A 62,123-nucleotide genomic window follows, 5' to 3' on the forward strand; every position below is an offset into this window, starting at 1 on the left:
TCTCTGTTTACTAGTTGAAGGGTAAGGTAAGCTCTGGTATAATAGAATACCTGTCTAATTATCAGGATCATCGTCACTGCCAACTACTTAAGCACACAACCTGTACTTAGCCAGCAGGTACTCTGCAGCACTGTTTCTCAACACAGCCTGAAAGAAATCTGGAAGTTCAATAGTTAATGTCTTCCCTTGCTGTTTTTCCTTTTCCTCACTCTCTCCGTCTCTCTATCTCCTTTCCTCTCTCCATTCCCTTTGCTCTCACCCTCCCCTCCTCTCCTTGATTCCGCACCCCCCCCTCCTCTCTTCTCTTTTCTCTTGCTGATGGACTCTTCTTTTTTATTTTCACACTCCACCATCCCCCCTTTTTTTCTTCTCTCTTTTTCTCTCTTCTTCTTCTTCTTCTTCTTCTTTCCTCCTCCAGCTCCCCTCCCTCCCTCCCTCCTCCTCCTCCTCTTCTCCTCTTCTCTTTCACTGCGCTTTCTTTCAACCCTCCCTCTATCTCTCTTCCCATCCCCACCCCCTCTCCTCCAACACCACCACCACTCCCCCTCCCCTCTTTTTTCTGTTCTCTCTTTTATTCTCTCTTTCTTTCTTTTGCCACATCCTTTCTTATGCTTCACCCCCCCACACACCACCACCTCCCTGACCCCCCCTTCCCGTCTCTCCTTTCCCTTCTTCCTCCTTTTTTTGCTGCATTCTCTTCTTCCCTCCCCCACCCCGGCTCTCTTTCCTCTCTCCCTTTTTCTTTCTGTCTCTCTCACCCCCCCACCCCACCCCTCCACCTCCTCCTCTTCCTCCACTCAGCTTCACTCCCCCTCCCTCTGCTTCTTTCTTCCTTATTCTTTCTCCCCCACGTCTGTCTCCCTCCCTCCCTCTCTCCTAACTGCTTTTCTCTCCTTTCTTTCTCCTTCTCTTTTCTTTTGTCACTCAATTTTTTTCTTCCTCTGAATTTCTCAGACAGTATATACTTCAGGTTGTCTCAATAGTTAATTAGTTGAATGTAGAAATAATGGCAGCAAACTGTACCGTCTCTAGAAAGTTAAAAATGTTAGCGTTTCTCAGACATTATCTGTCTCCCTGTTTTGCTACTGACAGACGCACCTCCACCCATAGTCTCTAAGATTGTTTGTGCATGTTGTGAAAGTGTGTATGTTCCTCTATGTGCGCCTGCTTACACACACGCACACATATATATATATGTATATATGTATCAATAAACATGTTTTGCATGTGTGGGTAAACTCACATATATCTGTGTGAGGAACTGCTGATTAGATTTTAGAATTGTTTGTGCGTTTCAGCACATGCTCGTAGAAAAAAAAAGAAATGCAAAGTATGAGGTGTGATCAAGAAAAGATAGAGCTTGTGTTTCTGTGTGCCTTAAAGAGAAATGTTTGTTGAAGGGTCATGCTGAATTGTATGTAGTGAGAAAGGGAGATAAGATGTGCGTGTGTGTGTGTTGTAAGAGAAAAGAGGAGAGAAAGAGAAGTGAGATGGGAAGGAGAGGGTGGGAGGAAGAGAAAGAAATGGGGTGATGCTGTGTGTATGTGTGCGCGTTTGCATGTGTATGTGTGTGTGTGTGTGTGTGTGTGTGTGTGTGTGTGTGTGTGTGTGTGTGGTGGAGGGCTGGTGGTGGAGGGGGGCAGGCACAGTCAGTTCTGATAACAGCAACAGTAGGAGGAGGATGAGCCGTGGGACCGCCCCACTCTTCCACAGATATAAATAGGAGGTGGATTTTTTTACTCCACTCATTTCTCCTGAAGGATGAGATCCCTGAAACACCTCAAACATCACTCCAGGAACAATGTGGTGAGTTTGTAACCCAACAGATGCAGAGAGATGTGTCGCCGCTGAGGCGTTACAGTCTGGTTGATTAGTAGTTTTGCAGTTTGTTAGTGAGGTATTTGCACTAACTTGTTTGTGTGTGTGTGTGTGTGTGTGTGTGTGTGTGTGTGTGTGTGTGTGTGTGTGTGTGTGTGTGTGTGTTTGTGTGTGTGGGGGGGGCAGATTACTTTTCACGTTCACATGAGTAGTGGGAAAAGAAAAGATAAAGAGTTGTGTTTCTGTCTGTGCCACACGTTTTCTGCTCCTGCTCTGATTGTTTGTCCTTAGGTGTCTTTTTACTTGCAACTTTAAATGTGAAAGTATGGACTCTTACATTTTCCTCCCCTACCCTCCCCTGTCTCCTTGTCATTTGTCTTTTTCTCTTTCATTTTGTCAGCCTTTCATTTTGCTGTGCTTTTTTCTTCTCTCTCCAGCTCCCCCTCCTTCCCTCCTTCCCCTCTTTCTCTCTCACTCACTCTGTCTTTCTGTCTCTCTCCACCCCCCCAGCACCACCACCCCCCACACCCCCTCCCACTCCTTTTCCTTTCTCTCTTCCCTCCTCTCACATGCTCACTCAATCTCTCGTTCCCCTTCCCTCCCCTCCCTCTCCTCCCCTCTTTCTTTATCTTTCAGCCCCTCCATCTCATTTCTCTCTCCGTCTCCCTCCCTCCACTCCTCCCCCGCCCACAGCTCTTTCTCCTTCTCTCCATACCTCCCTCCCTCTCTTTTCTCTCACTCACAAACACACACACATACACACACGCTTTCAAATACACACCCAGTCTCTTTCCTTTTCTTTCTCACAAACACAGTCTGTCTCTGTCTGACTACTTTAAAAGCAGTAATTATAAATGACGTGGTTATCAGGGCATCCAGGTCTACTCCCCTCTCCCAATACACACATACACACCCACACACCCACCCCTACCTTTATTCCTGCAATATCACTATCTCCTCTCCCTTTCCCCCTTTCGCCATCCACTCTTTTCTTTGCTCTTTGTATTCTGTCAGAAAAGGAAGCAGCTCTTGCTTATACGGCACAGATTGAAGACTGGTGTGCAGTCTGAAATGAAATCAGGGGTCAGAGCTTCCTATATACATTTTCCTACCAGTCAGATTCATGCCGAGAAATAACCTGAAACCAGTGGCCTACAATACTCACTTCTCCTTTATCAGTGAGAGCCAGTTTGGTCATAGCACAATTTCTTCCTCATAGTTTTGCTGTTCCGCTTTTACAGGCAGTAGGGTAAACATGTGCATGTGGGTCTGAAACACTTCCGAACCATACAATTATGTTAGCGAGTCTTATGCATCAGTCTGGAATACAGAATGAGCTTGGAGCTCAATTGAATGTCTGTTATGGATATGAGACTCCCTGCTGGCATATATCATCTTTTTAAGGAAGCCCAGTGTGGCAGGCATTATGAAGTCCGGTACGGCGAGACTTTCTGAGTTTAGAGCTGAGGCACTTTGCTCCTCATGAATGGGACAGATAGCTCCAGTGATGAGCTGACGCTGGTCAGCCAGGCTGTCTCGGGACCCCACAGGAAGTGCTGAGGACAGTCCACGGAAGTCCACTTCCTGGCTGGACCTGCATCCCTTGTTGTGTTCTTTATTATTCTAAATCCTGTCAAGGAAGGAAGCGGGGTGCTAACACAGATCTGCCTTATCTCCTCAATCTAATGTTCTGTGGATTCAGAGCAAAGAAACAAGGCGTAGTCCGAATGCGGCTTTCACACTGTTATTCTTAAAAATATTATCTTCACACTCATTACAGGCCTGAGGAATAAGACTTTATAGCCTCTGGTGTCAATCTGGGACATTGAATCATCAAAACTAAATAACGTGACAATTTCAATATGAGGCTACAATGGAGAAATGGGGTTATATGAGGAAGTATTGTGTAAGGCCGATTTTGTAACAATGGAATAATGAAAGAAAACCAACAGACTTTGCCTCTAGTTAATTTTTTACTGACTTTTGTTGTATGTTTTCTTCCAGGAGGAGGAGAGCAGCCGCTTGGTGCGAACCTACCCTAAGATGACTGAGAGCCAAGTGGATGTGGGCACGCAGACAGAGCCTGTGGTGGTGCTCTCACTGGCTCAGGCAGCTGTTCTAGGTCTCATCTCCCAAAATGAAATCTTTGGGGCCACCATTGCTCCCAATGGCTTTTACACTGGGGAGCAGAGAGAGTGCCCTCCTCCCCCACCTGAAGCAATGGAGTATGAGTACGCTGACCAGCTGATAGGGGCAAACGGGGACTACCTAGCTGAGCCTGCTGGGGAGCCAGAGCCTCAGCCCCACTGCAGTGAAAGAAGACGACCTGGGCCCCGTGGGAGGACCAAAAGGCCCAGGAAAGATGGAGAATCAGATGGTCACCCACAGAAAGCGCAAAGTCCACAGGCTAAGGTTAAAGGTGAAAGACTTGAGTCTAATATGCCTCCTTCCTGCATTCACATGAACAGCAGGCAGAGTCCTGGCAAGTCAGAGGATCCTGTCTCCCAACAAGGGCCTCTGAAAGAGGAGCAGTCCTGCAGAAACTGTGCCTCATGTGTGAGAGATACACCCAGGCCACAAACAGATGGACAGTCAGAACAGGAACAGGAAGAAAGCACTGGTAGAGACAGGGAGAGAAAAGAAGAAGAGCTGGTGGTGGCAGAAGAAGAAGAGGAGGAAGCACTAAACCTTAAGACGAGTGGAGAGACTGGCAGTCCTCTAGAGAGCCGCTATTATGAGTCCAACGAGGTTGCCTATGAGTCTGCTGACATGTCCCTGCCAGGAGAGTACGAGGAAAATGGCCAGGCCATGTTGTGGTCGGACCCAGAGGGCCTCGCTAGGCGAATGCAGATTGACCGGCTGGACATCAACGTGCAGATTGATGAGTCTTACTGCGTAGATGTAGGAGAGGGTCTGAAACGCTGGAAGTGCCGCATGTGTGAGAAATCATACACATCCAAATACAACCTTGTTACTCATATCCTGGGCCACAATGGAATTAAGCCCCATGAATGTCTACACTGTGGGAAGCTCTTCAAGCAGCCGAGCCACCTTCAGACTCACCTGCTCACCCACCAGGGAACCCGACCTCACAAGTGCACAGTTTGTGAGAAGGCCTTCACGCAGACCAGCCACCTGAAGAGGCACATGCTGCAGCATTCAGACGTCAAGCCCTACAGCTGTCGCTTCTGCGGCCGTGGGTTTGCCTACCCCAGTGAGCTGAGGACACACGAGAACAAACACGAGAATGGCCAGTGCCATGTCTGCACCCAGTGCGGTCTGGAGTTCCCGACCTATGCGCACCTGAAGCGCCACCTGACCAGCCATCAGGGCCCCACCACATACCAGTGCACAGAATGCCACAAGTCCTTCGCTTATCGCAGCCAGCTGCAGAACCACTTGATGAAGCACCAGAACGTGCGGCCCTACGTTTGCCCAGAGTGCGGCATGGAGTTTGTCCAGATCCACCACCTCCGACAACACGCTCTAACTCACAAGGTACAGGCAGCGCACGCCCTTGCACTTAAGGTACTGAAACCTGACATGTGCCTTTGTCTACTAATTTATGTGATCAAAACAAAAAACAGGAGTGGACAGGCAATCATTCAGCCAAACATTACTAAACTTTTATTTAAATATAGAAAATGCAAGCATATAAAAGGAATTTAGGAAAGTAGGGAAGATTTTTTCACTTCAGAGTTCTCTGTATGAATCCTCATAGAAAATACAAAAGCATATTGTACACTTGCATTGCAGCCTTCATTTTTCCAAAACCAGTTGCTTTGTAAACAAAGCCATCAAAGGCCTCAAGTTTTTTTGTGTGACTCACCCCCCCCCCCCCCCAACTTGTGTTTTGTGTAGTGTCATTCGCAACTTCCATCAGATGAATAATTTGGGTCTTTCACTCTGTTTCATTATATAGTCTGTTTTATGGCATTTGCTTTTGTTAAATATTAAAAAAAAGTTAAATAAATATTGAAACAAAAGAAAGACAAAAGTTTACTGTTTCCTTTGTGAAGACTTTTCTACTCCATCTTTCAACACTTGGTGGGGCTCACGTAATCTACAAGTGACGGATCAAAAGAGTCCAATTGCTCAAACACATGCACACATGCGATTTCCTTGTGTGTTTCTTCCTCATTTATTTTTCCTCTCAAACATATATTTAGGCAAATTAAACAGAAGGCTAAAACACTTTTTATTTGTTTGTCTCTCCAGGGTATGAAAGAATTCAAGTGTGATGTCTGTGCCAGGGAGTTCACCCTGTCTGCCAACCTGAAGAGGCACATGCTGATCCACGCCAGTGTGAGGCCCTTCCAATGCCACGTCTGCTTCAAGACCTTTGTGCAGAAGCAGACTCTTAAAACACACATGATCGTCCACCTGCCAGTCAAGCCCTTCAAATGCAAGGTGAGTGACGCACATGTTTACATCAGCTCAAACTGGGCGTCCGTCGCGATGGAGCTGGGACGGGTACTGACCATTGAGCTCTCGTCTCTCAGGTATGCGGAAAGTCATTCAACAGAATGTACAACCTCCTCGGCCACATGCACCTCCATGCCGGCAGCAAGCCCTTCAAGTGCCCTTACTGCACCAGCAAGTTCAACCTGAAGGGCAACCTCAGCCGACACATGAAGGTCAAACACGGCATCATGGACACCTCAATAGATGGACATGGTGAGTTGCTTTATTCCCTAATTACACTCCTCTTTGAAGCAATGGTTATTTTTCGATGACATTTGAATCAGCCGATGAGTTATGTGTGGCAAATTTCCTAGTGGGGCTTCATGTCACATTATTGTCACTCAGTCTGTCTCTAACGCACTTTGACTCGGCGTGTACTGTAATCTGGGGGCAAAGTGTATTGATGTGACTCTGTCCCTCCTTCTCCGTGTGTTTAGTAAATATAGAAGTGCCTGGATTAGACATGCCTGTCTCTATCAGTGGAGAGTGATACTGAGGCAGAGGAGGAGGAGGGGCAATCTATACTGGCTGCCCTCAATGAAGGCTGTGTGTGTGTTTTTGAGGACAGTGCAGGATCATGTTTGTGTCTTTGTTTACTTCCTCAGAACCCCCCCAAGACACAGAAGGCCAAGAGGACTACGAGGAGGAAAGCTTTGAATTCAGTGAACGAGAAAACCGGGCAAACAACAACAACACACCAGACATTGCTAAACTATCTCAAATGGAGTATTACAGCACCTATGGGAAGGGCGCAGGGCGTTTCAGCACTGCATGAATTATTAAAATGACCCCAAATTCAATATAAGTGAACTAATGAAAATTGTTTTTCTTTGCTAGTTTTTTTATTTTTTGCTGTTAAGGTATAGTGCTTTTGTTGTTCTTCAACGGCATGAAGACGCCCAGCAAACTGCACATTCATATGCACTGGAATTACTCGTACTGCTACTAAATTTGAAAATGTACACTTTTTAACGTAATTTACATAGTTTTCATCTCTAAAACACTGCAAATCTACTGAATACATATATTATATTTGAAAAAAGTGGACAGTCTAAAATACTTAAGAGATTAAAAAAAAATCTATATAAATGCATATGTGTTGTCAGTTGCTTAAAAACAGGATCATCATCTGAGCCTTATTTGGAAAAGCAACTTTTTTACAATCATCAAAAGCATAGCATGGTGATGTTTGTGCACTTACTCATTCAGGCAACCTCAGTTTGCTGGAGTAAACTAATGTGAAGGGGTTAAAGAAGGGAATAAGTGTAACTCCTCTTCTCACTTGCCAAAGCTTTTAAAGTCGCAGAGGTCAACGATTCACTTTGATTTATACTGTGATAAATTAAATTTGACGTCTGTAACATGACTTAAATTCCATTGGATTTTCAATCCGTGTTTTATTGTATATTATTGTACAGGATGTAACAGTCGTCTTGTTTGATGGCTGGTACTGTAATCAGTGCGTGTCACTGAGGACCACTGTCTACTTTTTAGGTTTCTGCATTAACAAGCATCACTCTGTATTGATCTCTAGTCTATGAATGTATTTGTTTCTGTGGAATGTTTTAAGATACTAATGGTAAGAAAAATCAAAATACCCTTTTTTTTTTTTTTTTTTTTTAAATGGTCGTAGCCCTTTACCAAAGAATTGGATCAATCTAACAGCAGCAGGAACCGTCAGTGTCTTCGTTGACGGTGTAGAGCTGGGACATTGGATTTCTTGGGGTTCAGTCAAAGACCTCGCGAAATTACATTCAGGTTCCCCTCCCATCTGTAGATCTCTTCAAAAGATTACCACGGAGAGCGGACTATGGTGCAGCTCCTCTTTCCAACAAACCTCATCCACGCCTTTACGAGACAAGACTGCAGCATTTTTCAAAAGCAATGCAAACCCCGCATTCACATCTCAGCCCTTTTTAATGGATGAATCTCAACAAGAATTGTCCCAAAAAAACTCGGACAGAAATATTAAGTGCCCCAGTGTGTCTGTGAGAGCGTGCCATCCATCATGCTGTACACTGGTCTCAAGTGATGAACGACAACCTCCCAACATGTGACAGGGCCATGGACCTCATGGAAAATGATTTGGGAAATGCTCAATCTATTCAGTTTCCCCAGCGCTTAGCTTTTCAAACGCGTAACCTGCAAACAAGGTATCCATTCGCAATGTCGATATAGCGCATTTAAAAATAAAAATGCTACTTTCTGTGCATTTTTTTCAGCTTCTGTGTTCACTCCATCACTGTTTCAGTGATGCAACAAAGGGAAACATGCTTAAATGGCTTTCTGTATTAGACATTAGTGTGGAGATGATGTGGATAGAAATGTATGTACAATGTTGTGTACCAGACAATACTGTAAAAAAATAAATTTATTTACCTTTAAAAAAAGCTGAGCAATCGTTTGTCCAAAAAGAAAAACACTAGTAATGGGTCAAACAAGGGATTTATTGGCAAATATTTGACATAGGCTTCAGTCCTGCCCAAGGCATTACACAGTAATTGAATACAGTACTTCACATTACAAAAATAAAACCTTGCAAATATATGGGACAGACTGTGAGGGAAGTATCAGGTGAAAGGACATCTCTCAACTGTTGACTAACTGACAGAAAACTACATTATCCTATAAACAGTACTTTTTTTTTTATCTTCCTTCAGATGAAGTGCAAGTGGATTTATTGACCTTTTAAGTTAAAATGAGGTACAAAAACAGAGGAGTGACATCGCCATCTCCAGGATAACTATATATTCTTTCAAGTCCTTCACTTGCCGAGGGCTTTCTCCAGATTTGTCTTGATGGCGTCGAGGAAGTCTGTGGTGTTGACGTAGTGCTCGTTCAGCTTGACACTGAGAAGGCAAGAAAGGACAGAGCAGATGAGAAAATGTAATATTACACTACAGGAAGCAAGACCAAAAATATAATAGCAAAACAATCAGTGAGATATTTTATCATCGGGGTTTAGCATAGTTATTGTTAGTTACAGCTCTTCGAATTGCTTGAAAATTTGGACTCTTGCAACTTTACTAAACATAGTATGACTTGGGACAACGAGACAGCTGCATTATAAAAAAAAACAAATTCTACCTGTATCCACAGAGAAGTTGTTTCATTAAGAAAAGTAACATTCAATATTTGTCTGATATGGGCTCAAATCCTAATGGATAAAAAAAAGCTAAAAATAAAAAGATTGAAACAGGCCAGTGCAACTATTTAAAATCTAGAACAAATACCAGCTATGTGCAGAAACATGTTGGTGAGCAAAACAACACCTCCACCAGAGCTACCCAACCCTTGATAAAGGGTTCAATAAAACGTTTAAAGAATAAAATATTCAATCTGTACCTGGATCTAGTTGAACAGTCAGGCAATACTTTGTTCTTCTTCATTCATGTGCATTTGAAATCAGCAAAAATGCATGTGCGTAATATTTCATGATAATAACAATCTCCTGGAGCCACATTGTCATTTGTAACAGAATGAGGAATCTTTTTTTCTGACCATGGCCTCATGTTCAAACACACTTCACCAGTATTAGTCAGAGATATTCAGCAAATAAATAATGAGGAATAAAACATGTATCGCATGAAAGCAGATCACAACTGGAGTAAAAACCACCAACTGTCTTATTCAACATTTTGAGACTGATCATGGTGGTGATTTAATGAAAGAGAATATTTTCATATAAAGTTAAAAAGGAGGAAATCTGCCACATAACGCCCCAAGTTATTCATGTTTGTGTGCAATTATGGACTTAATGTTCCAAAACATAAACATGAACCATGAACGAAACAGATACATACTTAATTAAGCCTGCACCTAAAGATTATTTATATTACTGATACATTCACAGAGGATCTTTTCAATCGTTTGGTGTATAAAATGTCAGAGCGGGGAAAACTGACTGATACAATTTTTAAGAAGCTAAAGGCCAAATGCAAACAGCATCATCAGAAGCACATTCTCATAATTACAAAGGATGTAACTATGGTTATGTTCAGCATTTTCTCTTAAACATTGTTGAATATAACATTACTGATAACTCCTTGTTGTTTTTTTAATATTTACATGAGAAATACACAATATTTACAGGTGCTTAATGGCGCCTGATGAGTGTAGATGCACAATGGTTTCTCTCACGCTTCTTATTCTAAATGCTCTAGGTGTGATGTCCCAAAGGTAACAAGAGCTTTCCACTCTTTATTTTCAATGTCTCTGGGGCCGGATGCTTCCTTACACCTCCAGAAGTCTCCCAGGTAAAATATGTCATTTTTGTAAACATGCCATACACCCAAGACATTTGAGTTTGTTACTGATGACTCCATTCAACATGTTATATGTGCCTGAACATGTCGACTGCTGCCTGACACCGTGAGGATAAAGATCCCTATTGGATATTTCCCACTCATTACTGAACTCATGCTCATGTGCATCTAATGAAAATGGCTGCTGAGTGTAATTAATCATTACCTTCATCATCTTAGTAAGTTATGTGTTAAAGAAGTCAGTGTTACATGAACAGCTGCAGTATTAACATTTTAATTTAGAAATAAACTCACTTGGACAGGCCGTGGATGCAGCCCGCCAGATCCTTGGTCATCGTACCACTCTCAACAGTCTCAACACACACCCTCTCCAGAGTCTGGGAAAACCTGCAGACAAACACACATTTAGAACATTCATCTCCTAAAGGGTAAGTGTGTTTGGTTTAATAATGTAATAATATTACACTTACTTAATAAGGTCTGGGTTGCCATCAAGTTTGCCACGATGCTCCAGGCCTCTTGTCCAGGCAAAAATGCTGGCAATGGGGTTGGTGCTGGTCGGCCTTCCCTGAAAATACAGTTGAGGAGAATGTTAGAGTTTTAACTACACCACCGGTATTCATTCAAATAATGATTGCAGAGCATTGATCATACACTAGTTGCATACACTAGTTTTTTCCACCACATGATGGCAGTATAACTCCACAGATTATGCAGTTTCCTTGCCAGGTCATATTTTGGCTTCTTAGATTTTCTGTTTCATTGCTCAGCTGAAACGTTCCCAATGCAGAACCGTGTGGTCACTGACCTTCTGGTGCTCACGGAAGTGCCTGGTCACAGTGCCGTGGGCAGCCTCAGCCTCGATGGTCTTGCCATCAGGACACACAAGAACTGATGTCATCAGTCCCAGAGAGCCAAAGCCTAAAACAGGATACACAAAATGTGTCAAAAATGGTATTGGTTTATGGGTTTCAGTATTTTGTGAGGACATTATTTCCTAAGTGGTAAAAAAGTTTTTACAAACAGCATCTCACCCTGTGCTAGGATATCAGATTGAACATCTCCGTCATAGTTCTTGCAGGCCCACACAAAGGCTCCAGAAGACTTCAGCACTTGGGCAACCATGTCATCAATGAGCCTGTGCTCATACCAGATCTTCAGCTTGTCAAATTCAGGCTTGTAGTTCCTGTAAAAAAAAAAAAAAAAAAGGATTAGGCTTTTTAACATTTTAAACAAAAAATTAATGTGTCATAATTATCTATAATAACTGTTGCAATCATAATCTGCATGTTTCTAAAACAAAGATAAGAAACTCATATCAGTTTATTTGTGCAGCAAAATGGGACCAGAGACAAATGATACTCACTTTTCAAAGATTTCCTGGAAAATGTCTTTAAATCTTCCGTCGTAGGCTTTGAGAATGGTGTTCTTTGTGCTCATGTACAGGGGCCACTTCTTGCCAATAGCATACTGGAAGCAGCTGTGTGCAAAGCCTGTAATAGACTGTTTGGAGAAAAAACACAGCTTGTGACTACTGTGGGTTTTATCAGCAGTACAGAGGTGAACAACCTTCCCCGTGACAAGTTGAAAGTCATCTACGATGACCTCTGATGTTGTTAAATCAAACAGACCCGCTCTGAGGAAGGCAAACACAACAGTAGCAAAGCAGGTTGAATAAGGTTAGTCTAGTGCTTACAACTGCTGTTTAAGTTTTATCCAAAAAAGGGTTTGGGAAGAATTCAAAATGCATAGGTTGTAACTAAATGAATGTGAGCTCAAGAAAGTTTTTATGAATATTTTCTAAGTAACAAATGCAAAAGTCCCACAAACTGTTCACGTATTTATTCCTGAACAGGATTAACATGTTATTGTGGGGTTTTATTTTGAGAGCTTGAGTATCTCCAGCCTCATCCTTTTGAGTGTTCACTCACCTCATCTGTGTTGTACATGCCCATTCCACAGCCACCAGCAGGAAAGTCATAGACCTCCCATTCCTTGCCTGCACTGCCATCGGCAGGTGAGAAGATCATCTTGAATTTGCCGGGCTGGTCCACAACAAAGTCTGTTGCTCTGTACTGTAGAAGAAACACAGGACATTTAAGAATTTGACATCAATACTGAAATTACCTATTTTAACTAATTTTTTAACATTTTCTTTAGACTCACCTGATCACCAAAAGCGTGTCTGCCGATGGTAATGGGCTGCGTCCAGCCTGGTACAAGCCTGGGAATGTTCTTGCAGATGATTGGCTCACGGAAGACTGTGCCACCCAGGATGTTCCTGATGGTTCCGTTGGGACTCTTCCACATCTTCTTCAGGGAAAACTCTATACATAGAAATGACTTTAAGAAACATGCCACCAAACATTCACTTCATCTCAACATGCAATGCCAGTTGAATATTCTTGATCACACTGAAGACATTGTATGCAGCAAGTAAAATAGGAGACGACTTTATTTTGTGAGACTCTTGTCTCTAAAGCAGTCAAATGCTTACACAGACTGGGCTTTTATTCATGTCTTGACTGCAGATGTAATTTGACATTCCATTCGGTCAATGTATGTTAACCCCCCACATCAATCATAGTTCCTCGGACTTTCCAAAGATCTTTTTAACTCCCACTGTTTAACTATTCTACCTCACTTTTTGTATTTAAGGACTTCAAATGACACATTAAAATCCTAATTGGACTCTCAATTCAACCAGTTTCCCTTGTAGTGCAGTGCACATACACAATGTGAGGATCTACTGCAAGACAAATTAATATTGTTCTCTATGTTTTGTTGCACATTTTTTGCTAAACTTTGAATACAATACATGTGTTAGGAAGGCAAGGGGTGAAAGTCTAAACAAGTCTGAAAGTAGTAGTCATAGTCAACCTTCCACTCTGTCTTCGTCAGGTGTGATGGTGGCACATTTGACCGCAACATGGTACTTCTTAGTAGCCAGGGCAGAGTCGATGGTGACCTGGTCGTCGGTCTGGTCACGGTATGGAAGACCCAGGTCATAATACTTTAGCTCAACGTCAACATTGGAAAGGATTAGCTAAAAGACCACAAACAAAAAGAAACAACAAACAGGAATTAGCCTCTACAACTTTGTCAAATCACTTTCATCTTTTTTCTCATGAGAACAAATACAAAGACCATCAGACAACATATTATTGGATCATTTGATTGTTACAGTACAATAAAGAAAGTAAAAGTAAAATAACATTTTTATCTCATGCCTCTCTGTGTGCCCCCCCACCCCCAAGCCAACACACCATCTGCTCACTCCTGGAGGCAATCAGCCAGGGACTGAATGTAACCACATATGCCCCTCCCCACACCATACATACATAATCTTCCGCATATCCCTCCCTTCATATCAACATGTCAGTCTGTGATAAAAAGAAAATAGGTGAGGCAGACAGCATGGTTTAGCCCTCCTCTGAGAATCACACCAGTGTTTGTGTGTTTACCCCTCCACCCCTGAACGCCACTCTATCACCTTTTCTTTGATGAACTCCCAGATGATCCTGGTCATCTCGTCTCCGTCCATCTCCACCACCGGCTGGGCCACTTTGATGCGTCTGTCAGCATCTGTCAATCAAACATGCAGAAGGGTTCCGGTAAAATTGGATTTCATTCACATCAAAATGCTCATCTATTTTACGATTTGATTCTGCTAAGAAAAGATAAACACAGGAAACTACATTGATTGGAAAGATCCTGTTTTCAGGATGTCTGTAGTGGACAGGCAGTGTTTTCTTTTTCATGTTTCCTTTCACCAGATAATATCTGAGTCTTAGAATAAACCTGTCACAATTGATTATTCCCCTCAATACTTTTTTTTTAATATTATCATTGCTGACACTTTTCAATTTTTTTTCTACCTATGAAGTGTCAAAAATTAGTTGCAATTAATTACTTAATTCTTCCAGACTACATCCTCTAAAATGTGATTTGCTTGCTTTGAACTTAAAGCGGAGAAGTAAAGATATTGGGAATGTGGTAGCATGCAATGGACATTTGGACTTATTTGGATATTACAGACCAAAAATATAATCAGTGAACTAAAAACAAACATTGATTCCTTCATATATGAACATATTGAAGATACATATTGATATTTAAAAAGGCTGTTACACTTTCTTAAGAATTCTTTAAACGTATTTATTGTTTCTATTCAAATACTGCACTACTGAGCAGTTGTGTGCATGTGATACAAACAAATCAGGCCTCGCTAACACTGCTTTTTAAATGGACTTAATGCCAAGATCTCTGCAGGAAACCTTTAATCTGTAGTTGCTGCTCTAATTATAAGTTACATTTGGCAAATGTGAAAATATCCATTTGAACTATAGTTTGCACAAATGCTTTTGTCAAGATGATGATTGCTTTAAAGAGATAGTTCACCAAAAAAATTAAAATTCCTGCATTATCTACTCACCACTATGTCAATGGAAGTGTGTGAAGTGTTTGAGTCCACAAAACACGTTTTTCAGGTGTAAACAGATGACCTGTTCTTCAGACATTATAAAAAAATAACACGCCTCCCTACTGATTGTGTGGTGTAATCCAAGTGTCAGCAAGCCCCGACATTCAGAAGTCATTTACACCTTGATTTAAGCCTAAATGTCCACTACCGGGAGTGTAGATGCTAGTGGATGTAGCCACACAATGGTATGCTGACAGTCCGTAGACTGTTTCGAGTCGACCAGGACTGTCGGAGCTTGTGGACACCACACAAGCATTATGGAGGCATGTTGTGTTTTTTCTGTTTTATTACGTCTGAAGAAGCGATGTAATGACTGACTGTAATTGTATTGGATTCGGCTGCAACACGGTTTTACCCCTGAAACTCAAACACTTAACCCACCCCTCCATCAGCATAGCGGTGAGTAGATAATGAGTTACTTATTCATTTTTCTGTGAACTATCCCTTTCAGTCTCTGAACGCAAAACAAGTGTGGGGAAAATCCTTTCTCTAAACCTGGAGACTTTAAGAAAGCATGTCCAAAAATCTGAACTATACAACCATGTGTTCTTTATTTTCATGCAAACACTGACTTTAGGAACACTTCCTTGCTTTCAACATGCACTGGTATCTTTATCTGTTCTCTTTCTGCTCTGTGTGAGTGTCCTGCCAGAAAGATCTTTCCAGTGAATAGAAAAGTACAGGGGGCGGTGCAGAGGATCAAGTGACTCTCAGGTTTCCAAGCCAAGTTAATGCTCCCCCCACTGCTACTAAAGCCTTCCCACGATAATGCAAGGAAAATAAGGTGTCTAGCTTGCCAACAAGACAAGGCTTTTTAATGAATTTAATAAAAAGTCAAAAATCCATGTGGGTTAGTTTGACCTAGTTGGGATTGTGATGCCTTGGTAGCACCTGTCAAAACAGGTCGCACTCTGCTCCAATGCACCAGACATGTAACATGAGCCCTGCAGAGTACAGATAAATGATGACCATGAAGCAACGAAAATAACCTCGTAGCAAACTTGTGACCTTTATGTTATGTAAAAGCACGTGGAAAACTTCACAGGCTGGTCCGCTGGAATTTGTTGGACCAACGGCACATCAGATTATCCTTAAATGTCACAAAGAAAACACGTGTGTTACCGTTGGTCTAGCTAGCTCAGGTTGCAATGTCAACCTGAGATAGAAGCGCCAGGTGTTTAATGTCAGTCTGCGCACAATGAGGGTAAAGATCACTCATCACTCAACCTGCTTTTTTCCCATCATGCACTCTTTTGACAAATTGTTGCCAGTGAGCTTCCCAACCATTATATCCATGTTTTCAATGGAGCTGCACCACTGTACATGGTTTAAACAATTTTTAAAACTAACAAAAAAAATCCGAAGGTTAGGCTTGGTCATCATGTTCACAATACTCTGGGGACAAACTGGGCATTACATGCTCCTTTGCTGACCAAACATTACATGGGTTAAAAGAATGTTATTTTTGGCAAAATAGATCATATGAAAAAGGAAACTGTTAAAAATTCCTCAATAGTTTTAGGTTACTTTTATCCTCTGTGATAACAGAAACCATTACCCCATATTTTCAATTAAAAACAACTTTGGTTGTTGAAATGGTTAGTAAATTGATAATTCAACTGACGAAATGACAACTATTTTTGTAGAAGTAATTTTTTTAAAGTGTGTAAATGTGTAAAATTATGCATCTAATAAGAGAATGTGAACTGCATTTTTTTCTAAATTCATTATCAGGTTTTGGACTAATTGAGACTCTGCTGCAGTGCATCATGACATGGATTAGTGATTAACATTTTTTCTGACTAGCCTAACCTAAATCTGCTAAAACAGGACTCAGCTATCACAGGGGAGAGGGGGGTGGGAAGCGCAGGACGGAGCTGAGTAGGTTATGTAACTTCGGAGCATATCAACAAACTGGAGGCCGAAGGGTGAGCTGAAACAAGTCATGTGGGCCGACCTGCCACATCATTCATGCATGCATCAAGTATAGCTCTGCAAGGTTTTTTCCCCATATTGCAATGGTAGCTGGAGACAAAGCTAGGCCGTAGAAAGGTAATTTGGTAAAAGCTGTCTCCATTTAAAATAGTACAGGAAAAATGCACTTAATTTCGAATAGGACTGCATAGCATTCAAAATGATTGTGTACTGACATGATGTCTGAGTACAGTGTTCAAATCAAGCAGTTTTTAAACCCTACTTTTGATCATAACCACATTTCCATACTTAATTTCTCAATTATTGTAATAATCATATTTCTTAAATGCCTCAATCTTTAACTTTGGACATATCTCAATCGGCAGTAAAATAATTTAACTAAATGTAGTGCAAATAGTGGTTTAAATGCAGGAAATGTAAACAAGCCTTAACCACCTGACCCCACGTTTGTTGCCAACTTTTAGCATTTAGTGGTTTTAAATACTCTGTTTGTACCAGACAGTATTTGCAACTAATTTTAAGACCGAGTTGTGAGGCTGGAAATTTACTATGTGCCCAACTTGACCCAGGTTGTGAAAGGTAATTTCAAATAATGAACGTCTTGACCAGAACAACCTTTGGCTGCGTGTCCTCCGTGGTTAACTTTCAACAAAGACTGGCAGGCCTTCAACCTGTTCCGTTTTAATCGTACATCAGTGGCGGCATGCTTCAAGTAGAGTAAAATGACAAGCTGCTGCCGAACTGTTTGGCCATAAAGGAGAGACAAAAGCAACACTCTGACGTTTGCAAACTAGAGTTGCAGACTGACAAGTGCTTTGCACCCTCTCTCCTCTGTAAACACCCACAGCCAGGAAATAGCATGCTGGTCAGTTTTACAAGCAGCGTGAAATTTAAAAGGCCATGTAATTCCAGCAAACACAGCGTGGATTGTGGCTGCAATAAAATAAAGCAATGAACTCTGCCTTGGGGTAAGATAATTCTGAATCAAACACTTAGGATATGCAGCGACAAAGCTGGTATAGGCGAGTGTTTAGTGCAAACATCACCAATGACATGTTGATTCTATCACAAAGTGCCCTTCAACTGACCCGCAACTTTATCAACAAACCACTGGTGCTAGGCTGGTTTCGCAGGGGAGCACATCTACTGAAACACCAGGACTTGTAGGGCTGCAAATCTCTGCTGCAGGAGATGTTACAAATGTCTGCAGAGCCCACGTGATAATTCTGGGTCCCTGCTCCAAATCTCAGAGAGAGAGAAAAAAACTAATTTAGGTTGGTGTCCTTAAAAAGACAAGTCAACCTTGGAAGGAAGCGTAAAGAGTTAAAGAGAAAGCCTGAGGGGGTTTTCAGTTAAGCGCTGGGGTCATATGCGGTGAAACGCGAATAGCAGAAGTCTGGATGTGAGCCAGACGGAAAATATTATGTAGGACAGAGTAAAGCAGCGGCAGCCATTGCTCTGTATAGCGGAGTCTCGTATGCGGCGGCTGACCTTGGCCGAAAGTTTTCCAGGTCAGAGTCGTGTTGATGTCATGACGGCTGAAGAGCAGATCATCATATATGATCCGGATGATTTGACCTGGTTTACAGCGATGTGTCACCGTGTGATCTGCCCCAGCGACGGCCGATGAACGCCCGCAAACTACCCCAAAAAACGGGAAGATCAATTTGACTCATCCGCTGCCAGTGTTGTGTCGGGGGGGGGGGGGGGGGGGGGGGGGGGGGGGGGTGCTATTTGTCTCCGTGATCTAGTCCCCTCTCTTTCGACGGGGAACTGGAGGTGAACTCACAAAGTCTTCATCGCTCACTATGGGTCAAATGCAGCCGGCGTTTCATTCATTTCTAAATCCACTCATCTGCGCATGTTTCGTCAAACTTTAGATGGAGCGGAAAAGACAAAGACGGCGGCTCTGCTTCGGCTCGTCGGGGTTTACAGCCTCGGTCGGCTCTAATCTTTTACAGCCTCCTCGTTAATGACTCAAGGTGCCCTCGATGAGCCATGGAGCCGCCAATAAAGAGCGGGATGCCTTTAGAGTCCCCGGCGCTCAGGAAACCCTTAAAGCTGGCGGCACATCCCGGCGTGCTAGCATGGCTGCGATAGCTCCGGTCTAACGGACAACCAGCTAGCCGCTCTTTAGCTCGGCCGCTAGCTTAACAAACACAGCCCGGGCAGAGTAGAAAAGGCTATTAACACAAGTTTACACGTTAAGCGTTAATGTCACGATGGCTGCAGGTGAAAGCCGGTTCTCCACTCACAGTTTCTTTGTTGCAAAGTCTGGCAGTTCGCAGCCGGAGCGAGCACCGCGGGGTTCCTGGAGAAAGCGGTGGCGGCAGACCTCGAGAGGGAGCTGATGACTTTCAGATATCCTGCCATGACGCCGCGGCCCGAGTCACTTCAGCGGTCAACACTCGACGGAGCTCAGAGCAGAGAGAGGGCAAACCGTCCGGAGGCTCCCCCAAATAAAGTGAGCCGCAGCACCGCCCTTCTCCCTCCTCCCCGGCGGGACGCGCCGAGCATACGTCAGAAGTCACACAGGCACCAAGAGGCGGAGGATCGACCGTGAGGAGGACCCATGAGAGGCCCGGGGAGAAGCTCCACACGCTCCTGTGCTCCAGAAAATGAGTTTACAACCAAACTTATCATTATGGTATATAATCGTGAAGGATTGTTCTACATCAGGGGTTTACACAGAGGAGGACTTATATGTGCAACATCCATGCACAATCCCTGATTCAGCACATTAAAGTCGTTCTTTATTTACTGTTCTGTAGCTTTGAGCAAAGTCACACACCAGTTTGATATCTGACAGTTGTTCCTTGTTCAAGTTCACGTTTTCACCTAAACAGCCTCGTGTTTTTACAGACTGACTGAGGGTCCAGGGCAGTAAACCCTGAGCTCCTGGTGTCAGGATGACCCAAAGCTACAGTCACTGTCACTGACATCACCAGGGTTTCTTCATTAACACCTCCTCCTCTTCTAAACACTAGAAATGACCGATGAGATGTTCTCATAGGATTTGCTAAGTTACGCAATACGTTCACATTTTTTGCTTTATTTCAGTCTCATAAAGGTCCATGTTTGTATAAAATGAAAATCAAATCAAATCAAAATAAATGACAAAACTAGAAAAACAACCATCACATTTTCAAGTCCACAGGGATTAAGACCACATGCAGACTATTGTTCAAAAGCAAGATCAATACCTAGTGCTGTCTCAGTTATGGCCCCTATGGTCACATTATTTGAGTGAGTTAATCAGAACTTATACATACACATCCTCAGCAGAGCATGGAAGGTGGGCACATTGCTATAGCTACAAACATGTGGCTTGCACTTGTCCATCTTGGAAGCTTGAGCAAAATTCTGAATGTGTCATTGTATATACCACCCGATGCTTTTTCAATTCTGCAGCTCTAAAAAGGGATATTTTAACATCAACTGAAAAAAACACATCAATAATTATCGTACGATATACATTGATACATTGCAAGCACAGTGAGGACACATCCACAGTTAAAAACCACATTGTTATATGAAGACAATGTTGGGAGCCAGGGAGATAAGATGAGGAGCCAGGAGCTGGAGTCAGGCCGGTGGACCGAGCAGATAGACCTGCAGAAAAGAGGAGACAAGGGTCAGGATACCAGGAACAGGTCTGGAGCAGGATACCATCTTGCAAAGAGACAAAGTGACACAAAACATTAACCAACGGACGTGTGCTGGTGGTAGCAGAGCAGAATATCTATAAATGGCTTGATGATGATGAGGAGGAGGAGGAGGAGCTGCAGCTGTTGTGACTCTGCTCTGACTCCAGCCCACTTACATCCACTCAGAAACACACAGGCAGAGAGAGCGAGAGAGAGGCAGCTGACAACAGGTTAGGGAGACAGAATGAGAAGTAGAGGGGGAGTCAGGGGAGGATGCGAGGACAGAAGTGACACTATGAAGTCAAACAGAAAGACAATAAAGTCTAAAATAGGTTAAAAGACCATTGTTACAGTGCAAAGAAATCTACATGAGTTGCCTAAAGTATATTGTGCAGAGATGCATTCAAATCAGAACCTGCAGCACTTTGAAGAGATATACTCTGAGAAACATAAACCTTCCAGAAGGCAAGTCTATCTCTAGAAAATTAAGGTAAACATCATACATTGATAGACATGGCCAAATTGACTGAGATCCCAAATCATGTGCAGGATTGGTACAGCATGGGTACGTTCCAAAAAGCCTCAGCAGAGGGCTCTCTAAATTTAGCAAGGGAAAGTTACCATACTGGGAGAAGGACCGGGAAGTGTAACATGCAGTCACATGATCGTCTCGGTGGTGAGCCAGCAGCAGAGACAGACGGGTCACCTCTGAGGTGGTTACATTGAGAATAGGGGGCCTGCACTGAACTCTGCTGGAAAAACAAAGACGCTCATAATATTCATACAATGTCTCAAACTGTATGTAAAGCAACATTCTTCACATTGTGTTCATAACTTTATAGAGAATGTCAGTGAAGGTCAACCTTTGGACTGGAGGAATGTTAACATGTCTACATGCAGCCCACCTCCACAGACACTCAGCTGCTCTGAGGAAAGTCACTCTCAGATGTCACCCTGAAATCACACAGCTCTATATTTAGTCCCCGTCCAGACTCTTTCTCTGAACTTCAGTGACAACAGTGGGGTGACTTATTGACTTAACACATTAAAACTTTTACTCTCCACAGACTAAATGCTTTATTTCAAGAGTCAGTTGCTAAGCTGCAGCTCTGATCAGGTCTTTAATTCACATCTGTGGGTGTGATGCTATTATTTCTGCCATGTCGCTGCTGCAGCTGCTGGTTTTATCTTTTGTTCGCTCATACATTAGAAGCGACACATCTTCATTTGCTTGCAGGAGTCTAGGATATAATTTGACGCTTATATAAAGTGCATTGTCTGTGTTCTCTTGTCTGAGAACACAGACAATGTGTCATGTGAAAAAAAGTAACTGAATCTTATTGTGATGCATTTGCGCCATCTACTGGAGTCTTTTAGAAGGCACCGAGGCTGTGACGGTGCGCCTCTGGGACCTCTGCTGGAGGGTCAGCTGGAATCGCTTTTTGTTTTTTATATCCAGTCGTAACGTTGTCTGCTGAAGTGACAATTTATTTTCTACTTTAACTGCCTGTCTCACAAGTGAGACACGGGACACACTCACGTGTATCCATGCGATATGAGAATCAATATAATAATAAGAATAAGCAGTAAAATATGTAAAACATCATATTGATGTGTTAAGCACATGATAGTATACATGTTTAAGATGTGTTTACTTATTTGAATGTAAATTTAAACTATTTAAATGTGCTGCATAGATAGATACATAGATTGATAGATATTTGGCATACTATACAATAGAGTACTGCTTATACAATTCATAAATTCGATAATAATAATGATAAAAAAGCTGTTGTGCTCCTCTTAATACCAATTCCTTCCTGTGACTGCTCTCTAGACTAAATTATATAGCCACAGGTCTATTTGTGGTCTAATTATACATAAATGTATCATTTATGTAATATAACCTCAAAATTAAATTGTTGGGTCACTTGGGTGCAGCGGAACAAAGTGAATATTGACGTTTCTGTATGTTATGGTGAACACATTTACACAGCCAGCAGACACAGAGCATCATCATCATCATCATCATGTTTTTTTCCACCTGATGAATGTAAGGCCTGTATTCACTCTCCTGTCACTTCTTTTTGCTGTGCACTGACTCTAGCTGCCACATGCTCCACTATGTTCACAAGTGTTCACTAACTATTTGTGTGATTTCTCAGTCTGCGGTTAAGTGCTGGGCAGAAAATGTACAGTGGGTTGATGGGAGCTGACAACAGAGGACAGCTGTCTGATACAGGTGGAAACTAAAGTGATGAGAGCAGGGCTGCAGCCTAGAAAAAAAAAAAAAACTATCCAAATGAAACCCTCCACAATTCACAGACAAATAATTTCATCTAGTGTTATTATAATAATATTAATAACTGCAACTTAAAAATTGTTATTTCCTCTGCCAGGGAGGTTATGCTTTCACCCCTGTTTGTATGTGTGTATGTGTGTTTGTTGCCAGCAGGCCCACGTACCATTACACAAAAACTACTGGACGGATTTCCACAAAACCTTGGTTGAAGCATGATTTAGGGAAATAACCTATTATTGATTTCAATAATCAATAATTGATTTCCACAAATCATTTTTAAGGACTGAACTTTATGAGTGTAAGCAATTAGATGCAGATTAAATTAAAAATCTGAATCTGGTGAATTTGATAGTGGTTTCATAAGGAGACTGTACCTTGGTGTAAGTATGCACTCTACTGTTGAATGCCATACAGGCATCATTTTCAGGACAGAGCTTTAAGATCCCATCTATTCTGCTTTCTAACAGTTCAGTAATTCGCTCAAATGACACTTGGTCCATGTGTTAATTTTGCTGTGTGGGAATTAAAGAAAGGTTGTTTACACCTTTTTATGATGATGATGTGAATAGATAGAAAATACTGATATGAATATATCATCCTCCTAAGAGAGACAAATATCTTTATATTTCTTATCTCAGAATAATCTGAATATTCATACTTTACATTACTAGTATCAGAGTATTTCAAGTGGCCCTGTGATTTCCATCCTCTTTCATCACCATATCTTATTCCTGTGATTGAATCAGCACAGTGGAAACAGGTCTCATGCTTAACACTACATTTTGCACTGATTACAGCAACTGTGCCCCTGAAACTGCAGCAGCCCCTCAGGGTCTGGATGAGGGAGCTGCCAAGGAGCTGCAGGATGTGAGTGTCTCTACGGTGGCTCTGACATAATCACAGTGACATTGATGATGATGATGATGATGATGATGATGATGATGATGATGATGATGATGATGATGATGATGATGATCGTCATCTTGCAGCACAAATGCACTTCAGAGGGGCCTGAGGAAACACTGGTGCTCTTTCTAATGAGGGTCTGAAGCAGCTGAGCTCCCGGTTAATGTGACAATTGTATAAACAAATAAAAACATAAGGGAAATACACAAGTTATAGACATTTATTCCGAATATACAACGACCTACTAGCAAAAATACTATCCATTTAATCATGTTTTAATTCCTAAACAGAAGTGAGGCTTCACAGGTAAGTAACATGGAAGCTGTATGATCTTTAGTTTTGATTGCCATTAGCGTGAAATGACATTTCAATTGACATGTTTCACCAATGTCTCAGTGGACTGAGGGGTCAAATGTCATTCAGTGTTACTTGAACTCATCAAGAATTTCATGTGCTTTAAAAGTTTGTTTTTAAACACTGTTAGTATCAACTTTTTGAGTTTTTTTTTCCTCTTGGGTGATAAAGTGCTGTTATACATAGCCCATTGATTTACCTGTTTGTTAAGGCATGTAGTTCGTTCATCCACATCACATGTATTCTGAGTGGTCATTTTGTTCCATGTGAAACCAACAACATCGACATAAAACACATTTTGGTTACATCATCATTAATGAAAAACAATCTTAATACATTAAATGTATCGGTCAACTCTTTTGTTTAAGTTTCTTCATCTTGAAGGCACTTTGTACACATTTGCTACAAACAGTCACATTTCATTTTACTTGAAGCTACATCTCAGATAAGTGCATCACGTGTTTTGTTCTTTTTCAATGAAAGTCCATTAATTGTGCTAATTACATATGGACAAAGTGCACCCAAGAGGCCGACTGGCTACAAATGGACCCTGTGTGTTCCATACACATAACATCATCATGTGAGAGAGCTAGATCAGAGGAAAAGTACCATGTCTTGGCAGTTACATTCAAAACTGTAACACCTATACAGCAGATGTGAAGTCAAAAGACGATAATCCTTCAGGTTGGTTGTAGCACAGGGAGGAAATCTATCTATATTGCTCAGTTTCAAAACACACACACATACACACGCACACACACATTCTTGTTCTTGCATCTCAGTGAGGAAACTCATTGGCATGATATATTTTTCCAGCCGCTTTTTTAACCATCTCAACTAATCTACATCTAATACTAAGTCTAAACCTGAAAGCAAGTCTTAACCCTTTAACAGTAACAGTGATGACGAGCTGAACGATCCTCACTTTTCCGAAATGTCCTCAATCCGTAAAGTCTAGACTCAAAAAGGATCCTCACAAAGATATACAAGTACACAAACACATGTATATATATATATATATCTATAATGTAAATATATATCTGTGTGTAAAAATCTAAATGATACATTACTCAACATCTAGATGGTTGAGTGAACTGAACCTGTGAACGTGCTTTTTGACAAGTTAACATCTCTACTCCCACAAACTGTGCTGCATAATCACGTCACAAACTAATGAGCCAGCTCTTCAAAATCCGAAAGCTGCTTCATCTGCTCCACTTGCATAGAGTGCCTTCTTATCAGTTTCTTCTTGGACTTCAGGCCGCCTCTCTTTGGTGTGTTCGGTGCTACTGGAGCTATAGATCTTAAACCTGTGGAGAGAGGTGAGGAAGGCTTGCAAGTCCTGATGTCCGGGATGGGAGGGTGGGGGTTGACATTGAGAGGGGGCAAGTAGCCGGGCCTGGTGTGAGAGATGTGGTCCAGCAGCAGCGTGCCCGAGCCTCTCCTCTCCAGGAGGCCGGGTGGACGCCTGCGTGCTGTGCTGGGAGAGGATGTGCTGGCGTTGCTGTCGAGAGACTCTCTGGAGCTGGTCAGCATTGCTAAAGGAGAAGTGTTTAGTTTTCTTCGCTCCACTGGGACCTTAGGAGAATCTAACATCGCAGAGTCTGAATAGAGCTGTGAGTCTGAGTCATAATGATTGTTCCCCAAACGTCTCCTGTGCATTGTGTCTCTCAGATTGGCCACTCCACTGCTGCAGCTGCTGTTCTCCTGCTCTGTGGGAACAGTACTGCGCCGTGCCAGTGGCTGGTGCTGGTTTAGAGACCTCTCATATGATGCCTTAGACGTTGAAGGACCTGACAGTGATGCTGTCATTTTGCAGACCTGTTCACCTACCAGTGGGAATAAACTGTCCTTCCCATCCACGCTGTTCTGTCGAGATAAAACCGATCTCTTACTCAGAGAGAGTCCGTTTACCCCTGAAACAACATCCTCATCAGAGCTAGATTTCTTACTCTCCTCATGGGCAGCGGCTGCAGCCAGGACTGAGGGAGCAATTAGCCCCCAAGGCTCCGACTGCAGCCTTTTCAGCTGAGGCAAACGTGCACGTTTGGGGTTCACAGGTCGCCGTGTTGGAGATGTGGGCCCGCTGGCAAGCTTCGCAACTGAACTAGAAGTTTTCAGCTTTGTCTGAAAGCTGAAAACTGTATTTTGTTGCTCTTGCTCAGGAGTGGGAGATGCAGTAACATCAATATCAGAGGGAGAGGTGCAGTATGCTGGGGAGGACCTCTCATCCAGCTCTGGTGATGGGGGGACGTTCAGGTATTGTTTGGTAGTTTTGGTACCAGAAGGTGACTTGTCTGTGGTTATGATGATGACCTCCTTGCCTTTAGCTTTGCATGCGTCCAGGAGCAGCTTCAGTGTCTCCTTATCATCTGCATTGATGGCATAGACCAGGGCTGAGGCTCCACTCCTGTCCTCCAGACTCGGATCAGCTCCATTGCTCAGCAGGTGATCCACCACCTCATGTCCAGCCTTGTGGATGCAGGCTTGCATCAGAGCTGTCTTGCCTGTTTTGTCCTGTATGTTGGGGTCTGCCTTGTTGTCCAGCAAATACTTCACCAGCTTTGCCTTGCTCACACTCTGCTGGTCGGTGTGCGTGGACACGCAGGCCACCATGAGAGGCGTCTCTCCTCGTTCATTGCTCTCGTTGATATAGGCACCTCCTTCCAACAGGAGCCGGGTGAGTCTCAAGCGTCTGAGCCATACTGCCTTCAGGAGCGAGTTTCCATCTGTCCGCAGCTCCAGGATGTCGGCCATCTCCCAACCAATCACAGATCTTCTCAGCGTTGAACTTAAAGCTCACAGCCCTTTGAAAAAATCATTAAAGTAGTTCAGTCCACACAACAAAATATAAGCATTTATAAACTCATATTGTTTGTTCTCATCACCACCAGCAGGTGGCAGTCTGTTACTATGTACAGATTGCAAATATATCTTACTATTAGGCTTCAGATTTATCATACAGGAAATGCATAATTTACACAAAAGCCAGATTGAGATGATATGTACAAAATGTAGTTAAGTGGAAACTGATCATACACATGAACAATACACAAAAACCATGTGCCTGCAGGAGACAGCATGGTCACAGCACCTGTTAGATTCTCGTACTCTACTGATGGATGATCAGGTAATTATGTTTGGATGTAAAATAAAATCCATGTGCATTTCAATGTCAAAGCAGCTTTTCAACCATATTTATGGGGAAAGCACGAACGACGAACAAAAGCATCCACCAACCTGTGGGTGCGTATAAACACCAGTTCATCTAATGACTGGAACAAGATGTGTCAACGGGATAACTTTGACCTAAATGTAAAAATAATGACGATAGAAAAACATCGGATCATCTGTTCAGACAGGCGACATTAAATTACAGCACAGCGCGAGCCGCTGTCAGTGGTTCTCATTTTGGATGACTTGGAGGCAGAGACGCGCTCCACTACAATGTGTTGGGCTGGTCCTCTATTTCTCCATTAAATCCTGCATTTGACATTTTATTTATCAAGCAAACATGCAAATATAATCGGCAAATGCAATGTCATGTAAAAAGTCATCTATTTAATCTTTCTATGAGATGAAAAAAAGCAGCGACGCAGGAAAAACGACATAAAGTTCAATTCAATCTAATTCGCGTTCCATAATTCTGCAGTTATATAATTACGCAGAGAAACTTAAGTGTGTGTTATTTCTCTTACCTGGTCGGAGGAGATGGTTTTCCATGCTCGAAGTACCCGGTGCTCTGTCATGTATAAGAAGGACGAAATCGGGGTTGAAATGTATTATTCAGACACAGAAAGTTTTGTGGCAGTTCTTCGCAATATCCCTATTTTTGTGTTTCCCATCAACGCGTCCTAGTTTAGGTTACAGGGCGCCGCGTCTCTCTGGCACCATAACGCATGAGCTGCGTGGCTTTTGTTATGGAGGCGCACTACATCTGGTCCAATGGGGACTATTCCTTTCACTGCGCACTCAAGGATCACAATCTGGAGATGCTGTGGGTTATAAATAACTTACCTTCTTGCCTGTTGAATGAAACGTGTATTCTCTTGACGTCAGAGTTGACAGAAATAAATGCGTCTGATGAGAAAAAAAAAACCTTCCTCCTGATCTTTACATGTGCAGGACAACAACAAACCGAGGGTGTTATACCTCTCAAACACGTGTGTGTGTTTCGATCATTACGCAATAACAATCATTTGTAAATGACATGATGCAGACTGATGATGGAAACGGGAGAATGAATGTTCTTTTTCTTTAAAATTGTGAAACCATGCCTCAGATATAGAAAGTCTGGGCTATAAATAAGATTTCATCTCTCACACAGTGTGGAGCGTCAGTGTGTGTTGTTAGAATAAAGGCAGGTTTCCTGTCTGCAACGCACTAAAGGGCACAGCTGAGACAATTCCCCTGAAAGAATGTGAAAAAGGGGAATTTGTCCTCCATCACCATCACTCTCCTTTTTGAAGAAATGCTGCATTCATGTGCTTTTCTTTTACACACCAAAATAAAACCATAATCCTCTAAACAGTGATTATTACCATGACACAACCATCACTTTGTAATCTCTGGATAATCTATGCAGGTCTGCAGCCAGCTGTGTCTGTGATTGGCATGTTTCACTGCTCAGTAAATTAAGAGATGTAGCAAAACAATATTTCACACCTATTTACTGCACAATCAAGGAGACCAAAACTGGTACAGCTATCACAGCTATACAGCCTAATAGGGACATTTCTATTTTTAGGTTGCTATGAGACGGCACTGAAGCATTTTCTAATGAGAACAGTGATGTTCTCAGCCCAGCAAGGAACAGGTAAATCACACAAAGAACATTCCAGCAAGGACCAGGAGGCTTTTATGACATTTACTCAAATACTTTTCTTTGATGGTGGTGGGCTATTTCTCCCTACTTTGCCAAAGTAAGCCTCCACCATCACTACCACCATGTTCAATCATTAATCTGACCCCTGCTCTTTTCCTCTGAGACTGGGACTGATCACTATCCAAGCAACCATCCAAGCACTTGACGTCTCAGGACTGCAGTCATCAATGCTGGCAGTGATTTCTCACCTGTGATTGCCTTCCCATTCCCTGGAGACATGTTGTTTACGAGGCAAATGGAAAAGATGGGTTTATAAAACTGCGCGTATACTGTAGTCACCGAGTCAGGAGAAGGTGTCCCTCCTATTCAAGAGGCAGTTTGATAGAGATAGTCTTGATTTGGACAAATATCTATTTGGTCGAAGTCAATGAATGAAATGTTGTTTCTATGTCCAGAAGAGCACAGGTATTATTCTTGGAATCAAATTACAAAGAGGAACCTGTAACATGCCCCCAACTTATTCTTCTTTTTTATTTCTGTTTTTTCAATGCTTTTGGAATACAAAATCTAAAGAGCAACTGCTACAATGGACAATTAAATTCTTTGTGCACTTGACATGGACAGCCCTGATGTCAACAGGGACATGATGGAACAGGGACCAGACCAAGGACAAAGCTTAAACACATTCATTAGCCTGGGGAGTCAGTGTGACATCAGCAGTCCTCATTCAGTGTGATCTTCTGGTTACCGGTGCTATATTATAAAGGGGAAATAAATAATTAAAGTGAGGAGAATAAGCGCTGCCACCCCGGGGAGCAGTTTCCATTTTCAGATATCTTACATCGCAGCTGCTGCTCTTCCTACCCTCATATCTAAATATAACCATTTCTTCAATTTGCATTGTGAGATTTTTTTACTCAACAGACTACTGTAGCTCTGAGAGTATTTATAGATCCTGACAAAGTACAAGTAAAAGTTATCAGAGAAATTGTGACGTCTGTAGCCTTTATCCCAACTGATATCAGCATTCAAGAAGAGAGAATAAGAAAAGGGATTTGAATCAAATGAAAATGCAAATAGAATCAAATCAATCAAAATTAAATTTGAAATTGATTACCCTATTCTGCCACACCCTGATGTGTACACCATGTACATTTTTGAAATCTTAGTTCTGGCTTAATCACTTGACGGAGGATGACGGGAAATACAATAGTGATGTCAGACAAGTTGAAAAAAGAAGGTTGTGTTGATATGTTAAATTAGACGTAAATAAAGCCTGACATCCAAAGCCACATAGATTTGTGTGGCTTCAAATATATTATAGGCTGTCTTTTGGGATAACTGGTGACATATACAAATGAAATAACATTTGATAATATTTCAGTGTTAAGATGGGTTATATATAATGTGTTAAATTGGATTAATCACAACAAACTTTGAACTCAGTATTTTCATTCAGATTTTATTCAAGTCAAACAACATCACAGAGATTAGTAGCTGTCAAGGGTCGATAGATTTTTAAAAAGGCATCAATACATATATACATATTGAGAAGAATGGGACACAATCAGACAACACATAAGAAGCTGCTACAACCAACTCTACAATGATATGGTTTTATTAGCTTTCATGCTGAGTTAGATGAGATTGGTACCATGCACTGCTCTCATGTCTGCATGAAAACAAATTGCTTAGTTTAGCATTAAGATTGGAAACTCAGAACATGCTAGCCTGCAACAACAAACATGCCAATACCAGCTCCTCTGCAGTGCCAACATTAGCACGGATGGCAGGAAAATGTTGAGAGCCATAGTCAGACACATAATGTGTTGTTTCGGTTCATTTTTGTGGACATTTACTCTGCACTGAACGTTAGTGCGTACAGACAGAGAGAGAGACAGGATTAAACTAAACCAACCTCTACCCCCCTTGATTATCAATTTTATCTACAAAATGCATTAGACCTTATAGTATTAAACCAAAAATCTACATTTTTGAAGTTTTGGGCAGAAAGCTGGCATTGGGTCTCCTCAGTGGGTTGGCAACCACAGTATCTTGTACAAAACCGATCTTAATCATCATCAGCCATTCTCCAGGGCCTCCTCAGTATGGGGCCCAACGTAATTGCCTGTTTTGCCTGTTGCAATAACCCTGATCAACCTCCTCATGGAACTTTTGGTAAGAAAGCATCGATGTAACATGTCTCCTTTAAAAGATTTAAGGATTTATATTTGATCAAATATTCGATGATGCATGCTAATTGAAACTGTAATTAACTATGTGTATACCAACCCGCACTCATGCAAAACTCATCTCCATTGCGCCACTGTTGAGCTGATGTAAAGCTTCTTTCATAAGAAGTGTTTGATATTGTGAGTATATAAAAATCCACACAAGCATGTTTTTCATACAACTCATAAGGGAGATTTTTTTTTTTTTTTTCCATCTCGACAATTGCATTTGCATTTCGACACACAAGTTAATTTCTTCGCAGCGCATATCCTCTGTTGAGCCTCTGTTTCTTGCTCTGTGCTGGTTGTCTCTTTAAAGACAGAGTTTGACATTCTCATGGCATTTGGTGTCTCTGCGATTGTATCAAGTGAATGTGTGGGATGTGACAGCAATGAACTGGCACAAACCCTGCTGCAGCTTTGCACAGGGCTGCTCCATGCAGCCCTCCTACCTCGGCAGATTTAGGAAAATGCCTCCAGTCCACCTTAGAAACCTGCCATCCTTTACTTACACTGCAAGTTTTTTTTTTTTTTTCTTTCCACTCACGATCATGTCCCATGAAGTCAAACACATTTTCAGACTCTTTGATCTTTTAAAATTGAGAAGTGCTACTTTCTCATACTTTAAATCTTAAAAAGATCGAACTGGTGATGAAGGAGAAGGAGGCTCGTCTGTCTCCTTCTCCTTCATCACTCTCTCTGTTCTTTCACGTCTCACAGTGCACACCAACACCTGCCCCTCTGGCAAGCAGTAATTGAATAGAGCATTATTCAATAGCATTATACAGGCTATAATTTTGCTGGATGATCATTGTGTATGTTGGCCGTATCCTAGGAGATTGGTGCATATCTAATAAGGAGTTTGTTACTCATTTTGCAGAGTGGGCACTTTGATGTCCTCCGTGTTGAATTTTCTGTTTTAGCTCAACATCCTCCTAATGAAGCGGAGGGCTTGAAGCTGCAGAGTTGGTTGCTTATCAGCTCTACACCCCACTTATTAGGGGTTGTTGTGGAGCCTTTAATTGGATATCGGAATAGGAGGCAATGGTTTGTCACTAATCAAGTGGTCAGGATTTATCCACAGATGGCAGCATTGTTATTATCATTAAGAATTTTACCATGGCTATCCAAACTGAACACTCGAACACTCCCGCTCTGTTCTCATGTTTCAGCGTTTTTCCACCTGACCTCTACATCAACAAGTGTTTTTTCTGGTGCAGTTTCAGGCAGGTTCTTTGATTCTCTCCAGCGCCTCACCAACCACAGAAGTAATTAGTGGTAAAATTGATGTTTTGGTAAGATGTGTCCCCCCCGATCTGACAGCAGAATCAAATAAGTTATCTCCTTTAACACTAAAGAGAAAATTCCCAGCCGTTGATATGCGGTCAGTGATTTTTATCTCTGAGACAAGATTTCTGGGTCTTTAATTCACAGGAGTTGGGTCAAGATGTACAGCTTATAAACAAAAACAGTGAAAAATTATTTGTCTTCTCATGTCACCAATGTTGTGTTCAAACAAAGATACCAAGCACTGACACAGTTAACATTTATATCCTGGTATATAAAGGCAAAATCCATGGTTTTTAAAGCACTGTTAGGGATTAATAGCTATCGGATGAAGATTTCTTTCATGTGAACCTTTTACTAGTTACGATGTGATTAATGGTAGAATAAGGTAGACTAAAAGATTTGGCTTTAAAAAACTTTCAGAGCAAAATGTGTTTTGCGCTGTGAATTCATCTGTTTCCAAGCTGTCAGAAAATCGGGTCTGTCTGAGTATGTGGGTTCATCAGTGTGGATGAGTGGAAGTTCTGACAGTCAGTTAGAGAGAACTTCACTCCGCCTGTGGTTCACACCCCTGAGAGTGTGACGTCTTTGACACCATGAAGCACTCTGACCAAAATTCACCTCCTCTGCATCACAAGGTGGGGAAAGAGCTTTTTCTGTGTCTGTTGTTGTCGGTGACGTCAAATCGTTCCCATATGTCCTTGTGGATGTCAGTGCTCATCTGCAGAATCAGACGTGACAGGACCAAACGGGTTCTGCATGGCCTATAAAAAATGAGCCCTCTCTTGGTGAGAGAACTAACAATAGATCTGAAGCTTCACATGGCTACAAGGCAAGATACCTGTCAGCTTTTAATCCTGAATCATGCTCCACTTGCTACATTAATAATTAATCACTGAGCAACTGAATCAACAATATCTCCTTATATATCCCCTCTAATAAATTAAAGTAAGTGTTTATTTAGCTGACGATAAAAGGCTGATGAATGGAGCTTTTTGTTCAGAGAGATGATTGTTCTCCAGGTTTGCGATAGGAAAAGGTGGCGAGTGGAGGGCAGCACAGGGCTGTTGCAGCTGGTCTGATCAACTGTGTTTCGAGGTGGGAAGAGCTTGTAGGTACTAGAGGACAAACAAGAGTCAGTAATTATTGCTTGGCGCTGTAAGAAAGACGCTGTGAGACAATGAAAGCTGTCACACTGAATGCTTTCCAACTCCTCTGAGATGGGCTGCTCTTACACACACTTTCTGGTTTGCTCTTCCCTACGGTTCGAACAAGCACGGTTATTGAACAGGACTGATTTATCCACATTTTGCGCTAAATGCTAAATGAAGGAAGCCTAAATGCTCAAAGAAACAAAGTCAACATGGTGAAGGTTAACTGGTATGTTTAGAATATTCACCAGTTCACTGTAAATTCCAGAACTGGACCAAATAAATGGCACATGATGAAAAGTTATTACAGTTCAGAACCAAATTTTATGGCAATCCAAATCCCACAACCTCTAATATCATCTTTATGTTGGTATGCTGCTTTCAGACATGCACAAAATGTAAGAACAAAAATGCCAGAGTCAGTTGAGCATTTTCTGGAACTTTTTCTGCCAGTCCCCTGGTAAAATGTCTGTAAAATGTCAGAAAGACCCAATGTGAGAATACAGCAGGAAAATTCACAGCGAGTAGGTGGGCATGTTGATGACATTTCTAACACCCAACAAATGCAAAACTGGAGGAATACAAATTCCAGGTTGAAAAAGAGGTGTCATACACAAAGAAGATGCTGGTGAAGATTTCAACTTGGAAAGACAACAAGTTTTGAATGTTTTTGGAAATAAGGATTAACGATGGTGACAATCTGTTGTAAACAAAAACGTGATGGAATCTAAACATCATGTCCTGCATCCTCTAAGGTGGCGCACCTTTACTTAATATACTGACATTTTTCTGTTGTTGTGAACAAATCCGACCCATCCAATCTCCTGCTTGTATTCTTCTTATGTGATAGCCAAAGTCTGAAACAAAGGCCAGATTCCATTTTTTTAAATTCATATCTTAAAAAGGCTTATGCTCATCCTCTGGGGACCATGACTGCACATCATTTCTAAGACTTAAAGTGCTCAACTGACATTAAGATCCCTGGAGCCGAGATACCATCTGGACACAACATCCACAATTATGCCACGACGTCACCATTCTGTCAATCATAGTCATGTCAGTAAGCAGGCATTGATCTGAATTAACCTTAAGAAGAAAGAAAGGTTGTCTCATCTTTGCGATGTTTCAATGTGTCAAATAATGTACCGGGAACCAGAACTTTGAAAAACTATAAATCAGCATCCTGGTGTTGAAAGCATAGGGTCACCTGCGTATCCTTACTCACTCTCTAAATCTGAGAGGTTTAGCTGACACAGTTGGCTGAGCTGCCTGTGTTTGTGTCCTGCTGTTTGCGAACACAACCCAGGCTGGACTCATATCGGACTTTCCAACAGAAGGCAGCGAGGTTTCTCTCTGCTTGAATCTCAACTCACTGTTTTTAATCCTTTTCTTTTCCCTGTCTGATTTCAATTCAAAACAGGCATTACATACACCACAGCAGTCATCTGGCTGCTAGCCTGGTTGAAAAAAACACTTGTTGCAAGAAGATAATAGACATAATTAAAATGCCTGGCACTTAATTAGAAAGAAAGGAAAATTAATCTACATTCTAGTTCCCATTGTGCTTGTGAGACTCGTGTAGCACTGAGATCCCTGCTTGTGTTCTGCAGGGCCACAAGCTCTCCTACCTGACTGACCAGATCCAGATAAGAAGCAGTTATCTTTGCCTCACAGCACTCCACATCCCAGAGGGAGATCACCTCCTGAATTAGACACAGCAGCCCGAGACTCAGGCTAAACAGACTAGCACCATTTACTCTTCCATCTACCTTCATTTTAATCGCACAAGTGCCCTGTAAAGTCAGAGATGTGATGTTAGTAAAAACGAAAAGAGGGGTTTAAAAAAGGGTAGCAACTTTGAGGGTTTGAATCCGATGTGCACATGCAGCTTTCTGTTTGAGGTCTAGTTTTAGTCCAACATAGTGAGATCTCCTGTGTTCAGTTAGACCAATGCTTGATCCTTCTTGCTTTAAGCACCTTTAAATAGACCAAAATCAACTGAACCAGAGAAATTATCATTTGGTGCTTCATTACTCACAATACACTCAACCTCCAACAGTCAAGTCGTAGATTTGGGTGTAGTTTTCAGTCTCAACCACAGACTGTATAATAAGATGGACGACATGACTGCTTCATGTCTGCAACATAGGTCAAACATCCAACCTCCTCCATGTAAATGGGTGGGACATTGGCCAGACTATAGTAGATGTAGATGTTGAATAAGGTTTATCAAACGTGTTATTTTCTGAAAATGTTGGTTTTAACTGGTTATTTGATGCTATGAAACATTATGATTGACTGCTATGACTAACTAGTGATTGGTCAAGCGTGTATATTGACAGGATCTCACCACCACTGCCATATCCCCCATTGCTACTCAAAGACTCTCAAAGTCTCTGGTTTCAAATGTACAAGATGGCAGTGTTCGTATACAGGACATTTTAGCTTAATTTCTGAAAAGTGGGAGGAAGTGGAGACACTTAGTCCATCGTTATATACTGTAGAGTCTATGGTCCCCACTCATATTAAAACAGCTCCACAATATTTTACACAACATTTGTTTTCATATGTAGAGACAATCCCCACCCAACACATGTTAACAAACTCTGAAATGATAATAGACACATATGATATTGGGAGTCAAGTTTATGTCAATGTTGATGTCATAACCACTGACTGTTCCACAGATGCTTTCAGTAAGGCCAATCTATACATGATGCACATTTTAAAATCTTAAATTTTAATCTCAGACCAAATGAATTCAATCAAGTAAAAAAGGTATCTTTATGTGTTTGTGTATTGCAAAAATGACATACAGACCAAAGGAAATGACAGAGATTATAACATTTTTTAGACTACAGCATCTTATTTACAGTCAAAACAGAGATGAACATAGGTGGTCTGATGCCAAACTAATCATATGTGAAGTATCAACCTATTACTATTTTAGTCATGTATCACCATCAAAAATACATTCATTGATTGGTTTGGTCTCTTGGGGAATTGTAAACGCTGACATATCATCATCTTATAGCACTGCTGATGAACCTGTTAGCAAACAGTTGCTTGCTCAGTTAAACTGAGCAACATCTGCTTTCATCAGCTTAGAGTCATCGTTCTGGCCCCCTGATGGCTTTAAGTTAAATTATCAGTTGCTCTTCAGCTGCTAAATGCACAGGGGGAGGGGTTTTAAGAGGCGTGAAGATGGTTAATTAGAATGCTGCTGAAAACAACCAATCACAAGCAAAATCCAAACAAAGAGCAACAAACAATATAGGGCTTAGATGAACAGAGGCCAGGATAAGTAATAATTGTCTTTTTTTCATGAGGTAATTTAGTCTAGCATTGATTTGTTGCAGCTTTAAGTGTTTTTTAATGATTCAGTCTTTGAGCAGACAGAGGATGAACTAGCATCGTCCCTTTTCAGTACACTGGGCTCTCCCAGCGTTTGTGTGATCAAGAGTCAGCTTGGCTCTAAACTCAGTGTGGCAGAGCTCCAGCTGACAGATTTTGACAATATCTTGTGTGGTAGGATGAAGGCATTGTTTCTTGTTTTTAAAGGCATTCAAAGGTGTAGCTCTCTGTCCAGTTAAAGACATATCTGCTAGGTGTAGAGTCAAACCAGGGCACCGATTTAATCTGCAGGATCACTCAAGGAAAGTGTCCGATAGATCCAATCTTTGCAAACAAAAATTGGGACTTACAAAATTAAAATTTCAAGAATAACTTACTATCTACTCGTAAGTCTATCTAATTTCGAATTTACTACATTTTAATAGTTCTGATAGTTGATAGTTTTGATTTAGCGTTCATCTTTTTAATCTTTCAGTGGCATCAATGCGCTTCCATATAAATTATACAATCCTGATGATTCATTAAATTAAAATTTTAAACATTTCATCTATTTTTAGGTTCTTATTCTCAATGATTCCCAGCTCTTTTCCTTCTAGGAGAAACAACGTCCCAATTTCTGTGAGGTTAGAGACACCCAGAGTGCTGCTGGGATGTTTTCTTTTGCATGACTCTGTCAGTATCACAATGTGGTGACTCATGTTTATCTTCTCTACTGTTGTGCCTCCTCCTAATATGAGGTTTGAAGACTGCAGCAGAAATAGTGTGTATTTGTGTGTCATCTAGCGTATATTATCGTCTAAATGTGTCATGAAACAATTCATGATATTAAAATCTATATCTTTAAATACATGACATATACTATATACAGTTACGATTATTTATCATGAACTGATTTCAAATGAACTGTTATATAATTCTGGCAAATCATTATCTATGTATTGTCCTCAGACTGAACCTGAGATGCTATTCTCTATTCAGTGGAACAGTGAATGCTGAACGGACAGAGAACCCGATGTCATTAGCGCTGATCAAAGCACTCGCCGTGCATGTCATTACCCAATTGTACCTTGACACAATGGTCACAAAGCATACTGCAGTAGCTGTGTGACAGTTCCAAACCAAAGGACAGTAAGTTGTGTTTCCTCAGAATTGACGCAACGGTTAAAGCATCACTGATGACACAAAGATGATTCAGAACTAATTTATTTGGACCTTGTATATGCATTGACTCTGATCCCAATTATTCTCATAAGCCTGCACACTCCAGCATATGAACTTCATGAGAATCTTGTCTTTGCATGGATATTGAGTACAGCTCATTAAAGAAAGCCGGCTTAGTGTAGAAGCGTTCATTTCTCCATGCTTTGCACATAAATTGGCGAGTAGATATACAGGAGGAACATTTGGGGTCATCGTCGTGAAATCAATTATGTGCACTTCAACAACACGGCTCCAAACCTGCAATTCATCAAACGCTGCTCGCTCCACATCAGTGTTGCTGCATTACTAATTGTCGATTCTCTGCTGTTAGAATCATTACACCAGAGTAACATGGATGCGGTGGAAGATTCAACCAAAACAGCTCATTCACTTTTGTGTGTTGCCAAACTGCATTGTGGTTCCTTGATTCCACACAGATGAAAAGAACTCAGCCGTCTCTTTGGACCTTGTATAAATGACTCTTATTGATCCCAATTATCTACAGAAGCCTGCATTTTAAATTCATGAGCACCATGTCTGTGCATAAATAAACTGGGTAGATCTACAGCTGTCTAAAGGCAGCCCGCTAAGCATTTAAGCTAGCTGTGCTTATCTCTGTCGGCTGCGATCATGACTATTACACTTCATGCACTGTGTCCACCAGTGTCTCACTGGTTGTGAGTTTTGATATGTGCCAGCTAGTGTTGCATCTCCACAGTCGCAATAAGATGTGGCTGTTTCTGTGTTTTACAGTGTCGCGGTTGATGCCGGCACAGATGGAGAGGATGTGCCCTAAATAAATATGTAAGTATCCATGCTGAGTTCCTGATCCTCCTGCTGCTCTCCCTGATCTCATTGATCTAATTGCTCTTTTAAAGCCCAAATGCCTCAAATGAAATGTTCCCAGTGTGAACCAGTCAAGGTTCCTGATTATAAGCTCTGCACTCTGTGATCAATCTATTCATTTCACATTCACTGGCAAAGACAACACAACAGCAAGATGCAATTTAAATGTTTTAAGGGAAGCTGAGGTATTGGATGTTGAAGACAGATGAATGGATGATGGAGGGAGGAGTGAGGGTGAAAGATGTTCTGTTCAGCTGGTCTGGAAGGACATACTGAGGACTGACTAATTCCACCTGAGCTAATTACAGGCCCCAGACAGTACCTTGACTTAAATGAGGGAAAAGGAGAAAGACAAACAGAGCATGATGGTGTCTGTAGGTTTGGCGGGTGATTATAGGTGTTGCTGAGTTGTGACTATACTTATTAACCAACGTTAATTCTGTCACTTCACTTGCAAGGACCATACCCAAACAATTTGTCATTTAGAGGTTTAATTGGAAGTTGAGGAACTGGATGAGTCAAGGACATATGAATGGATGTTGAACAGAAGACTGAAGTGGAGGGACGTTGTCTGTTAAGCTGTTTTCAGATATGAACTCTTTGGAGTGAGATCACAGCTCTTAGCAGCAGACCTACAGGTGATGTATTTGGCCGGCAGCTTGTCTGGGGCATAGAATGAAGTTGCGGGTAAAAAACGTAGATCTAGGGGGAGTAATTCCCACATGGTCTACTTTAGTTCTTTGGAGCATGAATATGAGAGAGTGGAATTCAGAGGACCTCAAGAGGCTGAAATAAGTCAGCAAGAACATGATTCTAGGGTTAAGTCAAGCATAGGGGATATGTACATGTAGCTGAGAGAACGGAGTCTGGATTAACATGGTAACATGGGAAATTGAGGTAGAAGGACAATGGAGGCCAGTGACTTGTTAAATTAAGAATTAGATTCCTGCTAAATGGATGTTAAAGTACAATATTTTTTAGATATAATTACTATTGGAATTAAAATTGCAGATTTAAGTACCAGCAGCAAAAGTAACTAGCTACGATAGTAGAAATCATAAGAGCAACAACATTTTGAAAGAAAGCAGGTTGTTGTGTGTTGTGGTCAGTTACTGATAAAGCTAAATTCAAGTTGTTTCACAAATATATTCCAATTATTCCAATATACGTCAATGTTACAGTGAAATTACCGAAGATATCTCACGCATTTGTTTAGAAAATATGTTATAGGCCTATATGGACATTCAATTTCATGTAATCCTTGGTACCTCACTATTGATTCCTTTTACAAAATGTACGTTACATGAAGTGAATCTTGTTGACTACATATTTCCTGCATTATGTGGTCAACCATCCTGCCTTAAACTATCTACACCTCACGTGCCCTAATGAATTATTCCTGATAATAATAAATTCCTGATCAGATAGATCTTTTAAATAATGCTGTCAAAATGAAAGAGCTCACTATCAAAAGATGGGAAAGAAACTCTTTATGTATTCAAATGTAAACCTTGTTCCCTGATTAACATATCTTTTCTTTCTCCTGATCGGTTTTGTGCAATGCAGCTATTGTCTTTTTCAGTTGACTCCTAAAATATCAGATACAACAGAATAAAACTTGGCCTTTGTGCACTTTGTTAGAGAGTCAGAGTTAAACAAGTGGAGTAACACCAACAAGAATCATTTTATTTTGGGGATGATTAATATGATTCCCAATCCAGGACAGTTGACTAAAGAGTCCTCTCCCAAGGGATTGGGAATGGAACTGAATGGGGTCATCTACAAGAAACTAAACAAACACAGGCAGCGAACGTTCGGATACAGTCGACTGTTTTTCCTCCTTTCTAGCAGTTCATGTTTTTCGTACATTACATTTACATTTAGATTTTTTTTTTTTTTAGAAGATAGATTTTATATTTTATATATATTTATATAGACCTTTGCTGGGGACAGTAGAGGGATTGACTCTTCTATCCATCCATCATCTACACCACTTAACCTTTTTTGCCATATATCCTCTTTGTTCGGGAACACGACATATTGGTCCAAAAAAACTTAAATTGAACAAAAATAGTAAGACCATGTCAAAGAGACTAATATTGTACTCCACAAACACCTTTAGGGTCACTGGTTTACTCAGGTATTTTAATTCTTGGAAAAAAAAATTTAAATTACTCTCAGGTTCCTGATATTTCCCTTGCATTTGAATGATGCATTGCATGAGCATTTTTGTTGTAATAATATCAGATAAACAATTGAAGGTTTTGGATATAAAATACATTCTACCCTACCGTTATCTCAACATCAGCTCATTGTGCTGCTGACATTTCACAAAACAGATATGATTGACACTCGGTGTGAGGACATTGGATTCGGGGTGTTCAAGGCACGTTGCCGGTGTTGTCGAGAGCTCATTGTTAGTAGAGGTTTGGCTCGATCAATGTGATCAGTCATGCAGAGCCAGGTGTGTGGAGAAGCTCACCGAGGCACAGGGACAGGGTTTATAAATAAACCAAATAAAGAACGGGGCCGTCAGTGACCCTCGAGATGTGACTTTGGAAGGGATGGAAAGGCAGACGTTTATCTTGCAGAAACTAATAAAGCACTGTCTGTCAGCTGGGGGGTGAGTCATCCCAGAGCAGCATCATTAGAGAGAAGCAGCGCTCTGATCATGTCTCTGAGGGGAGTTGACCACCACGCTGCACCACACATCCAACTGAGACCACCATGAAACATGTGGATACACTCGCAATACAGACTGTTCCTGCAAACAGCAGGTCTGCAGCACATGTCGTCTCTGAAATAGAAAAAAAAGTCAATCGTCATGGTGATAATCTCGAAATAGGAAAAAAATCATTCATTTTATCAAGTATCTTTTGTCGGATAATGATGTTTCCTTGTCGAAGCTGTCATTACACTTCCATCACACAAATAGTCATCCTGAGACCTTTTACACAAGCAGGTTCTTTAACTCCTCAAACATGACAGCTAACAAATAACCAGGAAGATTGCCGGGCTTCAGTGGCCCAACAGTATTGTTTCCTAAAATAGATAATACAACATATCATTTACTATCATTGATCAAGTCCATGCATTGAATCAATCTGACTGAATTAAACAGATGAATGCGTATATAATTCTATGAATATAATGGATTCTAAATGCAATAAATGCACAATTAATATGAAGCCTAGCTTAGCATATGGGGTGGAGGCAGCTAACCCCACCTGTCAGCAGAATTAAATTAAGTATTTTTTATTTTTATGTTAGTTGTTGAAATCCTGATAGCTATCAATAATAATAATAACAAATATAAAATAACATTAAATGATCAAGTGCATTTCTGGAACGGTGCTCTGTTTCTTGGCACATGGCTTTAACTGTGGATCTTTTACAGGACATATATTGGCCATTAAATGGCTTTAAGTCTGCATTTTCACTCATGCCTTTTTTTTTTTAAATCCCAAGCATTTTCAGGGTGTATGATATATTTTTTCAGCAATGATGAGAGTCAGAAAAACTGCTTTCTACTGCAGATACCAGGCACGGAGGACGGGAGGCTCTTCCACATTACTGAAATGTTCTCATCCCTAATTCAACACTGAGTTGGGTCTGCTACTTGTGCACATGCAGAGATGGCGGGGTCCAGCAGGAATAAACGTACTGATCATATGGCCGTTTCATGGTGAGCCGTAGTAGCCTTGTTTTATGAAAGGAGACGTCTTTTTAGGCATGACAGAAGATGCTGAGATCTGCACTGTGTGTATTTCTAGGCTGATTAATGTTTGAAGGGAGGGCGGAGGTGATCCAGTCTTGTGCTCACACTCTTCCCACAGAGCTACTTATCACCCAAATATGACTACAAATGACGAGACTCTTGTTGTTTGAGCTGCAGCTTGTGTTTGAAAAAAATTAAGCGCACTGGCCCATTCACTGGTACATTTATGTTGAAGATTGAAATGATAAAATATATATAATGACCACTTAAACCTCTTTACACTACGAGTCACATTCCTGCACACATTCATACAGACTTATAGCGTACATCTCATTCTCACATTGATAGGGGCAATTAGGACACTTTGCCATGTGGACTGGAGAAGCCGGGGATTTAACCATCAACCTTTTGATCAGCGGACGACCTGCTCCACCTCCTGATCCACAGCTGCCCCTGAATTTTGTACACATCCAAGAAAATTCTCTCCTTTTTTACATCGCTCTCAGTGTTCTTCAATAGAACCATAAAATGAATGAATAGATTAAAGAATGGTACAAAGACACCACAGTGGACTGTACAATATCAAAGAGAATAGGAAAATATGTTGTATATTGGAAACACTAATGACACCATGTACACCCTGAGAGCATGTACACAAGTCAACAAATTCAGTTTGTTGTGAATAAGTTGTGCAAAGAAGCAAAAAGAATGATAAATACTGTATAAGGGGATTAATTAAGTACATTGTATGACATACATTGCAATATATATATATTATTATTATTCACATCATGCAGGATTTTTAATTATGTCCATGAGAAGTATATACACACACACGTTTTTAATATTTTCCTTCTATTAAATATGAATATTTTTCCAAGTCTTATAGTTCAAACAACTACATTAGTCGCTTGTCCCTACCTCGAATATATAACCCACCAGTAGTAGGTGTACCAGATCTCTGTCGTCAAGGCAACAATAAAGATGCAGTTAACATTATAGAACGTGAGGGTGTGTAACAGAAACAATGTTGACTGTTGGTTTCACACAGGAAACGTAACAGTGGTGTGCTGTTTGTCATCCCAACAAGGATGTGTGCTGTAGTACGTCACCTGACTTCCTCCTTTGCGTCAAATTCACTTAGGCCACTATCACCCAACAACAAAACATAACTGGATAGCACCCTTAGAGTATAAAACACATTTAAATTCACCTCATATGGATTTTTCATTTGATCTGAACCAAATTGCTCACACACAAATATCATGTTTTTTTAGATCAAGGTTGCTGAATTATTATCTGTGAAATCAAGGGAAATGTTGAAAACATCTTAAAATGCTGAAGAAGAGGGGAAAGCGTTCTTCCTGCACCGGTATCGCATCCTTTCCTCCAAGTTTCATAGTCAACAATTAATTAAACAATTTACTTGTAAACCTGCTACAAACAAACAAACAAACAAACAAACAAATGCCAAAACAGTGGGTTGTGTTAACCTGCTTACACAGTTATTTTACATGAGTACGTCTCCTGACTGTTCTACCCTTCTCTTCTGCTAGGACTGTCACATTATGTTTCAGCATTTCCCATTTTCCTCTCTCTCATATCCACAGTTACCTCGTGTTGATTTGAATTTTTGAGTTGCTTCTTGATAGTAACACATATCTTTGTACCGATGTTTGTTTCTGGGTTGAACACAGTGCTTTACAGCTTTGAAGCAATCATGCCCATGTTTGTTCCCTCTGCACATTTACTCTATCTCACATTCAGGTGAAAAGGTCAATTGATTAATGCTTTTTTTTTTTGGTGACAGGTAGGGTTTCAAAATTCCGGGAATTTTCAAAGTTGGAAACTTTCTATGGGAATTAATGGGAATTAATGGGAATAAATCTGAAATTTACAAAATTGGAGGTTGGCCCTCAACAGGGAACTTAAATATAGTTGGGGAAAATATATTGTAGCATAATCTTAGCTAAAACAACCATATTTACTTCACGTACACTCCTCAATCACATGCACACAGCACACTGCTTACTGCAGGGCTATTGAGGCCACACCCCCTACATGCACTGTGCATTCCTCCATCACATGCACATCTGATTTCAAGACTATTGAAGCCACACATTTGAGCCCGAGGACTATCTGAAGTCAAGTAAGTTTTGATAATATTACGGGGCAAATATATTTGATCTATAATAGTATTGATGTTTAACTTGGAAATATTCAATAAAAATAGGTGCTAAATGTAAGCTACTTTTCATTTCATTGACCATTTAAGAGGCTACTCAACATTCATGTTTTTGTTGTTCATTAAAGAATTGTTCATACAAGAAATAAAACTGAAGTTCTAAATAAAATAAATCTGTTGAAATGTCGTGTTGATTTAATTGTATTATTTTGCATGGATGTCTGCTTATGACAAAACTAAAATATTTACATTTATATTTGGATATAATCCAGTTTGTTTAAATTACCCCCAATTTACAGTTCATTCCCATAAATTCCCAATAATTCCCATAAATTCCCATAAATCCCCTTAATTCTCATGGAAAGTTTCCAATTTGGAATATTTCCAAAATTCCCCACCTTAACTTCCCATGGAAAGTTTCTGGAAATTTACCTGACATTTTCCACTCCTTTGCAACCCTAGTGACAGGTCAATAAAGTAAATGGCAATCCCTGTACATGTGTGCATCACATAGAAGTCCAATAAGTGAGTGAAGGTATTTTTAAACCCAGAAAGCCTGTGGGAGGAACGGCTAAAATAGCTGCTCCCGTTCATTCTGCTGTTTGTGTGATGGCTCGTCTCTGGGTGTGAATTTATTAGTTTACTAGCTGGTGTCAAAACCTCATGACATAAGAACATTTGGCAAAAATATGCAAATTTCTTTGCAGTACAACCATATATTAGCACCTGCCAGACTTCCTGTCAAAGCTGACGTTTGAAGACACATGAAGATGTCCCGGCTCATGAGCCACCTGCCCAGGTCCTGTCAGTGTCCTTTAGCACAAGAGGAAGGAAAAAATGCAAAGTGTCACAGAGTAGCTGCAGGAGCCACTCGGGACAGGACCTCCAAAATCCCAGGTCTTTAGTGGAAAATAACTTGAATGGAGAACATAATTTTACATAAGTGTTCCATGATGATTCAACTGAATGGATCCTTACGTTTATTCCTGGTCTCATGTGTGTTTCTGTCTCATTATTTGCATGAGATGTAACATAAGGGAACAGCATTCTGTATTGACCCAGACCTTTTCTTGAAATAGTTGTGAGAGATTTCCTGTCCCTGCAGCTTCATCTCCGGTTTCACAAAATGCCACATGCGTGTGAGACTCTGACGTAAGAAGCTTGCAGCAATTAGTGTCAGCGCTCGCTTTGCTGCGTGTCGAGCCATAGTAACTGCTGAGCTCCATACCAAGCACATGGATACACGCCGGTCCCAACAGGCGGAGAGAAGCGGCTTCGAGAATTAATTGCCGGGTTCCTTCTCTTGGTGTCCTGATCCCACCTTGGCATTGTTTCAGTGGGATCTGTTATTCAGCCATGTCCCCTGTGGTTGGCGAATGTGCAGATGATGCCTGGGTTTTTTTTTTTTTTTTTAAGCAGAGGATGCCTGGGTAAACACTTACACACAACAGATGATGGTGGGGAGCTCCAGCATCAGTGGGTGGTCTGCTGTTAGTTCGAGATTGTGGGGATGTGTTACCCATTAAATTTTAAGGCGTGCTTCATCTCTTATCCTCTTTTCCTCCCTTTTAAAAAAAATATGAGCAGGCCATTTTTCATCATCTTGAATACCCTGGCCATAATCATATATCATTAACAGTTCTATATTCGCCCATGTGTGGAGCTGCCACCCTTTCAGACAGACCTCATGTGTCATCATGTAGCCACAGCTGATGTGAAGCCCGTGTCAAAATAAATTAGCAGCAGATTATTAATAGAACCACGGTCGATCATATCATAAAATTATAGCCAAAAGTACACGCCGATGCGCAGTGCCCTTTTCTGCTTCCTGGAGATGCACAGCAACCCGTCCTCCTTCGCCTCTATCTTTTTATTGTGTCGTCATGGAGATGGGTTTTTGTCTTTGTGTCTAATTAAAGAGAGAGCTTTAGATGTATTGACTATCTCAGATCACAGAATTTCTCCCGATACCTCTCTTCGTGTTGTCATCAAACACCCAGGCTTTAATTAGAAACGTACACATGCAGTCACAAACATGCAGAATACACATGGAAACACACACAGGCGGATGTCACGCGTTGTTATTAATCCGAACCGATAATATTCTTGATTCGCTGGTGCTCCGAGAGAAGATCCTCCCCTCTGTGATGAATTGTTTCACAAATAAACTCTGCATGACCTTTGTTGACAGACAGATAAACAAGTTGCTATTTTTTTCGCGACGCACAACTGAGAGACTGGTGAGAAAAATAACAAATGTATCCACCAGCATGTCAGCAATCAAAAATCAAGTTCTTAATTAAGAGACATAGTTTCCATAGTTACCAGGAGAATAGGATAGAATGAGCCAGAGCTTTCCAGCTTTCCACATTTGACTTTTTTTACATCATGTTTTCCATGTTTTCCTATTTATGTAACAAGACTGATCATTGTGATGATGAGCAATCAGCATCGTCATTAAAAAAGAAATTGAAACTCTTTCCTTAATTGTTTTTCAATACCTGAGAGTATCTATGGTTTTATTGCACGTTTAGTCTATTTTTTGACACACATATCTTATCTTATACTATCTTATCTCATCTTACCTCACACCATCCCACTCTATCCTATCTTATCCTATCCCATCTTATCTCATCTCATCCTACCTTACACCATCCCATCCTATCCCAACCCATTCTATCTCATCTTATCTCACCCCATTGCACTCTATCCCATCTTATCTCACCCCATTGCACTCTATCCCATCTTATCTCATTTTATCTCATCTTATCTCATTCTATCCCATCTTATCTTACACCATCCCATCCTATATCCTATATCTTATCTTATCTCATCCTATCCTATCTCATTTTATCATATCCCGTTCCACCCTATCCTATCCTATCTCATCCTAGCTAAACTTGTCTCATCTTATCATACCCCATTCTATACCAACCGATCCTATTCTCTCTGATCCTATACCATCCTTTCCTATCCTCTAATCTCATCCTCATCACATCAAATCATATGTTATCTAATCTAATCTTAGTTTATCTCATCTTATCTTATCTCTGGTAACACTTTGGGGTAACAGGGACAGTCCAGCGTGCCATAAGAGAGGCAGGTTCTTGTTTAAAGATGAGAGAAATCTAATAATTGTCATGCAAATATACATTTATTAACACAGAGATGATGGCCTCCAAACTACAGCAAATAATACCTTCATAATGGAAGCGCAGCCAAAAGAAAGACTTCAAAGCTGCGGCATAATTTTGTGTCACCACATTATCTCATCTCTGTTAAGGTTATTACACTTTAATCTATTACTCTGGGAGTTCATTGTTACATTTACTCACAACCAGTATTATTTTCCAAGCTGCACATAATATCTCACTGACGTGACTCTGAATATGATTAAGAGAACTACTCTTAGCAAATTCAACAAGCTACTACCTGTCCATCACAGTACGACGGAGTGTTCGTTCAAAGATGTGGAAAACAAATCAAGCAGGACAAAACTGGAGGGTGCTTTACTTGACAGGGGAGGGTGCTTGAAGCACAGGTTAATAGTTTCTGCTGCTGAAATCCGCTCTGTTCCATGGATCGACTTCACATGACATTGGCTGACCTCGCACTTTCAGCATGGTTGACGGTCATTGGATTAGATTTACATCATCTAGGTTGATTGCCTTTGCTCCTCTTAAGGCTGTCATTACAGGAGCTTTATGTTTATCATTCATGGGTTTTACATGTTCTTCACCCGTATCTGAAAAGTGGTGAAACAGCACTCTCCAGTGCCAAGTGCTGGAACTGCAATTACTCATCTTTCATGATTATTGAATATTAAATTTGTATCTCTCTGACAAATGGTTTCCACTAAACTTTTAAAGCATAAAAGAAATTGATTGAGAAAAATTAAACACGACTTTGTAAATGTGGCCATTAACAATTTGGATTATATATATATAGACACACAGACAGGCAGTTAACTTAAAAGTTTTAGTTTTACATGAAGACACAGCACACAGCAGTTAATAGGGTCCAATTCATATTTAGTTTGAGAAATACATTCAATACAAACTATACAAAAAAGATATATTTGTCATATTTTCACAAATCTATATCTCAGAGGTGTGTGTAAACGACATGAGTTTATATGTTCTGGTCATTGTTGGTGAATAAGGAATAAACTAGGATTTAGATAAAGTAAAAACACGGTTTGTATGTAGATGTGGTCTCATCTAAACTTCTTGAATGAAGGTGTAGTGCAATGTTTCTTTCAGCTTTAATGTTTTTTAAACCAGTTGGATTCTGGAAATCAATCATCATCCAAATTAATAATCCAAATTAACTTTGATCCACAAATTTGTTGATATCAACTCACCAAACATTACTCATCCTGTTGCAAGCGGCACAGAGAAAAAAAATGTGTACATTTAAAACCTGGAAATCTGAAAAAAACACGGCATGGAAAAACTTGATTTTTAATCTAAAATACTATAATAATCCTGAGAAAATACGGTTATCTGTCAGGAATAAACTCATCTGGGCCCCATTTACTCTATATATCTCAGCAATGTTAGTCACTCATGATTAGCCTACATCATCATCACATTATTACATCTAAACAATTTAGAATCATGTATTTGTTTGTAAATTGTTGAATTTCAATCGTTATATGGAAAAGGGAAATTACTTGTGCATATTTTCTGTGTTGTATAGTTCTGATATATATATCTCTACACACCAGCAACTAGTTCATCCATATTTTAAAATCCATCTTTAATGCTGTGTTGGGTTATCTGAGCGCCTTATAACAGAAGCAGGTTAAATCCTGAATAAAATGCAGGTCTTTCATAATTATTCACAATCACTTGACACTATTCATGTGAATCTGAAAATGTGATTTGTTGATTCAACCTATACTCTTGAATATACCAGCACCACTGGTGTGTGAAGGATGAAAAGCAAAAGTGGTTAATTGTACATGTGCACCAAACAGATGTAAATCAAGTAAATCTCAGTTAAGTTCTCAGTGAGAGAGAATAAAACTCAAGTCTAATAAACTTGGTGGTTCGACAATTGCAATATGCCACCACTCACACAAATCTGTACATGAGTTCTACGGGACCCCTGATGGTAAAATACGTTTAATGCCAAAATGTAAATTATACAAATAGTCCCATTTGATATCGAAGAAAAACTGAAATCTAGAAATAATGGAAACAACCTGTCTTTCAAAAAACAACAAAAATGTTAATATTATTTGCAGACTTCAAAAAGAGCACAATTTGATACTTTCTCTCAGGTGAAAACATTTCAACACTAAAATGACCAATACAGTAAAAAGTTTAGGTTAACACTTTTATAATTTGAGTCCAAATGATTTGAAAATGCTCTGACATCCTTTAAGATGGAAAAATGTTGAACAAAGTTACAGTCAAGTGTGATAGATAACAACTCAGACAAAAATATTTGGACATTTTCTACGAACAAATGATGCATAACGATAAAAGAGAGCAAATTTAGGATTACTGAATTTTTAGAAAGTTAAGAACTGGTTGACCTGATGACCGAGTCACTATAGTTCATACAATGAACTCTTTTTTTCCCAAGCAGCAGCATATTGTGTCCAGTTATCAGTGATGGAAAGTGTCAGACACATACCCTTATCAGTTCTCCGTCCAACAAACATGTGATAGATAGCTGGGCTGGAAAAGTGATAAGGAGATGTGCTCGACAACATTATAACCTGAACAGCATCTTTTTATGATAGCGCAACAATGAAAATCACAACAACTAAAAACAAAACGGTGAAAAGAATCTCAGAACAGAGTCTAGCTGAAGCAAATGTCAGAGAAAAATAATAAAATAAATCGTCTCACTTAGTCGTCAAATCATCAGCACAAACTGTCATCCCGAGTGTTTATAAAAGTCTGTGTCCAGTTTCTAGCGCTGATGAACGCGAATGTCCTCAGAGAAAGATGATCAATACATCACTTCAACACCAGGACCAGAAAACTGTCCAGCTGCAGTCAGCGTCCACTCGTGATAACACAGCTCTGTGTCCAAACAGGCAGAGTAAGTTTGAGGACCCGTCCCATGGTTTTATTTCACTGTGGCCCCACCTCATCCCCGGTGCTGTCCTGTCTCTTACTGGTTCACAACGAATACTCAGATTTTATCTTTTCACCCCGTGCTCTCTGCTTTGTCAGTCATTGTTGTGCAATGGGACCAACTTTGTCCCATGAAAAGAAAACAGCTGGAACTTTGCTACACTTTTTCACCAAAAATCTAATTAAATGAAAATTGTAGATGAAATAACATTTACAACAAATTGTTAAAAGAAAATGGTAAAAGATGATTAAAATGTATCTTCCACAGCTTAAGAACCTGTTTATCTCCTTACTTTCATCCCAAAGAGAAGGTTTATATCTAGCTTTCATTTTGAAAAGTTGTTTGAAACGTTGAAACGTTTGAAAACTTGAATCTGAAGGATTCTTTAATTGGTTAACAGACCTCGGAAATAACCAACATGTAACATATGAAATAATTACAGCAGTTAGGTAAATCATTAATTATTTTATAGAAAATATTGACTATAGAATCTTCACTGCAGATAAACCAGGTAGGATGAACACAATTTTTTTTCTAACTTCACTCCAGCACCAGAGACTGTTTATAAAAAGCTCTGCACACAATGTCCAGCACACAAACAATAAAGAGTGACAGTATATTGTAGAACTGTTAGAGGAGGACTCACTAATGACAAGGAATAATTCTGAAGTAGCTCCAGAACATTAACACAGGACAAGAGAACAGCCCATTCCAAGCAGGCAGGTTTAGAAACTGACATTGCACTTGTTATTGAAAATTTAATTTAACTTTGTAGAAGCCCAAGTTTCTTCTCCCTTTCTGTCTTGAAAAGGTGCATAGAGTTTGTTTTTTGTGTATTGATGTATGACACACAACTATCAGATCACTATCACCTTTCATCGCAACACAAACTTTGAAATCAGGATCAATGAACATGAACAGACAAATATGTTGCTTCATGTGCAACATCTGACCCCCTCTGTCTGTTATCTGTCTGTCCTGGGCCTGCAGTTGGCAGAGGAAGGACAGCAGACGTCTCTGTGTGCTTTGCTGCTGGTTATCTCTGCCCAGTTCCTCCCCATCGGTGTGAAAAGTCCTGCAAATTAAACACGGCTGGCTCGCTTTCTGATCCAGTTCCGGATTTCTTCTCCACACCAGCCGCCAACAGCAGTCACACGGATGAGGGGAGATCTGCCAAGCAACTCCGCTGCAGTGCTCTGCATCTCCTCTGGGATTAGCTGCACTGCATTCCCACCGTCAGCAGCACCGGGGCCATCAAACACACACACACACACACACACACACACACACACACACACACACACACACACACACACACACACACACACACACACACATACACACACACACAGGGTCTTCTATACAAACAAGCACACATAAATTCCTTTTCTTTCTCTTCTCTCTCTCTGTCTCCCACAAACTCACACCAGTCTGGTTTCACCTCCTCTGTTTCCTCTCTCATCATCTCTCCATTCTCACATACTCCCTCTCACATGCACACACACAATATCAGGCTACAGCATCATTCCCTCTTTGTTTGTTCATGCAATTTCTCCCAGAGACAACGAGAGATGCTGTTGGATGACTAAACGTTTTTTTTAAAGCTGCGGCCTCGCTGTGTCCTCCCTGCTCTGACAGGACAGAGACCTTATGCCCTCGACTCACCCTCTGTGGGGATGGTGGATCACAGTGTATGAACAAGAGGTCAGGACACATCATCACAAAATGCTGGAGGCGTCACATCACATCAACAACTACTGAGATATTATTTTGAAAGAAGGAAATGTATTTGTAGCTGAACAAAGCTGCAAAACATGGCCTTCATCTCTGCAGAAATGATGGAATAGCTTGCACGTTTTCTGTCCTTTCTGATCAACTACATGTATTTTTCTTTCCTTCAAAAGCAAACACCAAAGGCTTCCAGATTCCCACCACATTCAGTGACATAATTCAAATTAAAGAGGGCGCATCCCAATGGCTGGCCCCTGGGGTGACCTTCCACCCCTGCTGCATCCTCCTGGGTCATGATTGTCAGTGGTTAAATAACGATAGACGACCAGACAAAGACAGGGTGGGATTTCCACTGCGTCTGTTTTTTCTGCAAACAAAAGAGGTGTTCAAACTTAGGGGAGGTCTGATTTGGCTTTTCCCAGGGAGACCAGGTAATTCCCACTAATGACGCCCCGAGAGAGAGTGAGAGAGAGAGCTGGGGGAGCTGGAGGATTGGCTGACTGCAGGATGATGCAGGCGTGCATGTGGGAACACGATGAAACAAACTGACTTTCAACATCACAGAGCTCACAAGCAACAGATCGATGCTGCAGTGAACTCTCGAGTGCCCAAATGTCTTATGATTCATTTTTCAAGAAAACAAGCTGCATGTTGCTTAGACACGAAACCCAACGTATCACCAGACTGCATGTGAACTGTCCTGCAGCATTTCTCCAAAATACAGTAGAGTGCACGTCAGAGGCTCACATCAAATGAATCTCCGGCAGAGGGCACCATAGATGCTTTCTATTTATAGAAGTTGACAAAGATTTCTAAAGGGGATTAGAGGCTTCCTGAGGTTGCCTTGCTCTGTTTTCAGAGAGAAAAAAGGTCTATTTCCTCTGACTGAGTACTAACAGGAGACTGCAGAGTGGCCATTACTCTTATCAGTGTCAACCATGAGGATAATTATCATATTTGCAACAGTAGATAAGTGACTGGATGTTGCTATTCCTCATCTGGCATTTACTGTATGTACCTGACAGCAGCAATGGTAATATTCTGTGTTTAATATGATGCTGTTGAATGTAAATGATGCTGGCAGTACTGCAGCACTGAATATATTTGATTTGTTTACTGGCATGTTCCCTGCAAGGCGCTGGCATCTAACAGACATATCTCACATCTCGAAGAAGACTTTTGCCTAAACCATTTTTGGCAGCACTAAACTTGACTCAGTTGCTATGGACACATGATGACGTTTTCTTTTTTTCTACTTTTTTTCCCCCCCTATCTGTGTCCATGACAACAAAAAGTCTGTTACAGGAAATGGTACGCATCATAAGGCTCCAGCACCAGAGGAGGGGTGATGATCTCAGTGATGGAAAGTTAACACAGGTGAAGAACACATTAAATGTTGTTTATTACTATTGAGAAGCATGCAGAGTCCTCAGCACATGAAACCAAAGGGTAAAACTTATTATCTAACATATTTTTTTTTAAGCGCTAAAATATAGAACCATATACTGTCATATATTGCTTTTGTAGTCTTTTAAAATTGCATCAGCCCCATATAAATACATCATAACTTTAACTTGAATAAGGTATTTACCCCGTGTCTCTTTGGGTCCAATATGTTGATTTAAGTCAGAATTAAATAAAGATTTTTAGGACATGAGGGCTTTGTTGCGTTCAGGAAGATTACACCAAATACAAGAGTATTTACTAACGTGTAATCAATCAATCAATTATAATGCAACCATAACTGGTGTATAAACAGTAAAACCTTAATTACAAATTATCACATGGTCATAGTCACACATAATTTCATAATATAATAATAAGATATAAATGTTTGTGTTTAATTTGATGGTTGGTTGAGTTATCCACACTTTTAGTTTATTATATATTTATTGGTTAATGACAGTGGTGCACTCGGACCTGCTTCTTTTGAAAAACCACTAGATGGTGGTGTCAAGTAAACCATTAGTCAGATGAAAGTGTGTGAGGCACCAGGCTCTTGATTAACACATGATGAGGTTGCACTTCTTCACAGAGGCAAACACAGGCAGAGAAATGTTCAACAGTGATAAGGGGATTTACCTGGGTGGTAAATAAGATTGAAAAAAAACATTAAACACGAGAGAACGTGCAAGTTCATTGTGAAATAAGAAAACTGCCCCTGAGGTTCACCCTGGATAAACTGTGGATGGTTACAAGAGCTTCTCATGTTCACTGGCAGTTTGTAATGACACTTTGCATATCATCTCTGTGTTCAGTTATTTTCAAGGTTGTTTAGGTGATTACATGTCAGGTGAACATCACAGGACATAAACTCCTATGAGTAATTTACAGTGCATGTATTGTATTGATACATTTTAAAATCTTCGCAAAGAATTCCAGATGTGCAAATTTAACCAGGTCGACACTTCACACTTCCAATAACGTGCTGAGAGTTCTCATGATTGAACTTAATATCTGAACCACAGGTTAAGATCAGGAATAAGGTTTTGATTCGACTGTACACAATGAATGGAAGTTAATGCAAAGTCCTGGTAAGGATAGCTGCGTAAACCTGTGTATGTGTATTCGAGGTTTAACTCATGTTGTGAGGATCTAAAACCACAGTCATATTATGGCGACTTGTCTTTCTTATGTGAACAAAGAGCGACTCCCAATAGCGTAAATTATTATATTCTAAGGTGAAGCCATGGTTAGGTTAAAGTTAGGTTTAGGTTTAGGTTAAGGGTTATGGAGTAACTATGTAAGTTGATCTAATGTTCTCTGAAGACATAGAAACACAACCGTGTGTGTGTGTGTGTGTGTGTGTGTGTGTGTGTGTGGGTGCGTGTGCATGCGTGTGTGTGTATAATTGTTCCACCTAAGTGATCATTTCCAGGTTACATTGAATGATAACAGATGGATGACATCTGAAGACAGCAGAGGTTTTTATGTCTTGGTCTCACATGAAGGACGGTGGAGGGGGAAAAAAAACATGCATTTCCACAAAATGCTGCAGTAAAAAGGGAGAGAAAAGGGGTATTAAAGATCACAACCTCAAATATCAACTCTGCACACTGTTGCCAAGTCTTGTTGCTATGGAGATTGCATCCTACTGCAGGTGTGAGTAACGGCAGAGGAAGTCAACTGTGCTTCCCTCTCTGTTTCTCTTTCTGTGCCTCTCTATCTTACATGCTTCTCTCTGCATGTGTGTGTTTCCACCTGAGACATGCTAATAAACAGCCTTGATGACAGAGAGCTACGTGGAAATACTATGTGCTTTACATCTTGTGCACTTTCCTAACTTCCTACAATGTGTTCCAGTAGATCACAATCAATGGCTCCATTGTCCACAGATCTCAGCATATTCTCTCCATTGTGTCGGAGAGATCTCTCAAAAAGGCAACACTAGGAAGATGTCTGGACTGTGCGAATGTAATAAGCCCCCGGGCTGGGTGTGCACGGGGTGCATAGGCTGAAAAAAATAGATGCATGTGTCCAAATACTGCTGGGAGATCTCCAGCGAACCGAGATGGGCATTGCGTCTGCGTCAGCACTGTTGCAAGAAATTTTGTCTGAAAAAGCAAAGCAATCTGACCTGGAGAGATGTGATGTGACTCTTTCCAAAAAATGTACGTCTGTATTTTAGGATGGCGTGGGACTTTTTTTTTCTGGATGTGTCTTTCCAAAACACAAGGAAGGAAATAATTGAATCAGTACAGCCTTTATCATTATGAACTGTGACATGATCACACATCCAGAATAACCAAAACCAAAATTGAGATTTGTCAATGAGTTGATTATTAATTATTTTCAATTATAATTATTATTATTTGACATTTCAACAACCATTTTGTTTCATTTTAGCTTCTCAGTTCGTGGGATTTACTGCAGCTGCTACCTGATCTCCAGGGGAGTTTAATTTGATTTTCTTTACCACTTCACCTTGTACATTTTATTGAACAAAGGATTAATATATTTTTCAATATATTTATACAAAATGAATGAAAAACTATAATTAGTTGTAGCCCCACAGCACATTATTCAAAATCCTCTCCCTCTTTTGAGTAATTTTGCACTGCATGAATGAAAACATTGAAACTAAATAGTTAGTGTATGTTTTTTTCCGCCACAAGAATTACACCCTCACATTGACTTGTCCAGTTCCATCAGATTTGGAGCTGTTGTTATGCACTGCAGGCGGCTGCTGCTCAGCTTCCTTGTGGCTTCGTGGCTTTGAGTCTAACTGAGGCAGACTGAGAGAGGCTTATTAATCCCAGGGCTGCAGCTTCGCTCTAAAGGCCACAATCAGCGGAATAAAATGCACTCGTTGTGTAACATAAATAGACATCAAAATGTTGATCATCTAAATATACAGAACGAAGTGCAGACGTTAAGGTTCAACGTGTTTGATGCAGCGTTGTTATTAAAAGTTCACAGCTCAATCGCCATGCATGTGCAAGCCTTGGTGAGCCTGCACATTTGTATTGCGATGCATTAAAGCTCACTCGAGTGTCGGAATGCGTTCAGGACTTCATTTTCAAGTAGGCTAAAGATAAAAAAGATCAAAGTTAAGGGTCTGCAGTGAAAGGACACAGAGGGGTTTCTACTTCCATGGTTACAGCTGCTAAAAGAAGACAATAAAGGAGAGAAAAAGAAAGAGCACTAGAGGAATTGATTTACAATATTTCAGAATAAAAACCTGTTTTAACACAACGTTCCTCGTACATGGCTCATAAAATACCTCTGACAAATGAGTGACATATTGAACACCTAATGATCTGTATCTCATTAGCAGCAGACTGGAAAGGGCAGCAGTTTGAGAAGCAAATATAAATCAGAGATGGCAAGCCAATGATACTGGCTAATACAAATTCAACTCAGCAGACTTCAGTTTGTCGTCTCCACTGTGCTGGTTGGTTGGCATTGAAAATCACCAAGAGCAACCACGATACATGAAGAATGCTCTGGTAAATATATGCTGAGTGGCATATGAAAGGATAAAGGGCAGGCTACGTCTTATTCTGTTTTTATCAGCAACCAATCCAAACCAGTACTGTGTTTCTCCATCTCTCAGTACTGTCCTATTCTTCCTTTATTTGATGTTATTTGACTTTTTAGCTTGTCATGACTGTCATGTCATCTTTATGTATAATTAATACTTTAATACAGAGGTAACCAACAGGTCAAAGCCTGCACTGATTCCATTCGCCAACACACAGGCGAGGCCTGAATATGTCTTTGATGCCTAGTGGAGCTTGTATTGGGGGGGCTATTGATGTCCTGACTGCATAAAAGCATTTTTATCGAGAGCACTAGTCAACAGTGGTGTAACCTTGCCTGGCCCTGGTGAGCACTGGGCTATAGGGCAAGTGAGGGTGCTCTGCCAGGATCTGACCACTAAGGCTCATTAGTCCCCATTGATAGGCCTGATGATATGCTCTCTGAAGGGAGGCAGCCAAGGAAAAGGTTATGGTATGGATCTTAATTTGACCTCACTAACCTGTCGCTGATTGGCAGCATCTGTCATCCTTAGATTTAATTTAACAGTGATTGAGATCTGCACAGACCATATTAGCAATAACCCCTATTAGACATCTCATTGCCCCTGTTCCTCTGGATGAAATCTGAGCCTAGCTGCCATCCTTTTTCATTAAGGCTGTAGATTCAGTTGGACTAGTGTGAGGGACATGTACCTGAAGTGGTCATTTCTTGTTTGTTCCTCATGTTTGTCACCTTTTGGTCTCATGCCAATGTTTTGTTGCAGAGTAAAGGTTAGCATAATTTACATTGCTGTCTATGGGTGCAGGTCTAAACATTTTCTAGAGGCTGTACCTAAACATAGGAATTACCTAAAATGACAGACACTATACATAAAAAAAATATTAGACATAAGTCATTTGATGGTCCAGATTCCATCTGCTAACGTGTAGGAGGCAGGGTTTATGACCTATACTGCAGCAAGCCACCAGGGGGAAATCAGGACACTCTGGCTTCACTTTTGATGAGCTGTCATGTTGTCCATCTTAAACAGTCTGTACTGTGGTATTTTGTGCTGAATACCAATAAAGCATGCTATCATGTTCAAGATGACAACACTGTCATGCTGTTAGCATGCATTTAGCAGTTTTAATGATTTCCAATTTTGGTTCAATTAGCAACATTTGAACACATGCTGGTGATGTTCGATGAAAAGTCAGAAATTAGTTGACCCATGATCATAAACAACATTCCATGACAAACCATCCAGTGGATGTTTAGTTATTTCAGTGTGGACCGCAGTAGTGAACAGACTGTTACATGGCTAAAAGGAGCTCGTCTTGACAAGCTCTGTTTTCCACGAGCAGCTGTACGGGCAACAGATGAAGTATAATGAGACAGCCACTGTGAACGCCAGAGGACATATGGATTTAGATCCTCAGTGATCCTCAGCATTCCTCAGTCTCTGCTGCAGCCAGTGAGCAGAGAGAAAACATGATGAGGAATGGGTGTGTAAAAGACGAGATGCTTCCAGGAGGACGGGACAGATTATGTAATGCAGGGACTTGTTTACGTGTCCCTTCTGAGTTCATGTTAGCTGAAGGAAGACACCCTGCCTTTGCTACTCGTCTTGGGCTTTGCCACATCGCATTAATGTCTTTATTCATAGTGACTGGTAATTGGCCTACTTTGGAGCAAGCATCTATTATGTGGAACTGTACAGTAAGGAAAAGGGATAGAAACTGCTGATTTCACTTCAATGGACACAAATATATAGGAATTTAAAAAATGTGATTAATTAATTAAATAAGATATTTCACGTGCTTTAGGATGGTACCTTTAATAGATACTAATAAATTGTTGATCCCAAATTACTAATGCTTAAATATATTTTTATTTCAGTTTTTTTATTACAATTGCATAATCTTATTTTGAAGCCACAGTGAATCATCAGTCCCTCCTCCCTGCAAAGCCTTTAGGTCTTTTTTAGATCATTTTTTAGTTTTCCTGCCTTCTCCGCTCTCATCAGCATCCTTTCCAGGCAGCTGATAAATCCACTGCTTTGCTTACTCAGTATCAAATAAAGGCAAGGCAGACTTACCATAATTATGATTGGATGTAATTGTATACAGTGTAGGCTATGTGGCACCAGAAACTGCACATAAAGATGGCCGACGCAGCAGATGTAGATCTGCACTGGTGAAGCTCCGTCGATACTTTCATCACCATTCATGACATTTCAGCTCGTTTTCACAGAAGTTTGAAGTTCATTTGATGTGTGCTATGACTTTTTAGTTTAGTCCATGTCCCACCCATTAACATGGAGGAGGCTGGGTTTATGAACTATACTGCAACCAGCCACCAGGTGGTGCTTGAGACACTTTGACTGAGACATAATCAGCAAAAGCAAAAATCATTTTCGGACACCACTCTGCAGATTTTTCTCACCAGTAATCTGTCATCGCCGTAGGATCTTGAAAACATTGGAGGAGGAAAATCAGACAGTAAATTTAAAATGTTAATTTTATGCTTAGTATTAATATGTTTAAGTCAAAGAAACACTGTGTATGACAATTTTTAAATGTAGAAATAAACTTGTTTGTCTCAGTTTATGCTGTGATGCGCGGCTCTGCTCATATTTGTACGGAAGGGGGCTGTCCTCTCCTATAAATGGTGAATGTATTATATATGTTATAAACAATGTCACTACACAAAAAATAAATAAATTGGTAAATATCCTGAAAATTTAGAAAGAACGTTTGACAACATTCAAGCAAAGATTTAAAGATCCCATTTCCCTCAAACCACAAACATGGCCAACACCTCATCTTATAAATCTATTGTATATCTTCCATCCATTGTTTTCATTATTAGAGCTGTTTGTAGGATAGCACACAGCCTGCAAGGTTGTACATTCTCCCTCATCACGATAATTCCCAAGCATATCAAGACAAAAAAAAAGGCGCACCTTGCAGAAAACACAGTTAAGCTGACTGTGACATGTGTGAAATTCAATTACAGACCTGCTGTGGATGCACTCTGTGTAACCCAGGAAGATTGGAGGAAGCGGCAGCCAGGTGGCGACCCTGTAGGCAGCTCATGAGCACAAATCACAATGGCCTGGGCTGCTGCCAAGAGCAGGGATTCTGCCATCACACGGCCTACCGTCACACTCCAAGAGCAGCTCATGGTCAGTCGACACAAGCACTCTCCACACATCTCTCCCTCTCTCTCTGTCTCGCGCTCTGTGCACTCAGGTCAGTAAAAAAGTATTGCAATACACATTGTTGGCCACTTTGCTCTATAATTCATGTCTTATTCATGGCTGCAAAAAATAGATGCATGCACGTGGAGTAAAAAGCTGCATATTTTCAGATAAAGGGGGATTGTGTTAGCTTGCTAAAATGAATGTGGTTTACTGAGTCTGTCATGTGATAAATACTGTGACGTGTGTTCAACATATAATGTAAACTGTGAAAAACGGTAACTTATCTCTGGTCAGTGAAGATTCACCCTGGCAGACGTGAAATCTGTGCACAAGCCCAGACTGTCTGCATGTGGCCAAGACTCAGCAGCCCCTGGGGATCCTGGAGCATCTCTGCGCTGTTACACGAGAGTTGTGAGTGGTGGAAGTGTCAGCGAACAACACGCAGATACAAATCTCTCTCATAAAAGTGAGAAAACAAAGTATTTGTCCTGAAAAATGTAACTTTCTAAACACGAACCACACCCAGCAGAATCACTGTACTGTCTGGACATAATGCGACCAGTGTCTGCTGGGTCCAGTCTCCCCCACTCCCCAACCCATGAGCTGTGAGTGGCAGGCTGGCTAACCGGTCCTGACACTGGAGAATCAGCCTGAGTTCAGAGGGAGCAGCCGTGGGAGCAATGACCGCCTGCCACATTGGAGAGTGTCAGCGAGACATGTCAGCCTCCATTCCTGCTAAAGTAAAGTATTAACATTTATATATATATATATATATATATATATATATATATATATATATATATATATATATATATATATATATATATATATACACTTATAACCAATGAGAAGAAGGAAAACATTTTACAAATTATTTTTAGGGCAGAAAATGTGTTTTTGTTAGCGCATGGTAACTGATCCATCAAAATGACATTAACCACAGCTTATAAAATCTTCGTAAAAAAGACTTATGAGAAAAAGATAAGCCTGAGATGTTTTCAGCCATGCCGCTTAGAGAGTTTGTGCATGCCCCTGGCTGCATGCCCCTGGCTGGGGAATATCCCAGCATGCACTGGGCAGAGTGTATTGAAGCATTCGAGACAGGTCTCAAATCTATCAGAGAGCTTGTAGATTCATGTTAGCAAGAGAGAAATACCC

General features: G+C 40.8%; 3 protein-coding genes across 4 annotated transcripts; 1 reads left to right on the forward strand and 2 right to left on the reverse strand.

Moving 5' to 3' along the window:
• The first annotated feature begins 1,651 nt into the window (after positions 1 to 1,651).
• Positions 1,652 to 8,672, forward strand: znf710a (zinc finger protein 710a). 2 transcript variants are annotated; one of them, XM_020078225.2, is made up of 5 exons: positions 1,652 to 1,806; positions 3,823 to 5,346; positions 6,037 to 6,228; positions 6,321 to 6,495; positions 6,888 to 8,672. In XM_020078225.2, the coding sequence occupies exons 1-5, from the start codon at positions 1,762 to 1,764 to the stop codon at positions 7,055 to 7,057; spliced, it is 2,106 nt and encodes a 701-aa protein (XP_019933784.2). In that variant the 5' UTR covers positions 1,652 to 1,761; the 3' UTR covers positions 7,058 to 8,672. The 2 variants fall into 2 exon arrangements, with proteins under 2 accessions (XP_019933784.2, XP_019933791.2); XM_020078232.2 differs by having other exon boundaries at positions 3,823 to 5,316.
• Positions 8,673 to 8,708: 36 nt separating this feature from the next.
• On the reverse strand, positions 8,709 to 19,506 carry idh2 (isocitrate dehydrogenase (NADP(+)) 2). The gene is made up of 11 exons (XM_020079279.2): positions 19,221 to 19,506; positions 14,041 to 14,132; positions 13,428 to 13,593; positions 12,714 to 12,874; positions 12,479 to 12,622; positions 11,914 to 12,050; positions 11,582 to 11,733; positions 11,356 to 11,468; positions 11,018 to 11,115; positions 10,842 to 10,934; positions 8,709 to 9,131 (listed from the first exon to the last, which is right to left on the reverse strand). Exons 1-11 carry the CDS (start codon positions 19,336 to 19,338, stop codon positions 9,047 to 9,049), a joined length of 1,359 nt encoding a protein of 452 aa, XP_019934838.2. The 5' UTR covers positions 19,339 to 19,506; the 3' UTR covers positions 8,709 to 9,046.
• Positions 19,507 to 24,026: 4,520 nt separating this feature from the next.
• On the reverse strand, positions 24,027 to 28,128 carry ankrd34c (ankyrin repeat domain 34C). Its single transcript, XM_020078841.2, has 2 exons — positions 27,873 to 28,128; positions 24,027 to 26,981 (listed from the first exon to the last, which is right to left on the reverse strand). Exon 2 carries the CDS (start codon positions 26,929 to 26,931, stop codon positions 25,345 to 25,347), a length of 1,587 nt encoding a protein of 528 aa, XP_019934400.1. The 5' UTR covers positions 26,932 to 26,981; positions 27,873 to 28,128; the 3' UTR covers positions 24,027 to 25,344.
• Positions 28,129 to 62,123: the final 33,995 nt, after the last annotated feature.

The sequence above is a fragment of the Paralichthys olivaceus genome, chromosome 7 (genome assembly GCF_024713975.1).
Source record: "Paralichthys olivaceus isolate ysfri-2021 chromosome 7, ASM2471397v2, whole genome shotgun sequence".
NCBI lineage: Eukaryota > Metazoa > Chordata > Actinopteri > Pleuronectiformes > Paralichthyidae > Paralichthys > Paralichthys olivaceus.

Bases quoted from the DNA above. Each gene is read 5' to 3' on its own strand.
- znf710a (XM_020078225.2), top strand. From the start codon at position 1,762: ATGAGATCCCTGAAACACCTCAAACATCACTCCAGGAACAATGTG. The intron at 1,807-3,822 runs GTGAGTTTGTAA...GTTTTCTTCCAG, and splicing joins ATCACTCCAGGAACAATGTG to GAGGAGGAGAGCAGCCGCTT. The intron at 5,347-6,036 runs GTACTGAAACCT...TTGTCTCTCCAG, and splicing joins CGCACGCCCTTGCACTTAAG to GGTATGAAAGAATTCAAGTG.
- idh2 (XM_020079279.2), bottom strand. From the start codon at position 19,338: ATGGCAGGATATCTGAAAGTCATCAGCTCCCTCTCGAGGTCTGCCGCC. The intron at 13,594-14,040 runs GTGATAGAGTGG...GTGGTCTTTTAG, and splicing joins GGGAGTTCATCAAAGAAAAG to CTAATCCTTTCCAATGTTGA. The intron at 11,469-11,581 runs GTGAGATGCTGT...ATCCTGTTTTAG, and splicing joins ATCTGATATCCTAGCACAGG to GCTTTGGCTCTCTGGGACTG.
- ankrd34c (XM_020078841.2), bottom strand. From the start codon at position 26,931: ATGGCCGACATCCTGGAGCTGCGGACAGATGGAAACTCGCTCCTGAAG.